General features: G+C 38.3%; 1 non-coding gene and 1 pseudogene across 1 annotated transcript; one reads left to right on the top strand and one right to left on the bottom strand.

Moving 5' to 3' along the window:
- Nucleotides 1-15,439: 15,439 nt before the first annotated feature.
- LOC102136618 (alpha-internexin-like) lies at nucleotides 15,440-69,914 on the top strand (annotated as a pseudogene).
- On the bottom strand, nucleotides 48,206-48,312 carry LOC123568098 (U6 spliceosomal RNA). Its single transcript, XR_006691327.1, has one exon. It is a non-coding gene; the product is annotated as a U6 spliceosomal RNA (small nuclear RNA).
- Nucleotides 69,915-72,089: the final 2,175 nt, after the last annotated feature.

The raw sequence follows: 72,089 nt of genomic DNA, 5'->3' as shown, positions 1-72,089 counted from the left end.
GGTGAGTCTGTGAAGCTGCAAAGCCACTTTTCCATTTTAGATGCCTCTTTGCTTTTAGCAAGCTTTTCCTCTGAACTTGTAGGTTTCCCTGGGGAGCCAAGATTTGATCTTGCCCTGGGCCTGCAACTTGGCACACTTAAACAATGATCTGTGATCAAGATCTTTCCTCTGGGTATTGCCTCACCAAAACTTGCCTTTTCTTGGCATTCAGGGCCCAAGGTCCACTCTCTCTTCCTTGTAAATGGCTGAAATGTGGCTACCTATTCAAAGGAGCTATGAGGGCTTATATTAGGTGGGCCAGCTAGCCTTGTGTAGAGCATCCTGACCTGTTTTTATAATCCAATAAACTTACATTATCATTTAGTTCTATTCCAAGCACTCTGCTGGGTGATGGAAATACATATATGATCAAGACATGGATTTTACTCCAAAGGTGCTCACATGGACATCAGTGGCCAGAATTCCCATAGTAACTACTGCTTTGAGTTAAACGTTAATAGCAGGTGGTTAAGTGGAAACCAGTGTGATCTTTAGGAACTAACATGCTAAGCTATTTTTAATTTGTTGACTCCTTGGTGTGAACCTATTTATTCTATAAACCAGTAAACATCAAGACCCTGAGGAAATGGAATGTCACATGTATAAGCTTTGACAGGAGAAAAGGGAGGTAAGAAAATGTCCTAACTTGGTGGAGGGAAAAATGAAATGAGCTGCTGGGAGAGCCACTGATACACTTTCTCTACCATTTAGCTTTTTGGTACAGATGAAAGACCGCAGACCTTAGTGATTCACTTCGTGGATTCTGGGGCCAGACTGCCTTGATTTGCATCTTTTCTCTGCTGCTTACTAATTATATAGTCTTTGGTAAGTTTCATATTTTTTTATATGCCTCATTTTCATCATTTGTAAAGTGGAGATAATAAGAGTAAGTATCTCATAGATTTTCTCTGAACATTAGTCAAATGAAATACTGGCCAAATGCTTAGCCCGGTGCCCAGCACACAGAAGACTGTCTTCTATGCTTGTTAAATAAGCAAGCGGATTACTTTGTCTTAAATATTTTGTATTCTGTTGTCAAAGTAACTAGAGAATTGATATATCCTTGGATTGGTGATGTCAGAAAGTGTGTGTTTGTTTTTTGTCTTGTTTCGTTTGTTTGTTTTTTGTAGAATCACTTCCCTTCTCTCATCTGTTTACTGTACATCTCAATATACATTTTTATCACCTTGTGGTCATACATTTGGGGAATCTGATTCTTTTGTTTCTAGATTTCTTCAATTTTCTTTAATATGATTGGGAAATAGTGAGGGGTGCAATAGGCTTTCTGTTCTGGGAACTCATCAATTTAATGTGATTCTATTTGACAATTTTATATTCTTCTATTCTTCTACTCTCTGCCAGTTAACCTATCTGCAAGGTGAAATTCTTGAACAAATTGTCTACCCAAAGCACTGCTCTGTAAAATAGATGATGTACCTGAAGTGGATGTGAGCTGTTGAGTCATATGAATGGTCAAGGTTGGAGAGGGCATTGAGTGTACCTATGTAATAGGATAAATAAAAGAAAACCGGACAAAACGTTTAGGTGATCTTCTTTGCAGTGATATCTCAGAATTGTTTAGAACTCTTGTGTTGTGCCTTCCCTTGGAAATGTCGATGATATTTTTGCCATGAGAACTTAACCCTGCCCCTGCCTGGAACCTTAGAAAGATGGGAAGTTCATTTGCTTCTTATATTGTAGAAGATCTAATTCCTTAAGGCCAGGGGAGACCTGTGATTCTTAGCCTGGAAAGGGCATCAGAATCACTAGTGGGGCTTTTAAATATTTCACAGTGCTCACTACTCCCTGAAATTCTGATGCATTAGGACTGAGGTGGGTCTAGGGCTTCTTATTTATGTATTTTTCTTCAAATACTTCTCTGGATGTTCAAAATCAGTGGAGTAGACACGTGAGGTAAAGAGCAATAATTAATCCGTATTATATCATATCAATACAAACACTGACATCTTGCACATATCTGATTACATGATTATCATGCTGCAGATTTTGTAAGCTTTTTGAAAACATGCCTTTAGATCTGCGGTTATTGCCATTTTCGGGCTGGAGTTTATGAGGCTGGAGACCTTGGAGATGACCAATGGAGAGTCATCTCTTCAGTAGCTAAGTCCTTATGACTTAGATTCAGAATGGTAGAAGTATTTTTTAGCATCATTACTGACTTTCAAGTGGACTGAAAGAATTAAAGATGCACAGAAAAACATCTTTACTCCTTAATTATAAAGAAGCCCTTTTGGATCCAAGGAAATAGGAAAATAAAACTAACATCCTGGAAAGTATAATGGGAGAATGTTAAATGATGCCTGCCAAAATCTCTCCTTGCATTACTCCAGTTGAGATGCCAAAGGCCAATTACAACTTGTTTTGTGGTAAGGTATGTGTCTGATTTAAACAATTGAAGATTATAGTAGAATGCCGAGAATTTTCACAATTAAAAAAAGCAATGTTTCCAGGTATTTGCAACACAACAGAATTCTTCTCTCCAAAGGTTTAAACTTGTGCACTTTATACAATGCTGTCTTTGTTTCTTTTCTTCTCCTTTTCTCTCTGTGTCTTTCTCCTTGCCTCTCTGTCTCTCTCTGTCTCTCTCTTTCTTTTTAGTTCCCTGATTGGTTGCTAAATGCCTTTAAAGTTCTAAGCTATATGTCATTAAGGACTGATAGGAAAAAAGAACATTGAAAATGGTTTTGACTCGGTTAGAAAAATACCCCTGGAGAAGATATTTTACCAAATAATATTGCTGTTTTGCAGAAGATTCAGTTTTGTCTTTTGTGTGCTCAAGTTCTTATGCACCTTTCCCAATGCAAAAGGAAATAAACACACTTCTCTTAAGTATCATTCCTTCAAGGAGAACATGCTGGTTTAAATGAAGGAGATAACTGTGGCTAAATTGTATTTCTTGGCATCGTTTGTGTGATATAAAGATGTTCCCTCCCATGTAGAGGATGTAAAGGAAGTGGCCGACTGTGTTTCCCTCTAGATCAGGACAGCCAGGCTCTTGCTGTATCCATGACAGTCTTCTTTCATGATTATACTGGGAACACCCCTTTCTTAGGATCCTACCCTAATCCCTGTGGCCTACTAAGTAAGAATATACTAAATTGTCAAATTTCTCCATTTCTCTGCTTACTTCTCCTATGTTCATTTCTGGGATTGAAGTTGGAAGAGGGCTAGGAGTTACGTTTCTAATCTGTATCTAAATGGCTCTTGAGTAGTGGCCTGATTTTTCTCCCTAAACCACAAAATGAAATTACTTTTTAGTTGCTTTCTTCTTGTCTGCTGAATATAGCTCTAATGAAGTTCTTCGATAAACAATCAACATAGATTATAGTAGAATATAGTGTATACAGTGACCTCCTTCAAATGAAATACCCTCATTCTTCTTGCTGTTTATATTTCTCCAATATTATCATCTCCTTGAGGACTGGGACTGTGTCTTGCTCATTTTTGTATAATATTCTATATAGTGTTCAATAATATTTAATGTAATGGAAGTTTCACAAGGTTCCACAAGATCAATTGCTTTTGGAATCCTCTTTCTTTCTTTCTTCCTTCCTTCCTTCCTTTGTTCCTTCCTTCCTTCCTTCCTTCCTTCCTTCCTTCCTTCCTTCCTTCCTTCCTTCCTTCCTTCCTTCCCTCCCTCCCTCTTTCTTTCCTTCCTTCCTTCCTTCCTTCCCTCCCTCCCTCTTTCTTTCCTTCCTTCCTTCCTTCCTTCCTTCCTTCCTTCCTTCCTTCCTTCCTTCCTTCCTTCTTTCCTTCCTTCCTTCCTCTAAAGGTATAACTGGCAGTTTACCTGGACCAATGTAGTTTAGATTCACCTTGAGAGCAGATCACCATCTGTGCCCTCTAAGCAAAAATTAGACCCAGATGAGGAAAGAGTTGATTAAAGTTGTTACTGGACAGGTAAAGCCTCAAATCATTTGCTAAGTCATTTCACAGCACATGAAAAATGTTTGCAGTTTTCTTTTCAACCTCCAGCCTGACACACGAGGCCACTTAAAGTCATTAGTGTATTACTGACACGCTCTTTTTCAAGCACTTTAAACTGTGATAATGTTCCAGTGGATGAAGTGGGAATTTGACTCATGGCTCATTAGTTGTCTTATTACAACATGCATGTTATCATAATCTGCTCTTGCCAAGTATGTTGTTTGACTTTTTGTCCCAGAATTCCTCTCTTGCCCCACCATGTCACCAGTGGGATATGACAACTCTGCTGAATTTTGCTAAGAGGGTAAACAAACTTGCTCTCCCTACAGATGGGTCTTGGGTCGGTACACAGGGTACACAAAGCAGCCTAAGGTAGCTGAAGGATTTAGAAGAAGACATAATTGAAAACAAAAACAACTGGCTTTTAGTATTGTCTCTGCTACTTTACTGATTACTTAACTGTTATAATTCCTCCATGACTTTTCTTCCACATCTTTACTTCTCACAGGAAAGACAACCAGAAAACTTTTTTTTTTTTTTTTTTTTTTTTTTTTTTTTTTTTAAGATGAACTGTGACATGTAGCACTGGAATTGTTGAGAGTAGCATTTCCACCTAGATTTCTTGAATGTAAACTTCTTTTTCCTCTGATTGTAGAATTGTTGATTTTTTCTGCTGTGGGATGTAAGCAAGGAGCATTTTTGCCCTGAAGGGAGACTTAGGTGATGAGCTAACTCATTTCCCAGAATTCCGTAGACAGCATCATCATATCCCACTCTAAAATCCTCTCATTGTCTTCTTCAGAGAGAGAGGCTGGGGAGAGATGACTCTAGCCTAGGATGTGAATTGAGTCCCTGAGATTTATAATAATCAAAATATTAATGAAGTAGTCGATACAAATGCTGTTTGTGTAGAATGCCTAAGTAACCGGTTGTGTAATATATCAGGAAGAGATCCAGAGATGAGCAGAGGCAGAGCATAATAAATCAGGTCATTTGTTTTGCAATAATGGAATGATAATTGTGATAATTTCAGAAGTCACTATCATCCTGCAGCGTGAAAGAATCTTTTTGCTGGCTTTCCATTGTTTAAATATTCATGTGATGTCTATGAGTGACTTCCTGCTGAGAAAAATCTTTGCATATCTCCGGCTGGCACAAGAACTAGAAATTGTGCTTTGCTTTACCCTGGGAAGGTTTTGCAGGAACCTGAGTGCTCTCATGGTTTAGGGGGAATATTCCTCAAAGAACAATTATTTCAGTGAAATAAAGGCCCGCATTACTGAATTATTTTCCAAATGCCTTCTCCTAGCCAGCAGCTGTGTGAATTTATAGGCACTCACCTCTGCCCTTTTGCACTGAGTGATGAGGCATAGGCAAAAATAACCATGCTAGCTTGTAACACAGTTATGCTATAGAAATATAAACATAGCTAATGACCCCAGAGAAGAAAATTCACAGTTGCTGTCACCTGCGCTTGTCTTCCCTCCTTCCCTCCGCCAGCTCTCTGCTTTCTGTTCTTGGTGTGGATGAATGGGACTCTTTTAATTGAGCTATCTAAATTTGGCAGGCCATACATCCCACTGTCTCATATCCCAGGACTTAGGTCCACCTGTTGCCATTATCCCCCCCAACTCACACAGTGGGAGGTAGACAACACATGCTTGCAAATTCCTTTTCAGTATAAAACCCCAAAAGAATGGCTGTGAAGCTTTTAGAATTACTTGAGTACTGCAATGAATATGGATGCGGGATTTTGCAATGGGGGTCATTTTAGAATGAATAATATTGTATAATTGCTTTGAGTAAATTGTATCATCAGTATATATATTAGATTGTATATAGAGAGTGTATATTAGAATGTACTAGGGTAGGTATTCTGAGGGTGTTTAGAGTTTTCGCATTAGGCAAAATTCTCAAGTGACTGACTGAGGGGAAAATAGGAACGATAAAGAGGCAACAGCCCTTTTCTAAGAACCCAAGTGCTATGTGTTCATTGTTTTGTTAATCTTCCTAATTCTTATCTAGCATTGGGAAAGAATCACAATTCTCTTTTAAGGAGAAAAAAACAAAAACAAAAACAAAAAACAGGGGCAGATGGAAGATAAGTGCAAGCCCAGGATTTTATAAGAATTAAAGGTAGAGCCAGCATCTCTTTATCTCTGATAGAATTCTGACTGCCAACTGAGTTTCCTTCCTTTAAGAGTTAATGGCCTCTAATGGCAGTTTGATTTGGAGGTGATTATGCATCTAAACTACCTGATTAAAAAATACGTTTCCAAATGTGGCTGATTACCTATTTACATATTGCTAGGGTTTAGGTGAAATTGTGAAGTTTAGTTGGGTGGTGATTTTCTGAGAAACTCTGCTATGTGCTGAAGTGAATTCTGTTTTTAGCTTCATGATTAGATTGGGCATCAGTTAATGCTTAAATTGATAGTCATTTTTCCACTAAGTTAAAGGAACCAGTCCTGCATATATTCTTTCAATGAAGATAAAAGCAATGACAGCATTTTCTGAGTTGGGTGGAGGCTGGTTGGTTGGGGCTGCGGAGGGGGAGGGCTCTGGTAAAATCATCAAGACCAAAGTGAAATCCACAGCATTTGTTTAGCACAGATCTATAGATTACAGAGAGCTGTACAGTGACATTTGGATCCACTTAATAGACTGCCCTCCGGTATTTTAGAGACTAATGCCAGCCAATCACACCAGGGTGGGATAGTTCTAGAGAGGATCAAGACACTTAAAATGGCAAATAAATTGAATAACAATGCAGGAATGAAGTAACCTTACATATACAAAGAAGGGTTGCTAGGTAACAAGTGAGGGGGTGTCATGGCTTCAGATCAGAGAGGGCTGGTTAGAAAATAAAATGACATCCTCTCTTCTAATTAGTCCTCCTTCCCAATCACATGCATCAAGATAATCTTGTGGTTTGGGGCCTTAGCCTAGTTTGCAAAGCCCAGTGCTTTATTCTCTTTGTTTCACAGAGCCGTTTTCCTTTCTGTGCTTTAGGCTTGGTTCATTGGCTGCTGTTTCATCCTGGCTGACTATAGCAAAGCCAGTTAACTACAAGGTACTGTGTTTGGTGGTGTCAACTCACCAGACCCAGTTCTCTAAGCAAATGTTTGCAATTTGATGAAAGACAAAGAAGGCATATTTGTCTGTGTAGATAGAGAAGCAGAGCTAGCCATGCAGTTAAGGCCTTACAAAGAACTCGAGGGATCAGTTCTCTAAATTAGAGCTTTTTTAGCTGCACATAATTTTTAGATGAAAAAAGAAGATAATTCAATATGCAAATGTTAGTAAAAACAAACACTTCTGTGTTACATTAAAAGAGTTCCTAAAGCAATGGACCTGGGAATCACCAGAGGAATTTTTCCAGACCATAAATATTCCAGAATCTTAAGTGGGGATGGACATTGTAGTTTGAAACAAACAACAACAACAACAACAAAACAAAACGAACAACTCTTCTGAGTGATTTTTATACATTTACCCCTAAACAGTTTGAGATCCACCACCCTAAATTTTTGCTATATCTCTATCACTTACATTATTATAGAACATTCTATCTTGAATCCCTGAAAGTCCTGGCATTTTAAAAGGAAGAACTAATTATGTAAATAACATGTATTGACTACAATAGAAAAAATATTTGCCTTACAAAATTTGTTATAAAAATAAAAAAATATGATTTTTTAATAAAATAATAATAATAAGCAATATTATTATTGCTTCATAATAAAGCATAAAATGAGATTTGATTCTATTTAAATTAACCAGAAAAAGTGAATTAACTAGCTTTAAATAAGAATACATTTTGGTCTTCTGATCAGTTGAGAATTAATTATTTAAGGTTGAAAAGAAGCAAACATATACTAATTTCCAATTATCTTATTAGTTTATAAGCTACATATTCCGTGCATTTGTTGTAGAATTTTGCAAACAGAAAGACTATGGTGAAGGCACTATTTTGTTTAGTGCACATTTTGATAACTTCAAAAAAACCTAATATATGTATAAAAAATGGGACTCAGAAACATTTAGAAAACCATTTCTCTATAGGAAAAAATTGAAAAATAGTAAACAATGTCTGATGTAGTTGAAGGCAGTACAATTTCTTTTCTCTGGTTTATGGGCCTATGCATTTTTTATTTTAAAATTAAATGAGATTATTATATATTGATTTTATGTTTGTTCGTCATAACTAACATTACTATATATGCCTGTTCACTACAGATATTTTGAGTCAAGTCATGATTATGATGGAGTAAAGAAGAATTTTATGGGGACAGCTGCTTTTCATGACAAATGATTTATAGACATAAAAACAAGAGTAGAAAAAGAGAAACTAAAAAAGACTCCCTTGACTATTACAAATAAAGGAAAAATGATGTGTTATGAAACAATGTACATACATTTTATTTTATACCAGAATTAACATGCCACTATTTTATACTGAAATTAATGTTTATTTTATACTGGAATTGATGTGTGACAAGAAGAAGTTGTCTTAACTTCTAAGCCTGTTCAAAGTGTGATGTTCATATATTCTCACATAACTTGACATGGAAAAATAGTGAAGACATTAACCCAGTGCTCCTTTCTCTGTTCAGATCTATCCTTATCAAGTTCCTCTGATTTTCACAGAAATGTTTTGGAAATGACCCAGCAGCCTCTTTCTAATTGACGCTCCCTGTTGTCCATTCATCTGGATTGAAGAAAGACAGCATTTCTGTTCTTGGGTTTTCTTCTATTGGCCAGAACTTCACATTTAGGAGAAGATTTTTGCCAGATTAAAGAATGACAATTGTTAAACTTCTGCCAGAATGATTTCAGAACGCAGAGATTGGGTGGAGGTTGAATTAGTGATTCTTATTGCATTAAAGATGCCAACAGCTAGATGAGACTTTGTTCAGGAAAAATTAAATAACTTGTATTTATATCTGCATTCTCCAATATGTAATTATTTTCTCCAACTAAAAATACTCATCTAAAATTACTTGCAGGTCAGTCTGTTATTTCTATAGATTCAACTTCACAGGATTATTACTTTATAAGCCTGCTTTGAACTGGCTGAATTTTATCTGGTGTTAGAAATCCTTGAGAGTTTAGCTGCAGGGCATTGGAGATGATAAAACAATCATGGCAACAATAATTTTAGTTTGTTAGTATCTATTTCTGGCAACTTTTCAGCTGTTCTATACTCATACAAATTATTCACTAATAGAAATCCCTGAAATATGTCTGTGATGAAGGCAAAAGTGTTTCTCAATTTTTTTCCAATCAACATTTTCTCTCAGAATCAGTATCCTAAAACTATACGGAAAATTCCGTTTAGATGAAACTGCCGCTGGTGAACTCCGTAACCAGCAGACAATCACAAAAACTCTTTGTGGACAGCACTTTTTGAAAAACCTATTTATTTAATTAAATGTTAGAAATTTTGTGTTTTAACAAATTACACTATATGCAGCAGTGTCTGACAGCCTTAAACTAATCGTAATTGATAATACTAATAACAACAATGTGACAGTCAGGATAGGATAGGTTATGCTGCAATAAGAAGAACCCTCCTCTTCCCCTCCCCCCCCCAAGTCTTAGTGGTTCACAACAACAAAGTTTTGTTTCTTGCTCACAATACATGTCCACTATCATTAGTTGGGGGCTCTGCTCCAGGTTTTCTTCATCTGGAGCCAAGCTGATGGAATCTCCCTTGTCTAAAGATTTGTTGATCATGGTGGTAGGGAGAAGAAAGCCTCCAAAGCAATACACATTAGTTTTGCTCACATTCCATTTAAGACAGGAGAATAGGGTGTGGAGGCAGAAAACCTAAGGCAGATTCATGCTGATTTCTTAGAACTAAATAGAAAGGAAAACCCCAACTTTCCACTCCGAGGTAACAAGAGGAACAGAGCCTGCTCTGTTTGCATATTGCCCCCCACCATACGTTTGCATAAAGTGTAACATTTGTAACTTCACTTCAGTCTCTGATTGGTTGCTTTCCACAACCAATCAGACTGATCGGGGGCCACTACTTCATTTGCATGGGGTGAAAACTAAGCGGCCAATGGGAGACCTGGGGTATTTGGACCCCAGTAGATTCTGTAACTGGGCTCTTGAGCCCCTGTGCTCCGCTGGCTCCCACCCTGACGAATGTACTTTCATTTTCAGTAAATTTGTGCTTTTGTTGCTTCATTCTTTCCTTGCTTTGTTTATACATTTTGTCCAATTCTTTGTTCAAAACACCAAGAACTTGGACACCCTCCACCGGTAACACAAAATCGCACGCCTCTGCCCAATTTCAAGGGGCAAGGAAATGCAATGTCACTCTGGGTCTAATAGAAAATCTTGACTCTTGGTGAACACAGTCAATATGAATATTCAGAAAACAAAAACGAAAAAGTCAAAACATCATTTACTATTCCCTCACTAGGGAAATGAGATAGGATATAGAGCAGAGGATATTAATGGAAAAATGAAAAAGTCTAAACGTAAAAAGAGAATGTAATGGATAGACATATAAGAAAGCGCTTCCTGGCTGGGTGCAGTGGCTTACGCCGGGAATCTCAGGACTTTGGGAGGCCGAGGCGGGCGGATTACCAACAGAAGTTCGTGACCAGCCTGGCCAACATGGTGAAACCTCGTCTCTACTAAAAATAAAAAATTAGGTGGGTGTGGTGGTGGGTGCCTGTAATCCCAGTTACTCAGGAGGCTGAGGTAGGAGAATCTCTTGAACCTAGGAAGCGGAGGTTGCCATGAGTCAAGATCGTGCCGTTGCACTCCAGCCTGAACTACAAGAGCTAAACTCCATCTCGGGGGCGGGGGCGGGGGGCGGGGAAGTAAGCACTTCCTTTATCTTTCCCCTTTAAACAGCTGCCTCAACCCAAGTACAGCTGCCTCACACCTCTGTCTCTCTCTTTCTCTCTCTGTTTCTCTTTTTCTTGTGAATCTTCATGATCCTCTGCCTTGGGAAGGGTTCAGTGCTAATGGTTTTCAGCTGAAGATGTTGCAGCTTCGGTCATTTAGTCTTGTCCAGGCGCTAGCAGTCTGCCCAGGTATTCTCAGATGCGAAGACAGCAGGAGAAAAACTATATCACAAATCCATCAGCACTTTGGGAAGAACATCCAAATGTGCATTTCAGAAGTATTTGTGAGTAATTCCATCTTTCCATAGAAAGGAGAGTGTAGGAGCAGATTGTTAGGAGAAAAGGCATACAAATTTATTTAATGTGTATACCCTGGAGCCTTTAGAATGAAGATCCAAAGATATAGGAGGAATCGTCCATTTTTAACGCTTAGGCTCAGCAAGCTATGGACAGGGTTGTGTAAAAATATGGACAAAAACGGTGCGATCCAATGCTAATAGACTGAGTAGAAAACCCAGCAAGGCTTGTCTGTCTAGATTCTGCTTGGCCTCTCTGAGCATGTGTTCCTTTCTTCTGGGCCCTGTCTGGAATGGAGGTCTTTTGGCCTACAATCAAACAAGATAGGTCAAATAATTTCTTTATGGCCAGTTTTTACACAGAAAGGCAGAGGGAAAATTAGAGTGATATATTTAGGTTTCATGTCTGGCTTAGGGGAAGCCAGATTGACCCACCTTGGGGAAGAGAGATTCTAGTTCCTGTGGCTAGCCTCGAGGAAGAATGGGACTGAGACAGGAGGGCAGGAGAAAATCAAAGAAAAACTTGCTTCTTTGGCTGCTTCTGAGTCCTTTATTTTGAGGTATTGTTTTCTGAGTCCTGATAAGAGCCAATTCTATTGATTGGGGATCTCTGGAAAACATAACTGGGCTCCTCAGTTCAAGTTACTAAGCTCCTACTATACAGTAGGAGTTTGGAATCCCATTTCCTTGGCAATCATTCTCCTCCCTTGGTACAAATTACACAAAAGATTAATGAAGAAAAGCATGACATCCTGGGAGTTTCTCAGTAACTATGGCACTGCATGGACTCTCACCTCCCTCTCTGTTTCCTCTTGTCTCCCTAGCTACACCATCTGTGCGTCCTTGGTAAAGAATCATAGAGGAAAACAGATGAAGGAGAGGGGCGATATTAGCTCTGATCCTTAGTTTAATGAGTGAGGACTCTGAATCTCAGGAAGATTACGTGTCTTGCCCACTTCGAATAGAGGCACCAGGCCTCAAACTCAGATCTTGCAGCAACAAGTTCAATGTCTTTTTCCACCACACTGATCTAACGGATGTCTAGGGACCTTGGTGTTCAGGTCATCCAAATAAATTTAAGCAAAAGGTGACTGTTGAGAAATCAAGGTGTAGATGATATTCCCAAAGCAAATTGACTTATTTTGTGATATTAGGTGGATGTGGGTGTTTCCAAGGAAGAACAGGCTACTTTGGGCCTCTTGATTTGGAAAAAAGATCACAAAGTTGAAGTTACCTCCGAATTACCAAGCAAAATGAACTCAGTGTTGGGGGAGCTCAATGCTAGAAGGTCCTAATAGGTACTTTAAGGGAGAAATGGTAGCACCCAGAATACTCATTTTCTCAAATTGGGAAAACTAATTTTACATGTTTATTCTGATTAAAAAACCCTGCACTTGTGACACTTGCTACTGAAACTAGATTATTTTCTGAAACTATTGATGAAAAGAAAGGAAGAAATGATTGAAAAGTGAATCTGAAACCCTAGCAATTCATTATTGGTCACTTTTTGAAAACAGTGTCCAAATAAATGGCACTTAGCTATAAACTTTCACTAACAATACATGTAAATGTTGATTTTTCTTTAATGATGAAAGCCAAACCCTTTAAGAACATCTTCTTTTTTTTCTCTTAATAATTTCTTTTTTGGCAGTTTTGTTATTCTTTGTGGGAAACAAAGAGCCTCAGTGACAGTATCTGCCTGTCTGTAAATGTGGGCGGGCCAAAGACCCTGGCAGCAAATGCCATTGCCATGAATACCCTACCCTCTTGTATCAAAATGTGAATATCAGAGTATTCAATAGGTGAGTTCCAGACCAACCAAGGAGTCAGTTAATCCACAAGTCTTTATTGAGTGCTTTTTGTAACTTGGTATTTCCTGAAATAAGTAAGCCATTGCCCAGAGGTGGGCACCTAGAGTTAATATTGTGTTGTCAATGTTGGCGTTAATGGTGTTGTCCTAACTGCTTTTGGCTTGTAAAATGTTTCCTCCAGTGTACATGTAGACTTGTTGATGATGGTACTTAAGTATCCTTGCCAAGGAGAGCAGAGGGCAGAACAAAGCCATTCCTCTTTGGTATGCCTGATGTTCCATCAGCCAGAGCCCCCCAGGAAAAATCCCGTGTACAATGGCAGGGCATCCTAGTTTCCTAGGAGGCAATAAATATGACAACTGTTGTTTTCCTGACAGGCACAGAAGCAATCCCTCTCTCAACACCAGTCAGTGATAGTGTTAAAATGGATACTCCACAGTGTTTTGAGCCTGGAAGCTGCATTAGGCAGCTGCTTGAGGTAATTAGGAACTGGAAGGCAACTTTCTAAAGGCATCCAACAAGAGAATGGAACATTCATAGGAGTGAATGGCTCTCAGGGATGACAGAAGAGTTGGCTGAAAGCAAGGCTAGGGTTCCCAAGGGAATTGCTGCCGGTGTGTAAAAATAGACACTTGTAGCTTATGTCTAACTGCCTATAGTTGGGTTACAAGTTATCGGATGATTTTAACATCCACACCAGACTCCAGTGCATTGACAAGAGTTAGAAACACTGTGGCTAATGTCTAGGTCGCATTCTGAGGAAGCATTTCCCCAACTTGTTCTTTCCCTCGGCCCCTGCTAATTTAGCACCTGAGCTCTCTAAGTTATGCATTTCTTCCGTATTTGGTTTTTAAATATGTGCCAACACTCTGGATTCTGAAAAGTGCCTGAAGGAACATTGAATATTCTTTTGACTACTGTATTATTCCTTCCTGACAATCCTGATAAGATTATCTTGAATGCAGGCAAAACAAAAGAAGTTATATTTTTCTTGTACAATCTGTAATTTAAAATGCTGGGGTGGTCTGTACATAGCTCAAGAATCATTTTTCACTGCCCTTCAATTGACACTTTGCAGTCATTAGGATGGCAAGATACGGAAAGGATTTTTGTGAGAGCCCCTTCCCTTGTGGTTAAAGGTGGGGGTCTTCTGCCACAGTGAAATGAAGCAGGAGCTGGGTTCAAGGCCTTTGCTGCTCAGACAGTAGACATGAGGCTTCTGTGGAAAGTCTGTTAATATGGCTCTCTCCTGACCTGGAACACCCTTGCTGTTCAAGTCTCAGGCTCCCCTTGTGTTGAGACTGTCAGTGGTAATAAATCCAGCTCTACTATATGACATGAATTAATTCCCAGCAGAGACTCTAATTTCCCCATGCCCCAAACCTGATGGGCACCATGTCTCTAGAGGGAAGGTGCTAGATGATTAATTCATCTGTAGATTAATTAATTGAGCTGCCTCAACCCAAGTACAGTTAAAGCTGATCCATCTCACACATGTGTTCAAACAAACCCACACTCCTAGAAAAAAATGACCAATTGTATATTACTGGGGAAAACAGTTTCCTGGAAGGATGCTCAGCCTCAAAAAATCAGGGATTTTCTGGGAAATGTGAGAAACATGTGCACCCTGAATTAACATTTATGTCAAGTGCTGGGCTATCAACCTCTGCAGGTGCTGTTCCATTTTGTTCTCACAATAGCCCCTGGGAGATAGGTGCTACTGACATTGTCCTTCAGAGCTGAGGACCCCCAGGCTCTGTTGAAGCTGCCAGTGGCTTGCCTCGGGTTATTCAAATTGGTGGCTGAACCAGGTTTTGAACCAAGTTTCATCCTGATTTTGGTGCAGTCTGTTTTGACACTGCTCTGCACCGCCTACCTTTATTTTTACTATAGAAACAAGACAGAAGTTGGAGTGCCTGGATTCCCTCCTGCCTGGATAAAACAATTAGCCCACAATCATTGGTCCATCTTCTCCCTCCCTTGCACCCAGATGGGAATCTCCTTGTGGAAGGGACTAATCTTATTTATCTTGTCTCTCTAACACCTAGCTCAGAGCCCGGTAGTTAAAACACACTCAGTAAATAAATATTTTAGGAAATGAATGGGAATTAAACATCTGAGCAGAATGCTTAGTAGGAGGAAAGAGGAAGAGGGAAGGGCTGAACATAATTCCCCACCCTCCTGTGTAAATGGGAATTGACCAGTTAAAACAGCCTGTGTGAGCTAACTCAGGCTGTGGAAAGATGACACGAGACTTGCTGTGAGGAACGGGCCACTCATGGTGGGAAAAGAATCACACTAATAGCAGCTCTGAGGCCTTGAGGGAAGGAGAGGCAAAGGGAGACATCCATAGGTATCAATAGGTGTGTGTTGTGGCTGCTGCTGTAAAAATTCTCTCTGTTAGGCTCCAGAGTAAGATTATAGAGGGCAGCCATCTTGTCATTATCAAAAGCAAGTGAAACTGGAGCTTAATGACATGAGTGTTCAAAGGGCAGTGGAAGAGGGAACAATGTCATTAGAACAGGTAAGAAGGGGGCCTGTGAAAGGGGTGCTTTTAAAAGCTGATAGTGTAGTGAGACTAATAGATTTAATGGGCATGGTAAATAGGGTGAGACAAGGCCTATTGTGGAGTGCTCAGCCAACAGTGTCTCACAAAGAATGACGGATTAAGAAGAGCGGGGGAAAGAATGAAATTGGAGACCCAGGGAAACAAAGAGGATATGAGAAGCAGTGGTAAGGAAGAGGTGCAGCTGAAATTGCAGGGTGAGTTCTTTAGTCAAGCCTACGAAGAAAGGGATTGACTAACCAGTGCAAGAATAATTCATGATGACAATAATCATTGATGAGTTGGGGGTGGAATGTGTCCTTAGGATATAGCATATCACAGACTAACAGGACTGGAGAGCAGTTTGTCTATCCCTGCTGCAGGGCTGTGTTTAAGTATTGCCTCTTCCATTTTATATGTATGCAGCATTATCTATCTATCTATCTATCTATCTATCTATCTATCTATCTATCATCTATCTATCGTCTATCTCTATCATCTTTTATTCCCACCTATCTCTATATATGTATACATATATATATATATATCTATGCATATAACATATACATAGATATATATATGTGTAGGGGTGTGTGTGTGTGTGTGTGTGTTTGTGTGTATCTCCATTTTATATTTATAGGTTCAATAAGAAAAAAAACCACAAGAAGTCTCTAGGGAAGATTTTTATAATGTCTTTCCATGGCATGTTTTTATTCTTTTATTCCCACGAACTGTACTGTAGGGAATTTTGTTCCCAGATATAATCCTGTAGCCTATCAGTAGTGGAAGAGAACAGCTGCTCATGACAATCATCCAGCCACCCTGATGAATGGAGGCTGTTACTGTCGGTCTCTCCTTTTCTCTGATTTTTATTGAGCAGCTCTATGAAGCTCCTGTTCTTCGCTCTCTACAGCTATATCCACTCAGGCAAGTTTCTCTTTCTGATGCTCAACACAATCAAAGAGACACACCTAGTGGCTCATGGCCAGCTCATCTATCTCTACTCCAATCTTTCCAAATGTGGCCAGTCCTGTGAAAGCTTGACAGAAGCCAGATGGGGATGACACTTCATGTTTTTGTATAGAGTGAGAGAAGGCGCATTTCAATGAAGACATTGCTTTTCAGAGGATGCATCAATTCCGGAGCAATTTTTCTAGGATAACAACAATGTTTGAGGTTCTACTGCACCATTTTGGGGACATCTCTAGGCAGATTTAGAAAGAGCAAATTGGTGGGGGCTACTTGCTAGACAAGGTCAGTGGAGTGAGTGTGGGAAGGAACAGCACATATCTGGAAGACAGGATCAGAGAATTTCTCCCAGTTCCTTCACTTTCACTATACTGCTTTGCTGTTTCTCCTCCTCCCTTCAGTCATATGCCTTTGGTAGGAATCATAGAATCAAGAATGTTGGACTATCTGTGTTGTCTTGGATTCCCTAGACTTAACCAAGACACAGATAATCAGCCTCAGATAACAGAAGACCCAACCCAAAATGGCTTAAGCAATGAGTAAATTAATTAGTTTACTACCAAGAAGTCTAGAGGGCTTCTTGTTAGGATACATTCAGAGTTATTATTACCTTCAGTGGCTCATGAAGAAGTTATGCTCTCACCATCTTTTTGCTCAGCATGTTGATTTATTCTTTTTCTTTATTCTTTCTTTCTTTTTTTTTTTTTTTTTTTTTTTGAGACCAGACTTTGCTGTTTCCCAGGCTGGAATATAATGGTCTGACCTGATCATGCAGCTTTGACCTTCTGGGTTCAGGTGATCCTCCCACCTCAGCCTCCAGGGTAGCTGGGACTACAGGCGCACACCACTACGCCTGATTAATTTTTTGTAGTTTCCATAGAGACAAGGTTTTGCCACATTGCCCAGGCTGGTCTTGAACTCCTGGACTCAAACCATTTACCTGCCTCAGCCTCTCAAAGTGTTGGGATTACAGGTGTGAGCCACTGCGCCCTGCTGATTTATCTTCTTACAGTGGTTATCTTTATGGTCTCAAGCTAGCCACTGGAGATAATTCCAAGTTCCACATTTCTCCTTGAACGTTTATTTTTGAGAGGGAAATATACTTTTCCAAAGTCCCCCATTGACTTCCTATCTAGCTTCTTTTCACAAGTCCATTGTTAAATCAGTCACTGACCAGGAGAAAGGAAATACCAGCATTAGCTTAGATCAATCATGATTTGCTACCTAGGGTTAGTGGGGGGTTCCTCATCTCTTTGGGACCTGTGGCTGTGGATACCTGGAATAAAATTTGGGATCTGTAAGTAAGGAAATATAAAAGGAGGAGGTGCAGAGTGTAGGGGTTTGGTAAATCCTGTTGAGTGGGCAACAATAATGTCTTTTGCAGAAAATTTGGTCCAATAACCAGCCAGTTCACGTGTGTGATTAGGCTTATGTTTTTGGTGAATGATATGATGTTTCAGAGTCAATGTAAGCCACTATTCTGGGTTATTTAGATTAGAAGGTTGAGACCAAGTTTCACTTAGCATTCATTTAATCTTTTATGCATTTGTGTGTGTGTGTGTGTGTGTTTGTAGTTGCTGACTAAAACAAGCCCTGATTAGTTATCTTTTAAGCACTTGATAGTCTCAAAATACATAGGTAAAAGAAGTTAAATGGTAATTGCAATTCTCCTAATTAATGAAAAGCTAGTACTAATATCTTTATTCTTAATGATGAAAATGTAGCTATATGACTTAAAAATTGTCACTTTATTAGTAAAATCTTAGAGATTATAAAAACAATAATCTATCAAATATAGTAATAGCTACTATTTAATGATTACCTTCTATGGGCCAGGAACTACATGAAACATTTTACATGTATTATCTCAGTTAGTTTTCTCCTGAATTTTGCAAGATAGATAGCATGTTTTTTATATTATTGATGAAGTAACTGAAGTCCAAAGAAGCTAAGTTGCCCAGAGCGTAAATCCAAGAAAGAAGAGTCTATTAATCCTTTTTCACATTGGTATACAGAACTACCAGAGACTAGGTAATTTATAAAGGGAAGAGGTTTAATTGACTTACAGTTCTGCATGGCTGAGGAGGCCTCAAGAAATGTACAATATGGTAGACAGCAAAGGGGAAGCAAGGCATGTCTTACATGGTGGCAGGAGAGAGAACACAAAGTGGGAGGTGTTACACCTATTTAAACAATCAGATATCATGAGAACTTACTCACTACCATGAGAACAGCAAGGGGAAAATCCACCTGCAAGATCCAATCACCTCTCACCAGACCCCTCCTCCAATCTCCATGAGATTTGGATGGGGACACAAATCCAAACCATATCAAAAAGGTAATATGGCATAAGGGTTAAGAGATATTACACAGATATAGAAGCAAATCCTGGCTCCCACTTACTGTGACCTTGGCCAAGTTACTAAACTCTCTGTCTCAGTTTTCTCCTCTATAAAATGACTTAACTCAATAATTATTAACTATTAATGATTACAACTAAGTGACAGAGCCAGGATTTGAATGCAGGGCTTGCCAGCTGCAGATCTTGCATCCTTTCCCTATGACATGCTAAATACAGGGCCTAGCAATGCAAACACTAAGCTAAATTGCTACATTAAGCTTTGTGTCATTGAATAACAGAAAGGCACACTTTTCCAAGAAACATTTTGGTTTAACAGTAAGAAGTAACATGGAAACATTCCACACCGAGAAATTCTTTCATTATTTTTGTTGCTTTTCATCCCTCCACTTATAATATTGTGAGAAATTACACAACCCAGAGACAATTAGTTATTATTAAATAAAAATGAATCACTCATATATGTTGAGGAAGGACTAATCTTTGAGCTTATTGAGACTCATGAGGACGGAGCTATCACAATTCCTAGGCATGGTATTTTAGCTCTACAATTCATTGCCCTGTTATTGCTAAATCTTTCTTCAAGATCTGACTATGAAAGTAGATATTTCCTTTTTTTGTCAATAAATACTATTTTAGTATAGGATTCAAGTTTTGCTCTTATTTCAGTTTGAGCATTTCTTCCTGAGAAGCAACCAGTGAAGATTATACACATGATTATCTGGTACTGTTTTCCTGAGAGCTGACGGTGTTATTGTGTCTAACTCCCAGGCCACCGAGGGGGATTCTGGGGGCACAGGCTGCTACGTGATTTATTCCCGAATCTCATTCCTAGCTTTGTGTCCAATTCCTGCACCCATTTTTCCCCTTGGAAAGTAGGAGATGTCTCTATCATATGGGGAACAAATTCAGATGAAAGGAAGCTTTTATAGAGCCCTTGTCTGACACTGTGTGCCTAGTCTGGGAAAGAGTATATCTCTTCATTCTCGGTGCCACACAATTTACATCTTTCTCACCCTCGTTTAATCTCTCTGAGTTCCTTAGATAACATCTATTAGATAACATCCCATTGCCACCTCCATGTATGCCCTTCCTTGTCTTCTTTTCTTAGTTGTCTATTTTGTCCACATTTCCAGCCCTCACATCTATGACATCTTATTACAAAGCCCTGTTCTACTTCTTCGGGGTAAGTAGCTATGCTCTTCCTCACTGTTCTGCTCGTAGGCCTCTATTTGATTCTACTCAAGTTTGCCTATGACATTCCTGGGATCCATCTAAGGGTCTCATGCATACTTACCTTTCAACTGGGCTGTAACTCTTAAGGTGAGGTTCAGTCACACCACTGGCATCATGTTCCAATTGTCTTTTTATTCCAGTGCCTACCGTGCAGTTGTAGTAGATGTTCGACTCATGTTTTATAATTCAGATTCTTCTGCTTTCTTCCTCCTTTCTTATTCAAATGAAGGTGGACCATAAACCTGCCCTAAATAATGAAATATAATCAAATGTGGAAAAGGATTCAGATTTCGTCAAAGGAAAAAAGGGGGTCGTAATTCATTGTAATTTACCGCAATACCCTTCTCTGAACTCCATAATTATTTATGGCTTCACTAGCTTCACTGGTGCTTTGGTTATGCTAGGGTTGTAATTATTTAGCCTTTTGTGTACGTGTCTTGGCTCTCTTATCAGATTGTCAACCCCTGGAGGGAAGTCTCCAACAGATCGTCCAACTCAGTTCCCAGCACATTCTGTGTGGTGAATGGTTGTGCTGATAATGAGGTGAGGGGATACCAGAGAAGGAAGGTGAGTTGAAGCTCGGTGGGAAATAGAACCCCTGTGTGAGGCCCATTGAACCCCTCTAGGCCACCCCTGTGTTCTCAATGGGCATCTACCTTCCTGTAGGAGCTCATTCCCTCATGGGTTGGGGGTGTGTATCATGGATTCCTTGAACTAAATTACCTGTTCACTAACTCATCCCATACCATGAGTAGTGGTAGGGGCTGCTTAAATCCCCAGGTCACTGTGGGACTGGCCCCAGTTCTCAGTTCCCACTGACTTCAAAGTGAATTCCCTCTAATCAGGTATGGAGAGAAACACCCACTGGTGCAATTTCAGCAGGGCCTCCAGGTGGTCGATTTGGCTTCTGATTACATTATTTAAACACTATTTCACAAAGGAGGTGATTTGGCATCACACTAATGCAAGCTTGAATTCACTGCCCATGATTTGAGTTTGCCAGTGTAAAGTAATTCTACAGTAACGGTCTTTACCACATCAGCCTTTTTATGTTTAAATTTGATGTTAAATTTTTAAAATCTCAGGAGAAGAAAAAAGAAGAGAGCCTAACACATTTTAAGAAACCACAAACACCTTGTGAAAAGTCAACTTGTAAAATCCCAGCTGTTAAAGTGGCAAATTTAGCTCTTTATACCTGCAGTAGGTATGAATGCATGGGCATGTGTGTGTACACACACATGTTTTGGACTTATTTCTGTAGGGACAAAATGTCCAGGGACAATAGATCAGGGTCTGTATATATCACTTTTTCTTTTTGTGACCATCCCATGGCAATTGGATATTCTGGGAAAGCTGTTTCACTTTTTTTTTCAAGTCTTAGTCTCTCATATCTAAAATATGAGGATGTGACTATGTGCTTCCTAAGGCTCTTTCTAGCTCTCTCTTTATAATTAATTATCAGTAATGTAGAAAAATTATGAAAAGCTTATTTTCAGAAGGTGTTGCCTGGACCAAAAATAAGGAATGATGACCAGTGGCTAAATTTTGACCTGATGGAGTAGCAGAGGAGTGGATGCCAACTTATTGTTATGGACTGAGTGTTTGTGTCCCCCAAATTCATGTGTTAATATCTAATTCTTAATGTGTTGTTATTAGAATGTAGTGCCCTTGAGTGAGATGACTGGGTCAGGAGGCCTCCACCCTCATGAATGGGATTAGTGCTCTTATAAATGAGACCCCAGAGAGCTCTCTCATCCCTTCCACAATATGAGGACACAACAAGAAATGGCTGTCTGCAAACCAGGAAGCACACCCTTACCAGACACCAATTCTGCCACTGCCTTGATCGTGGGCTGTGAGAAATAAATGTTGGTTATTTATAAGCCAACTGAGGCTGTGGCATTCTGTTACAGCAGCCTGAATGGACTAAGAAACTTAGTGACAGTGCTCTCTCATCTCTCATTCTGCCTCTGCAAATTGCTCCACAAATGCACTTATTGTCCTCCCTCTTCCATTCTGAATTTCTTTCTCTCCATTTCTTATTTATTCACTCATCCATTTGCAAATATTTTCAGCCATAACCTGCATAAGAGACTTCCCTCTGCCCACTCTCAGTTTCCTTGCGTGGAAAATGATGGATTTGGTCGAGGTGGAGTCTCAGGTTCCTGGCAGCACTAACATTCTTTAACTCCATGGAGATCTTCCCTCCATAAGCCTGTCAGGATGAAGAGCCGATCCAATCCTTCACCCTCTGTGCATTTGTTCTGCCTACAGGTGCACTGTTTTTCCTGGTATGCTTTCTCAGATGGCAGCAGAGCAAAGAATGAGGTAACTGCTGAGGATTGGCTGCCAAAACCTTCTGTGGGAAAACAGAGTTTTCTAGAATTGATATTTCTAGGAATGATTAAAGAAAAAAAAAATAGATGCAGCTCAACTTGGCAAGGTTAACGGAATAGGCAGCAGGCTCTTGGGCTCAGCTGCCAGTGTGACCTCAAATAAACCAGCTTTGCCTGACAGGACACCTGGCAGGAATGCAGGCTGCAGAGTGGCCTGCAGGCTGCAGGGATGACATGGAGGCAATGGAGAGCTGGAGAACTGTTGGTAGAAGATGTGAGGGATGTCTCTAGTGGACTCTAAGTCAGTACTAGCCAGAGATGACCACTAATGACATCAGAGATGAGGAAATGTGTCAGGACAACTTCTCTGAGCACTGGGGAAGTATGGTAAATTGTTGACTCTTAGCTCTGGCTTCTTTCAAATCTCATTTTAAGTGTCTTCAAGAAGAATTCCTCTTCCTTCTGGTTTCCCTGGAGATTGGTGTGCAATGGACTGAGCCACCTATCTGGGGAATTCTTCATCTTTTAGTATCTTGTTAGTATTTTCTCTGGTATCATGTACCTTCTGACTTTTAGCTGTGACGTCTTAGTTGTAGTTTATACAAGTGGATTAGGTGGAGAATAGGAATGCAAGGAACCTGGCCCTTTTTTAACTCTAGTTGACCTCTGTTTGCTAAGCAAATTCTCGTCTAATGAGAACTCATTCAAAGGCCTGAGAACTAGAGAGATATTATTAGAGCTGGAAAGAACTGTCAAGGATAACCTAACTTGGACCATCTCTTCATGGATGAGGGCAACACCGTGTGTCTGCTCGAGAGAGCCAGAAACAGAAGCCACAGCTTCCGAAATCCAGGTCACTTTTACCCCACCATCTTTATCCTTTCGATAAAAAAAAAAAGCAAACATGCTATTTGTGAGTGTGTAGAATAAGTAGATGGTCTTTTGGATATGTGAGGAAAGAGGTAGGCTGAGTGAAGGAGGATGTATGTTAGAGAAGAGTTCCCCAAAGTGAAGTTGGAGCTGGGTTTAGAAGAAGTTGAATTTTAAAAACTGCTTTGGGATACATATAATCGGCACTAAAAGAGGCCTTACCAACCTTCCTTTTACAGTTGGGGAAACTAAGGATCAAACAGGTGAGGTGATTTTTGTACTCCCTGGAGAGGTAGCTTCATATATACAATATTTTAAATTATTTCCCAATTGTTATGATTTGGCTTTTGAACCAGTTTCCTTTTCCCTATATTGACTGAGACTTGCCAATCCTTTCATTTATTTACTTATTTATTTATGTTGGAAGCAGACTCCTATCACCTTTGCTTATTTATCATTTACTGAATTTCTTCTACTTCTTTTCCTGTTTTTCTTGTCCCTTTTTAAAAGATGCAAACCCAGCTAATGTACCTTAATCCAGATCCCATGATCCTTCGTAGAGAAAGCAAATGAAGTCCTCGCCTGTCTGTTGGACCTGCATGGCTTGCAGCAAGAGCATTTTGGTGCTCTGCCATGCACACATTCCTGTCCCATTGGCCACCCTTTCCAGCCTTCCTAGCAAAAGTGTATTTTCAGACCTTCTATCACTTTGCAATTTTTATTCCCCTAGGTGTACTTGCCTGAACTATTTTTTCATGCCAAACTTCAGTGGATTTCCTCCCCTTGTTTTCAAGGCCCTTTGGCCTCCAGCTGTTGGAGACAAACACTATTGTGATCTCATAGCAGGACTGATTTAACTGATAATTCGCAAAACAATCTGGAGCAATCATCACCTTTCACTCATGACTTCTCTGTTCCACATTTTCTCCTCAGAGGTCATAGATTTGGCTAAAGTTTTCTTGTCCCAAAGTCTGTCAATATCTGGCTCCCAAGCCCGCACTGTGTGTATAATTATCTAAAGGCATTTCTGGGCCTTCACATTGTTTTCCACTCTTCTTCTTTCACTTAAATATTGCTTCTCTTCTTAGACATTCCCCTTGCCTCTCCTGCTGGGTTGATGATGTGTGCCCCAGTTCGCTAGTATTTAAGATGCAAAAAGCTAACCTGGTTTTAAGAGCAACAGAAAAGTGGTTCTACAGATCTACCTGATATTGTTTGGGTGGGGGAACCTAACTGATGCCAGGAGGAATTACTCTAAATGTCAATGGCTTTTGATGAGTATAGGTGGAGATTAAAATAACCCAGGCAGCTCCTTTCTCAGCACAGCTTCTTTGGGTTTAGGCATACGAGTCCTGTGAAATCCTCTGTACCTCTTCTACCCATCCACAGCCAAACCTGCAGAACTCTTTGCATTTCTCCCACCTGTGCCAGCTCTGTGGGATCCTCTGCCCCTTTCCCATCCCTGGCTCCACTCAGCTGCCTGGATATGTAGATGGCTTGAAGTGCCTATGTGGAGCAATGTGCATTTTTGTTTATTTTCATTTATGAATTGCTTTTAAGTATGAATTTCTCTCTCTCTCTCTCTCTGTTCCAAACTACAAAAGAACCTAGATCAGATAAAGTAGGTACAAGTCATCACCATTTTGCTCCATGTAGAGGTATTATGAAGTCTCTAAATCCTTCCACTTTTCTTTTTTTGAAGTTAGATGACAGAGGACAAAGCATATCAGTAACATCTCTGTTCCATGGAAATCACTCTTATCTATTTTGAGTTATCCTTGAAACACAAATTATATTCTCAGTAAGGTTCTCTGTTTACCAAAGGACTTATCTCAATGACTCTGCTTACAGGTCCTTCGTTTTTTTCCATAGTTAAGGATTTCATCTGGGGGCCGAGTAATCAGGGTATCTTATTGGAGAGGTTCTCCCTAGTTTGCCCAGGGCCATTGGTCCAATGAAAATGCTTTTCTAAAATTTATTGTCAAGGCAAGCTATGAAACACATGAGCTCTGTCTACAAATTAATACTTATATTAAACTCACAGATATTAATATCAACGTGCTATCACATTTGTCTTCCCAAGTATGCTACTCTTCCCATGAACAAAAAAATCACATTTCTTTTCATTTTTTTACTTATGACATGATTTTCAAGACCCATTGCTAACCTGGTTTCTCTTCACTATGACACAGTGTATGTTGTCTACATCCTCTCCAAGCATCCCCATAAGTCATATTTAGTTTTACTTTTCCTCAAAAAAGAAAGCCATCAAGTAACAATATTATTTTAACTTCAATAAGAAATCAAGTATTTCTCAACATTTACATTTATTGTTGCCTGGAGAGAACTCTTCTAAGATGCATTTTTAAAAATTTCTAGAAGATAAGTTGGGTCCAAATGTCCATCTGATCTGATCCTGATAGAACTTGAAATTCTTGCATAAGAAGAGAGGAAGCTAGAAGATAGAAGAGGATGAGAGAAATTTTGAGACCATTGACTTCCTGTCTGCCTGGCGCTAGTACATTAGCCCTTATCAAAGTTAGAAGAGCTGGTACAACACAGCCATTGTAGGTATTGGATCAATACCTGGCAAGCAGCCTGAAGGTCAGATAAAGTACTTAGGCCGGCAGTTTGCCAGGCTAAAGAGATGTCAAGAAAATCAATTAGACTCTAAAGAAAGAGTAGCAAGCTAACTAAAAAATCCCATCTTGAAAGGCTCGCTGTATTTCGAAGGTAGTTTATATGCATTCACAATATCTTTATCTTGTTTGTAAAAGTACATTTGCTAAGCAATTAAAACTATCCTTGGGTCACCTGAGGTCAACTCACAAAAGATTGTAAACACCTGCACAATCCTAGATTAGAAATTGCTACAAAGGATGGGGATTTAATCAAGTTCTTTTCAGAGTATAAGATTACATAACTTTCGATTAATTTGTTCTTTTTCTATATTGATTACTTTATGTGCATTTGGAATGCCAAAGATGCCCTTGCTTTTTGAGTGGTGAGAGACACCATGGACTTTGAGTACTACAGTGATGCCAGGTAGTTTACTTAGTAAGTTGCAGCCATCTCAAATCGAAAAATAGAAGGGGAAAAACAGGACTGATTGCTTTGGTAAACTTTTTCATCAGCAAGCAAAAGAAAGAAGCATAATGCTCACTGTGTGAAAGGCAGAAGTATTCTTGCTATTTGTTTACCAGCGAAATCTTTTTGTTATTTATATAGTCCCTTCTCTGTCCCAGGGACCTTGTGGGCATATTTTGGTATAAATAACGTGATGACACTCTATTTATCCCGGGTCTTATGATTTTCCTGGTATTGTTACATAAGACTGACAGATAATTTGTAGTACATATTTCTTGACTTCAGGGAAATTTTGTTGAGTCTGGTGGGAGAAATAATATTTAGACCATTTCAATGCTCTGCCAATATAAATTTATTCATAAAGGATAATTATCAAGGGCAAATGTATTGAGCCAGGTACTGTGCTAAATGCTGGGTGGAGGTACTGCAATGAACCAAGCAGATGGATCTCTGCTCTCAAGGAGCTTACAGTCTAGTGAGGGATACAGGCAAGAATCAAGCAATCTAAAACAAGCAAAGAAACAACTAAACATTGCGATGTGTACCCAAGGGAAAAAATAAATAAAATATGGAAGGTTTAAGCTTATCGTAAAGATTATAAAGATGGGGACAGCAGTGAGCATTTCAAGGAAAGGAGACAGCCAGCACAAAGGGTCTCAGGATGTGGGGAAGTCAAGGGGTGGATCACACAGGCTCTGGCAGGCCATACAACTCATCACCACACAAGACCACAAAGTTTCCTTTGTTTTTAAAAATCTTTATATTTCTTATCCATGGTTGATAAAGAACCACAGATGACTAATTACAAGAATAATAAACAGCAATATTTGTTATTTTAGGTTTTGGAGAACTTAAGATTTATGTATTTGAAGGGTCTTCTGGGTCCCTGTCTCTATAGGTCTTTAATTCCAATAGGTGAACCTAACTGACCTACACTTTTACCCCTGGGTGTGATGCAGACAGAAGGCAGAAGAGCTACCCTTACTCACCCTGCTCAGCACTGAGTTCGTCCTGCTGTTCACTCAGGGAAGACATGGGGGATCTCAAATTTCTAGAGCTTAGTCCCTCCACCAGACACCCTGATGTTTTAGCCACAGGTCCTAATACAAATTGCTTGCCCATTTGGTTGCCTACCAATTGTTCCCTGCCTGATTCTCCACCTGTTCACACCTTGAGTCCCTACTCACACCTTGGACTTCTTTGACCTTGATTAATTGGACGAAAATCTAGTCTATCCTTTTGCCTTGGAACAATTACCCTGCCTGGGTTTTGCATTGCATCCTGACAAACCTGTAGAATTGTGGCATTTTCTATAGTCTAGATGCTTTACTCCAAGTTGCTAAGTCTTTTTCTTGCAAGACTAATAAGATCAGTGAAAATAACTTAAAAGCCCCCCTTTTTTTTTTCTGCGGAGGGGGGTATAAGGGTATAAGTTTAATCTACTTGCATGCCCTGATCAGATAGTTTATGATTGACTGATAATATTAACGTGGTCATTAAAAGTATGAGCTTTGTAGCTAGATGGCCTGGGCTCCACTGCTTACTTGCTGTGTGTAAATCTGGGTGTTATGTAATCACTCTGGGCCTCAGTTTCCTTCTCTGTAGAAGGGGAGAAAAATAGGACCTACCTCATAGAGTCGTTGTGAGGATTAAATAAATGAATACATGTGAAACACCTGGAATGTTGCCTGGCACTTTGTAAACTCTTCTTAAATGCTCATGAGTAAGGGTTGGAATTAGGATTTAAACTCAGACTAATTCTAGAGCCTGTGTTTTATTACATATTTCTCCCCAGCCTCTTAAGACAGGGATCTTTAAATGGTCTACAAACTACCATCTTTGGGCCAAATCCAGTCAAGGAGTTAAGAACAGTTTTTACATTTCTAAAGGGTTGTAAAAACCAGCCTACAAACCACCAAAGAAATAAAGACAAATATGTGACAGAGAACTTGTGTGACTCACAAAGCCTAAACTATTTATTGAATCTTTACAGAAAATTTGCTGATACTTGGCTTACATGTGTGGTTTGGGGCAATATCTGTAAATTCCAAGGCTCTATTTTCTCATCTGCAAAAGAGAGATTATAATATCCATGCTATAAGGTTGTACAAGGCTTAAACAAGATCTCATACGGCAAAGTACTGAACATAATGTTCTGCCCATAGTAGGTGCTTGCTAAATGTCAGATTCCTTCTCTTCTTTCCCTTGTGATGTTATGTTGGCTTCTCTTAACATACATTTAAACTATTTTTAATATTGTAAAAGCGTCCACATATCACTCTAGATAAGCAGCCTGCTGAAGGGCTTCTGAATGATTTACCAAAGAGGACTGGAAATGTGGAAGGGGCTGGTGACATGAAGCAGCTGTAATTTGGCTACTTTTGAGGCCCAGGAAGGTCAGCTCTGTAAATGAGCTGTGAAGGGGAGGTGACCCTACTAGGAAATGGTGAAAACAAAAACAATGTGTTATCTGCCATATAAGTCAAGTGAGCATTTGGGTGAATTTAGTACAATATGTGAAACAGCTTAGCTTCCCTGTGGCACTCTTAATTGCCACAGTAAGATGTGAGTTTGGCAAACTAAAGACATTGAGAGAAAGGCCATTGTGGGGATGATTCCTCAGAATGCCCTGGAAAGAAAGGGTGATTGCATGACCAAGGCAAGACATTTAGAGCCAGAAGAATAATATTTGGGGACTGGTGCCTTGCTTTCTTGAGGTTTACAGGCCAGGAAATGTCCTTCAAGTGTGGGGTAGTCTCTGAGTAGAAGTGGAACATTACTTATGCTCAGAGAAAGTAAATAAGGAACTATAGCCAGAAAAAAAGACTAAGGGTAACATGTAGGGAGGCATGAAAATGTCTTGAGTTCTGAAATCCCTGTCAATCTTGAAATAGACATTTATGTTCATACTGTTTGGAATGTTGAGCCTTGCTTAAACTTTTTCTCTCCCACATGTGACATTTTATTCTCTCAAAATTAGCTAACATTTCAAGCCTTTAGGGGCTTTAAAAACTTTTATTGAAGAATAATACATGTATAGAAAAGTAAGTCAATTAATTTTCACAAAAATACATGCATTTGATTAACCAACATCCCAATTAATAATGCATCTTAGATTAGCATCTTAGAAGCTCTCTTTGTAACTCCTTCCTGTTTCTACTCCTCTTTAAGGGTAACAATTTTCCAGACTTCTGAAAGAAAAAAATAATTTTGCCTCTTTTTGTTCTTTACATAAATAGATTCACATGATATGTACTCTTTTGTATCTAGCTTCTTTCACTCATCAGTAGGTTTGTGAGCTCCATCCCTATTGTTACATATAGTTATTAATTGCTATTGCAGTAAAGTATTCCACTGTGTGATTACAGCACAATTTAGTCATTCTACTGTAGCTGGACATTTGGATAGTATCCACTTTTGGACATTACAAATGACACTACTATAAACATTCTGGTGCATCTCTTTGGGTGAACATATGTAGGCATTTCTGTTGCTGGGTTATAGGGCATGCATAAGTTAAGCTTTAGTAAATATTGTTTTTTCTAATGTGGTTACACCAATTTAAATTTCATATTGGTATATTTTGAGGAGGGTAAAGTGTGTTTTTAGAAGTCTATTAGAATAGAATATTATCTATCAAGGCAATTCTAGGGGCCACATACACTTATGCTACAAGTAATGGGATCAGCCTTGGAGCCAAGGGAAATCAGAGAAACAAGCAGATGGAGAACCAATGCCCTGTCAAGTATAGAATTGGGATAAGCTATTGCTGTTGGTGCACTTTCACTCTGAGTGAAAGTGACCTATTAGTATTGCAGGAGCTAGCTTAAACATTGTATTTGTTGGATGAATGACAGTAACAGGAATTGAACATAAAATTTCAGACATCATTTATTAATTATATGTACCACATTGATTTCCTGGATTGTTTCCTTTTCCTATTTAAATACATATTAAATATTAGCTACCTGCTTTTGACAGGAAACTATGATCACTGAACCATCTAAATAGATACTCAAGCTACTGCTGAAATTCTTGAGTGCTTTGCACTGTTATTAACTGTAGAATATTCTCTGCAAATGTAAAAAAAGTCCCTGAGATGAGAAAATATGATGCACTTAAAAAAACTGGAACAAATATTGGCCCTTAAAATTATGGATGGATTATTTTATTTTTGAAACCTGGAAGCATAACCAGCAAGTCATCAGATAGTTGGCTTCCTGAATTCAGAGTATCAGGAAGTTGCCAGAATAGTTTGGGATGAGCTTATATCAAGTCAGTTTGATGTCATAATTTGGCTGAAAGCCACATAAAGAGGAAGCAGTAGACACTATCTGGACTTCGGAAATGTTTAGATTTCTTTACATTTGTGTTAGTAAATCAGAAACATGGGGGAATGTTTGAAAGGCAGTGTGTTCTGATGCACGGACTTTGGAGTCATATAGACCTGCACTGGGAATCCAGTTCTGTTACTTACTAGCTGGGGGGATGTGACCTCAGATAAGTTGCCTGCCCTATTAAATTGCTGTTTCCTCATCTAGAAAGTTGGAATAATAACACTTGCCCTACAGGGTTGGCATGAGAATTAAAGGAGCTAATTTACATATTGGTACAATTTCTCAGCCTTTTAGCCTCTCCCTCTTATGTACCCTTCTCTTTGGAGGTCAGATGGTACTGCAACATGGAGCCACAGCTTCTAGCTCCATAAGTCTCTCTGTGTCCAGTCCCCCTTTGTCTGGTTGCTGTCTGCCACTCCTATCATAGAACTTCTCGTATAGGGTTCTAGTTTACTATTTATTGATATCAGTCTCTGAAAGACTGTAATCTATCAGGAAGCAGGAACTAGGTCTATTTTACCCTAAACCACTAGCAGAGAGCCTCCCAAATAATGGAAAAAAAAAAGTATCGAACTTTCCCCAACTCCCCTTAGGCTTGATTATTTGAAAGTCAGAAAAGAAAGTCCTCATTTTGGCAGTGTTATTGATACATGGAAGTCTGAAAAACAATTCAATGAACTCGAAAATTTAGAGTGGCCAAGCTAAACAGGTTGAGATTACGGATAAAAACAAACCAAGCTGACACAAGACAGGGAATAATTATGTACATACAAAGGAAGTAGACATGACTGAATGTGAGTCAGCACCCTAGTGCTGTTATTAAAAGTGCAAACATGATTCTAGGTTGTATTAATAGATGCAAGACATGCAGAAGCCATGGGGTAATCTGCCTATTTTGACTTGGCATTGCCTGAGATCTTGTTGAAGAGCTGTGTATTTTTTGGTGCTCCATATTTATTAGAAGTTACTAAGAAATTGAGGAGGGTCTGGCTGGTGGATACAAAAATGGTTAAAGACATCAAATATATCTGCTATAAGGAAAATTTAAACCTGTTGTTTTGCTCTGGAGAAGAAACTTGAGAGTATTAAATAAGCATCGAGTATATTGTGCTTTTCAGGACACTGTGTAAATATATGATGAATATAAGATAATGCCATTAACTCACAGAACTGAAGTATTCTTGAGAAAGTATATGATGCATGCGCCTTCCTGTAGGAAGCTGAGTGCTTAAGGCTTTCAAAATAGACAGTTTTCAATCCCTCTTGGAAGGTTGTATAACCTTGCTAAGTAGTCATTCAGAGTTTTAACACTCAAGAAGTCAAACAATTCTTTTTCCTAAACCCAAATCTCTTCCTCATTGATTTTGACAATATTCTCTGGTTTTGGTCCATCACTGATGGGGAGAACTTGAATATCCTTTATATTAACTTCTTAATATATCTCAAATCACTAGTCATCTCCTTGCTGTGATTTTGACATCTCTTTCCTAGCCTAAAATTCTCTAACTTCCCCTTTCCTTAAGCACTCTTTGTAATTCTTTTCTGAACTTTCTCCCTGATATCCATACTCTGTAAGTGAGCTTGATGACTTAAATGGGATATAATAATCTAAAGGTGTCTGACTTGTCAAAAAAGAAAAGATCCGGCCACTGCACTCCAGCCTGGGTAACAGAGCGAGACTCTGTCTCAAAAAAAAAAACAAAAACAAAAACAAAAACAAAACAAAAAAACCAAAAAAAACTCATATATAACTTTGGTTAACTATACTTCTCATTCTTTCCTTTAAAAATTCCTTTTCACCTTTTTTTTTTTTTTTAAGAAGTTGCCTATCATTTATACATTAACATTTAATTTCCGTTTTTGTAGGAATAGTTTTCATCTAGTAAAGAAAATTTTGAATCTGATTTCCCTGTCACAGTATTAGCATACATTTTGTGAACAGAGCATTGCTGCCTTTGTTCAGGTGTGGGTTAGACAACCTACTAGGAAGAGTACCAGGGCTGAGTCTTAGGGAGCTTACTAAAGGCAGCACTCCAGAATGGTACAGAGGCAGCAATAACTATTGTTCACTATAGTCTTCAAACCGGGCATCCCTTCACTCAACAGTGATAAGGTAAATTGCAAGATGAATGAGATAGAGTAAAAATTCTTTTCATCATCATGCTAAACCATCTTTTGTTTTTTTCTTGTCTATGTGGGCTACTAACTAACCTAGTTGCTAACCTAAAATTGAATACTTAGTAAAACTATCTTAAAACTGTTTCTCAACAATAAAGGGAAATAGAAACATTCTTGTATTTAAAAAGTAGCAGGGTTTCAGCAATGTAATTAAATGAGTGAGCCAATAAAAAGAAAGAACTTGTGGGCGGTAATGGGTAAACATGTACCAACAAAGTCTCATAAAATGATAGTAATAGTAACTGATTTGTAGAATGAAAGAAAAAAAATTTTACTTTTAAAATACTGGACAACAATAATATGTGGATCAGGAGTCTTTAAAATGGGTTTAAAGTCCTTGTATTGTTCAGGAAAAGGATTAAGATATTAATTTATATTAGAGTTTATTAAGTATATATAATAAAAGTTATATATACTTATAAATATATATATATTTTTCACCTTATATAGGTGAAAAATAAAATAATAAGAACAGAGTACATAATTCTTAAACTAGTAATGGGAGCCAGGCACGGTGGCTCATATTTGTGATCCCAGCACTTTGGGAGGCCGAGGCGGGCAGATCACCTGAGGTCAGGAGTTTGAGACCAGCCTGGCCAACACAGCAAAACCCTATCTCTAGTACAAATACAAAAATTAGCTGGGTGTGGTGACAGGCACCTGTAATCCCAGCTACTCCAGCGACTGAGGCAGGAGAATTGCTTGAACCCGGAGGGGCAGAGGTTGCAGTAAGCCAAGATCACACCACTGCATTCCAGCCTGTGAAAGAAGAGGGAGACTCCATCTCAATAAAAATAAAAATAAAATAAATAAATAAATAAATAAAAATAAACTAGGAAAGGGAAAAACATTAAATTATAAACAAAAAAGCCACAGATAATAGTAACAATAATAATACAGGCAAGAGTAACTCAGGCATACAAGGATGGGGCTAATTCTATGAGAATTGAGGAGCTTTCACAGAGGAGGTGGTGTTTAAGCTGAATTTTGAAACAAACGAAGATACGGCTGGGGAAAGTGCATTTTATGCAGAATGTACGAAAAAAGAGTGAAAGTATAGAGAGCAGTAAAACTTTATGGGATCTGGGGAGCTGCAAGAAGTTCAGTGTGGCTGGAATTAGGTTTCAGTAGCCTACTCCGGAAAACTAGGTAGAAACTAGACCATAAAGCAAGAGCCTTGCAGGCCATGGCTGGGACCTGGGACTTTATCCCTTGGGTTCCTGAGACAGCCTCTGAAAGAATCTAGACCCTTGTTACCTTTTCACTTGGACTGAAATAACAGCAATGGGGCTAGAGCAAAGGACAATTATGTGTGGCCTGTTATGGAGGTGAAATCAATGGGACTAAATGATGTGCAGATGAGAAGGAAAGGAAACTGACCAGGGAACAAGGTTTACAGCTTGTAAGATTGCATGCGGTTATGCCATTTGTTGAGAGAGATGTTAGAGTAGATCTTAGTTTGAGGAAAAAGATTGTGAGAATAGTTTTGTTTTATTTTTTTTGAGATGGAGTCTTGCTCATCGCCCAGGCTGGAGTGCAGTGGCACGATCTCGGCTCACTGCAAGCTCCGCCTCCCGGGTTCACGCCATTCTCCTGTCTCAGCCTCCCGAGTAGCTGGGACTACAGGCGCCCACCACCACGCCCGGCTAATTTTTTGTATTTTTAGCAGAGACGGGGTTTTACCGTGTTAGCCAGGATGGTCTCGATCTCCTGACCTCGTGATCCGCCCGCCTCGGTCTCCCAAAGTGCTGGGATTACGGGCGTGAGCCACCGCGCCCGGCCGAGAATAGTTTTAAAAGTTTGCGTTATAGATGCTTATAAGGACACCCAGATGGAAGTGTCTAGTTGAAAATATAGCTGTATTTAACATTAAAATTAAAATTAAAATAGGTGGTTGTCTGCCATGAAATGTTGCATCTACACAGATCTACACTCAAGGGCAATGACTCTTGGAAATTAAAATTCGAGAAATCAAGGTTTTAATACCTAAATATTCTAAAGAGGAGCATGGCCTTCAAAAACAGTTGTTTAATAAAAACGGGCCTAACATAGAGGGCTTTCTCCAAATTTGTTTTACACGTGCCTCTGGATGGATTCTACCAATATGTACTGCATGAATAATTTTCATGTCACACATTAGCTAAAAGTTGAGCACTATTATAAGATTTCACACCAGGCTGCATTCATGGTACCATGTTCTTTGCATGCCTATATTTTATTTTTGTTAATTAAAGGGAGAAGAAATAGATAACAGGTCTTTTGAAATCACAAAAAATTCAGACATTTTTTGAGTTTGTTTTGGAAGGCAAAAAGTTGGCAATCACACACATCACACAAACACATACAGATACACACACACATACACACACGCACACATCTTGTGCCTTCTGTTCTGACAATGTATCTTGCCCAGCTCCTTCCCACTGCCAGCAGCCTGGAACTTAGTGAGCTGGTGAGTGGAGTCAAGGACACTGTCTTTCAAGCAAGTCTACAACTTGGCTTCCTCAAATCTTTTATTTTTTTTAACTTTTACCTACCCGCCAGGTTGTTGTAAGGATCAAAGGATATAATGCTTGTGAAAGTTTAAAGAAAAAAAACTGTAAAGGACTATACAAATGTAAGAAGGTAAAGAAACATAGAGAACTATTCACTTCCATTTGCAATACAGAAATGTACCTGTTGGTACTTTTCTTTGTGCTGAAGATGTTTAGTCGTAAGTGGGGCTGTGGGAAGACTTTTGATCATGCATAATTTCTCAGGCACACACTGCTTAAAGATACATTTATCTTTCTCTGACCTAATCCCTCTGTGTATTTCAATTCAATTGAAGTTTCTTGCAGGCTTGTGCTGTTTTCACTCATTTTTACCATCATACACTTCATAGTCATTCCTACAGACTGTAATAATGTATCAGATAATTCTGGGACAAAAAAGCCCTGGGAATCTGCTTCAGAGAGAACCATTTTCCACAAATAGGTTCTAATGCCATTTCTCCAAGTATATTTATCTTATTGTTTACTTTCATAGTTTGTTTTGATCAGCTCTCTATCAAATTGCTTTGTAAAATCCCAGAACTCTAGGACTGTGACGGTACACACCGTGCAGTCTCCAGTTGATGTTTGTGGGGAAGCCGCCAAGTGGCCACGAGCATGTGTTCCCAGGCTCCCTTATGAGAGTGCCTGGCCAAACTGCGGTCAGAAAAGCTTACCCAGGAGCCACCAACTGCTGGGAATCTGGCTGCCTACCCAGAAGAGATGGTGGCATGCACTGGCTGGTTTTTAGCCCTGGTGACTTTGGGAGGGAAACTGAGTGAGATACACAGATCCTAATAAACAGGCATCAAAGTGGTTATACCTGTTGAGCCAACTTAACAGAGCAGGGCAGATTGTCAGTATTCTAAAATTAAATTCATAATGACAACTCTTCAACTTACAACTACTGTTAAGGTTGCTATACCTCACACTGTGTTTCTTCTCAATTAGAGAATGATATGGTTTGGCTGTGTCTGCACCCAAATCTCATCTTGAATTGTAGCACCCATAATTTCCACGTGTTGTGGGAGGGCCCTGGTGGGAGATAATTAAATCATGGCGGTGGTTTCCCCCATACTGTTCTCATAGTAGTGAATAAGTCTCACGAGATTTGATGGTTTTATAAGGGGAAATTCCTTTCACTTGATTCTCATTCTTTCTTGTCTGCAGCTATGTAAAATGTGCCTTTCATCTTCTGCCATGATTGTGAGACCTCTCCAGCCACGTGGATCTATGAGTCCATTAAACCTCTTTTTCTTTATTAGTTACCAAGTTAGGGGTATGTCTTTATTGGCAGTGTGAAGACTGACTAATACAGATAATGAATGTAGGTGCCATTGACTTTGAACCTGACTCCAATGGTCTAAGGAAATATCCATGCTGGTTTAGAGAAGAAGTCTTATTATGCCATCCCAACTAAAGCAATTATTGTAAGAAAGCAGAGAGATGCAATGGCTTTGAACTAGCATGAGAAAATGTGTATTTGTATAACAATATCATTGGGCTGTACTTAGCGTTTATAGAAAAGGAGAAAGATACAGAATGTTACATCAAACAATGATATATCCTTTTTTGTGTATTTGTAGTGTCCTGCGAATTGACACATAATGTGTTCATATATATGAGAATTATATTAACTCACTTTAATTTTTTTTAAAGTCAGCAGGTCAATTTTGTGACTCCATTTCAGTGAGTCAGAGAATAATTCTGATAGACTCATTGCAACAAACACAGAAATTTTAAAATTAATTTAGCTTATAAAATTACATCTTAACAAGCTAGAAATAGTTCATAGGGAAAAATCAGTGGTGGAAGCACCCTTCAGTATGTTTAGATTATCGAAATGTTCCTAAATGGCTCAAAATATGGTTCTTATATATGATAAATATTTTCCATACTGAAACTATATGTTGACAAATGAACAACATGTACTGTTGGTGAAGAGGCTGTAAGTGTCAAACACTAATTACCATGATTATGATTTGAACTTGTCAGAACTAACATCTTGAAATCTTGAGGAGGATTTGCAGAAGGATGGGAACAGAGCATATTGCAAGTTCTTTTTTTATTTGGTTATTATTAAACTATTGAGAATATACAAGTAATGCACACAAGTAATGTACATAAAAGATGGTGCTGTGATATAATTACATCCTTCTTAAAGACCATTCAACATAATACCATGTTGTATTTCATTACACATGAAATACTGGTCCACATTGTTTATCTTCTGCACTTGCCTTGATAATTTTTTTCACAGCTTTTTCTAGATTTCTTACATGTTTTAATTTAAAGATAAATGTAATATATCACCAAGTAGGAGGTTTTTAATCATCTTTCCTTCTACTCAAATGAGACTGGTTTATCTTTAGGAAATTTATGGGAAGGTAAGTACACACTAATACAAGGGATAGGATTAAGATATCTTTCCAGGTCTAAGGTAATTTGATTAGGCTTTTAGTACTTATCCAGAAGAAAGTTACCCCTTTTTTTCCCCAGACTTTCGCCCTTCTGATTAATTGCCTACCTTAATTTGTACAATCTTTCTAAAACTTAGAGCCCACTATTTTAATCTCCAGCTCAAAAGTCCTTGACTCCTGTCCTCCTCTGTAAGATCTTTCTGGAAGTTCCTCTCTACACTATAGGATTCTTACTCCATCTTGTTGCCCTCAGGTGGCTGCTATGACACTCACAACACATTATGGCACTCATTGGTATGCACATTTGCATATCCTGTGCTCTGCTGTATATTTCCTGAGCACAGGGACTGGGGATGTCATTTCTACCTTCCCAGTACTGAACACAGAGTTTGGCCGAAGGGAGTTCCTTAACGAGTATTTCATGGCTGCGTAAAACAGCATCATCTTTCATTGCATTCAAGACCCCTCAAAAATCTGGCTCACTCTTTTTTCCCAGCCTCTTCTCCTTTCCCTTGTTCTTAGCTTCCAAATGGCAGTCACTCAGGATCATTGAAATACTCAAGTTTTTGCCCTGTGCCCATGCTGGTCTCCATGTCTCTTCTTGTTAAGATCTTATTTATTCCTTTCAGCCTAATTTAAATACTCATGTGTATGTCTGAATGTGTGTGTATGTGAGAAAATTTTGACCCTTCTATAACCCCAGCTAGAATTCATTTTGTCTCCTGTGTGTGCCACTCTGTAATCTGTTTAATCCCAGTTGGCTTGCATTATAGCTAGCTGTGCATATCATGATTTCCCTTCCTTGCTGGTGAGTTCCCTGAAGACAGGAACTGTGTTGATACGTTAATTCATTCAAAATATGTATTGGACACTTTCTATGTTCCAGGTATTGTCGTATGTTCTGAGCACAATGTGGTAATGATAATAAACAAAATTATTGTACTCAAAAATCTCACATTCTATTCAGGAGAGAAAGATAATAAAAATAGAAACAATGCAAAATATATCTGATGGTAATAAGTACTCTAGTGAGGCATAAAGCCAGAAAAGAGGGATACATGCTGATCACCAAAAGCCTCTTTGAGGAGATGACTTCTGTGCAGAGATCTGAAGGAAGGAGCATCTTTGTAGAAGAGCATTTATGCAGAGGTACTAGCAAATCCAAGGACCCCAAAGCAGGAGTGAGCTTGCAGTGATTAAGGAAGAGCAAGGAGGCTGGGATGTGTGCAACAGAGTGAGTTGGTGGAAAGTAGAGTGAAAGGCAGAGCTCCAGGAGTCCAGATCAGTAAGGCTTGATATGCCCTGGCACACATTTGGGATTTTACTCCAAAGACATGGGAATCTTTGATGGGTTTTTGGTAGAGGAGTGACATTAGCAGACTTATGTCTTAGAGGCATCACCCTGGTTACTGTGTCTGTGGAACTGTCTGTAGTGGGGCAGGTATGGAATTAACGAGATCAGTTAGGATGCTGATGCAACTGTTTAAGCAAGAGATGGTGGTGCTTGGATGAAGTTTGTGGAAACATTGAGAAGTGGTTGGATTTTGTACATATGCAAAGCACTGACACATTTGCTGAAGGATTTGTTAAGGAAAGAGGGAAACCAAAGATGACTTTGAGGACATTGGGCTTAGTTAACAGCAGAATGGATGTGCCGATTACTAAAATAAGTTGGACTACAGAATTGATAGGCTGGGAAGGGGAAATAAGTTTGAGATATGATGAGTTTGAGATGCTTATTTGATAATTTCGTGGAGATGTTAAGTAGGTAAGTTTGTATTTAAATCAAGAGCGTAGGGCTAAAGAAAATTTGAAAAATTTTAATCCTATGAATAGACAATACTGAAAACTCTGGGACTGAATAAGTATCAAACCAAATTAATTATAGATTATAAAGAGATTTTTAAGAACTGAAACCTCCCCCATTTAGAGATCAAACAAATGAGGGGAACCAGCTAAAGAGACTAAGATGAAGCACCTTCGGAGGTACTTGGGAGGGGTAGTCACTCAGTAAGGATTCCCTGAGTGATTTGCTATTTCTAGTGTAGGGGCAATTCCTTTCATTTGCTTCTGATGGTTCTTCGGACTAGGGAGCACTAAAGGGGAAGGGAGTGCTTCTACCATTTGACTAAAGACAGAGTTTTACCTGCAGTTTTCAGCCTGGAAGTGTAGTTCTATCCTTGCCATCTGTGCTCTCCCTGGATTTCCACTTCATCCTCAAGGCAAGGGAGTAATCCTCTTCTCCTTTGTGTATACCTCTACTTAGAAGGTATAATTTTGTGGTTTATCATCTTCTCAAGATTGCTCTTGATATTTATTTTAATTGATTTCATCTCCACTGGGAACATGTCATGATTTGGCCAGGGGCAACTGTATGATGACATGGCTGGTTCAGGGGCTACCTCATGACATTGAGGTATTTTTAGTGCAGAAGCCCTACTTGATCACCTTCATCACTTCACCTAGGTCACAGCAACATCTTTAGTAAATCCTTCAGTCACTTAGTTTCTACACTCGGGGTGTGTTACTGTCAAATATTTTTGAGAATGTAAATGAAGCTTGACTCATTGTAAACCTGTGAACTCACCCTAGTCACTAGAGCAGATGGAATGTGAATAAAGGTCAAAATAAATTCATCTCAGTAGTATGTCTGCTGACACTGTAATAGGTACTTAACTTTCTCCATTCCTTACCTTACCCCATGACAAACTATGAAAACAACAATGTGGTTGTGAGCATGTTTAAAGCAACATCTCACTCTATGCCCAGTGGCGTTTCTTAGCTTTAAAAAGTGGGGGCTGCCATCTTGCTAAAATAGTGATCAATTAAGACTGGCAACATGAAAGCCTGATAAAGAAAAGTCGAATTTTATTTCCCATAAACTATCAACTTACTGCTTTAATGGAGATTGAGAAAAATTGAGACAGAGAAAAAATATACATAAAAAGGATAAAATCCATGTAAATTTTGGTGCCTTTGGAGCATATTTTATGATTTTCTATAATATAGTTTTCTCTTGGGTATGTATTACCTCTTATAATAACAAACTTTGTTTACCTATTTTTAGCACCTAGCTAAAGTTAGGTGGGGGGTGAAAATAGGTTATGTTAAGAAATTTGTTATCAATAATTTATAAAGTACTCAACACATGAGTGTTTATAATTGTGCAGAATATACTTTTAGTAGTTAATAATAAAAAGGCAGAAGCCCCTATGATGCTTAATCTATCTACCGATCCATGCATATATACATATATGCATGTATATATGTATATATATACATATATATCCACATATATATATCTGTGATATATATATGTGGATAGATTAAGCATAATAGATACATATATATGCCATATATATGTATATCCAGCCTACAGTAGGTATTTTCAGCTAATTCCTATTATGGAATTCCTTAGAAATAGGTTAAAAAAATTTATTGGAGGAATCCAGGTAGCCCAGATGAGTGGGCTTTCCCCTAGTGAAGCACACCCTCTCCACCAAGGGACAGTCAAAGTGCTTCATTGAATGGGTCCTGCTCCCTGTGCCACCCAACTGGGTGAGACCCTCCAACAGGGGTTGTCAGACACCCTATACAGAAGCATTCCTACTGGCAATCAGGTCAGTGATCCTCGAGGTAAGAGAGCCCAGAGGAAAGGGCAGGCACCCATCTTTGCTGTTCTCCAAGCTCCTCAAGTGCCATCTTCAGGCACAGGAGCAAACCAGTTGAATAGGGCCTGAAGTGAATCCCCAGCAAACCACAGCAGCCCTACAAAAGAGGAATCTGACCATTGAAAGAAAAACAAACAAACAAACAGAAAGCACAATAACAGCATCAACAAAAAGAGTTCCCACAAAAAACTCCATCCAATGGTCACCAGCCTCAAAGATCAAAACTAGACAAACTCATGGAGATGAGAAAGAATCAGTGAAAAAACTCTGAAAGCCCAAAAGACCAGAATGCCTCTTCTCCTCTGAATGATCACAACACCTCTCCAGCAAGGGCACAGAACTAGACGGAGGATTAGATGGACGAATTGACAGAAGTAGGCTTCAGGAAGTGAGTAATAACAAACTGTGCTGAGCTAAAGGAGCATATTCTAACCCAATGCATAGAAGCTAAGAACCTAGATGAAAGATTACAGGAGCTGCTAACTAGAATAACCGGTTTAGAGAGGAACATAAATGACCTGATGGAGCTGAAAAACACAGCATGAGAACATCATGAAGCATACACAAGTATCAATAGCCGTATTGACCAAATGGAAGAAAGAATAGCAGAGTTTGAAGATCATCTTGCTGAAATAAGGCATGCAGACAAGATTGGAGAAAAAAAAAATAAAAAGGAATGAACAAAAGTTCTGAGCAATATGAGACTATGTAAAAAGATCAAACCTACAATTGATTGGAGTACCTGAAAAAGATGGGAAGAATGCAACCAAGTTGGAAAACATGCTTCAGGATATTATCCAGGAGAATTTCCCTGACCTAGTAAGTACATTTTTAATATGTTCACATATTTACATAAAGGGAAGCTCATCATACTCAAAGTGGACACCTCAGCAGAAACTCTATAAGCCAGAAGAGAGTGGGGGCTAATATTCAACATTTTTAAAGAAAAGAATTTTCAACCTAGAATTTCATATCCAAACAAACTAAGCTTTATAAGCAAAAGAGAAATAAAATCCTTTCCAGACAAGCAAATGCTGAGGGATTTTGTCACCACCAGGCCTGCCTTGCAAGAGCTCCTGAAAGAAGCACTAAATATGGAAAGGAAAAATCAGTACCAGCCACTGCAAAATATACCAAAATATAAAGGCCAATGACACTATGAAGAAACTGCATCAACTAGTGTGCAAAAATAACCAGCTAGCATCATTATGACAGGATCAAATTCACACATAACAATATTAACCTTAAATGTAAATGGGCTAAATGCCCCAATGAAAAGACATGTACTGGCAAATTGAATAAAGAGTCAAGACCCATCTGTGTACTGTATTCAGGAGACTCATCTCAGGTGCAAAGACACACATAGCCTCAAAATAAAGGGATGGAGGAAAATTTAGCAAGCAAAAAAAAAAAAAAAAAAAAAAAAAAAGCAAGAGATGCAATCTTAGTATCTGGCAGAACAGACTTTAAACCAACAAAGATTAAAAACAAAGATGGGCTTTACATAATGGTAAAGGAATCAATTCAACAAGAAGAGCTAACTATCCTAAATATATATGCACCAAATACAGAAGCACCAAAATTCATAAAACAAGTTCTTAAAGACATACAAAGAGAGTTAGACTACCACACAATAATAGTGGGAGACTTTAACACCCCACTGTCAATATTAGACAGATCAACGAGACAGAAAAGTAACAAGGATATTCAGGACTTGAACTCAGCTCTGAATCAAGTGGACCAAATAGACATCTACAGAACTCTCCATACCAAATCAACAGAATATACATTCTTCTCAGTGCCACATGGCACTTATTCTAAAATTGACATATAATTGGAAGTAAAGCACTCCTCCTCAAATGCAAAAGAACTGAAATAATAACCAGCAAGTTCTCAGACCACAGTGCAATTAAATTAGAACCTAGGATTAAAAAACTCACACAAAACCACACAACTATATGGAAATTGAACAACCTGCTCCTGAGTGACTCATGGATAAATAATGAAATTAATGCATAAATCAAGAAGTTCTTTGAAACCAATAAGAACAAAGAGACAACATAATAGAATCTCTGGGACACAGCTAAAGCAGTGCTAAGAGGGAAATTTATAGCAGTAAATGCCCACATCAGAAAGGTAGAAAGATCTCAAATTGACACCCTAACATCACAATTAAAAGAGCTGGAGAAGCAAGAGCAAACAAATCCAAAAGCTAGCAGAAGACAAGAAATAACTAAGATCAGAGCAGAAATGAAGGAGATAGAGATGTGAAAACCCTTCAAAAAAATCTATGAATCTAGCAGCTGGTTTTTTGAAAAAAATAACAACATAGATAGACTGCTAGCTAGACAAATAAAGAAGAAAAGAGAGAAGAATCAAATAGACACAATAAAAAATGATAAAAGGATGCCACAACCAACCTCACAGAAATACGGACTACCATCAGAGAATACTATAAACACCTCTATGCAAATAAACTAGAAAATTTAGAAGAAATGGACAAACGTCTGGACACATACACCCTCTCATGATTAAACCAGAAGAATTTATATCTCTGAATAGACCAATAACAAGTTCTAAAATTTAGGTAGTAATAACCTACCAACCAAAGCAAGCCCAGGACCAGATGGACTCACAGCCAAATTCTATTAGAGGTACAAAGAGGAGCAGGTACTATTCTGAAACTATTCAAACAGTTGAAAAGAAGGGGCTCCTCCCTAACTTATTTTATGAGGCCAGCACCATCCTGATACCAAAACCTGGCAGAGACACAACAACAAAAAAAGAAAACTTTAGGCCAATATCCCTGATGAACATCAATGCAAAAATCTTCAATTAAATACCGGCAAACTGAATCTAGCGGCACATCAAAAAGCTTATCCACCATGATCAAGTCAGCTTCATCCCTGGGATGCAAGGCTGGTTCAACATATGCAAATCAATAAATGTAATCCATCACATAAACAGAACCAGTGACAAAAACACATGATTATCTCAATAGATGGAGAAAAGAACTTTGATAAAAACTCAACATCCCTTCATGTTAAAAACTCTCAATAAACTAGGTATTGATGGAACATATCTCAAAATAATAAGAGCTGTTTATGACAAACCCACAGCCAATATCATACTGAATGGGCAAAGGCTAGAAGCATTCCCTTGAAAACTGGCACAAGACAAGAATGCCCTCTTTTATTACTCCTATTCAACATAGTATTGGAAGTTCTGGCCAAGGCAATCAGGCAAGAGAAAGAAATAAACGATATTCAAATAGGAAGAGAGGAAGTCAAACTGTCTCTGTTTGCAGACAACATGATTCTATACCTAGAAAACCCCATCATCTCAGCCCCCAAAACTCCTTAAGCTGATAAGCAACTTCAGCAAAGTCTCACGATACAAAATCAATGTGCAAAAATCACAGGCATTACTATACACCGACAATAGACAAGCAGAGAGCCAAATCATGAATGAACTGCCATTCAAAATTGCTACAAAGAGAATAGCAATAGCAACAGATAACAAAAGAAGTGAAGAACCTCTTCAAGGAAAACTACAAATCACTGCTCAAGGAAATAAGAGAGGAAACAAACAAATGGAAAAACATTCCATCCTCATGGATAGAAAGAATCAATATTGCGAAAATGGCCATACTGACTAAAGTAATTTATAGTTTTAATGCTATTCTCATCGAACTACCATTGACATTTTTCACAGAATTAGAAAAAATTACTTTAAATTTCACATGAAATGAAAAAGAGCCTGTATAGCCAAGACAATCCTAGGCAAAAAGAACAAAGCTGGAAGCATTAGGCTACCTGACTTCAAACTATATTACAAGGCTACAGTAACCAAAGCAGCATGGTACTGGTACCAAAACAGACATATAGACCAATGAAACAGAACAGAAATAACACCATGCATCTACTGCCATCTAGTCTTAGACAAACCTCACAAAAATAATGAAGAAAGGATTTCCTATTTAATAAATGGTGCTGAGAAAACTGGCTAGACATATGCAGAAAACTGAAACTGGACCTCTTCCTTACACCTTATACAAAAATTAACTCAAGATGGATTAAAGACTTAAATGTAAAACCAAAAAGCATAAAAACCCTAGAAGAAAACCAAGGCAATACCATTCAGGACATAGGCATGGGCAAAGACTTCATGACAAAAATGCCAAAAGCAATGGCCAAAATTGACAAATAGGATTTAATTAAACTAAAGAACTTTTACACAGCAAAATAAGGTATCATCAGAGTGAACAGGGATCCTATAGAATGGGAGAAAATTTTTGCAATCTACTCGTCTGACAAAGATCTAATATTTAGAATCCACAAGAAACTTAAACACATTTATAAGAAAGCAACAAACAACCCCATCAAAAAGTAGGCAAAGGATATGAACAGACACTTCTCAAAAGAAGACATTTATGCAGTCAACAAACATATGAAGAAAAGTTCAACATCACTGATAATTAGAGAAATGCAAATCAAAACCACATTGAGATACCATCTCACACCAGTCAGAATGGCGATTATAAAAGGTGAGGAAACAACAGATGCTGGCAAGGCTGTACAGAAATAGGAATGTTTTTATACTGTTGGTGGGAATGTAAGTTAGTTCAAACATTATGGAAGACAGTGTGGTAATTGCTCAAGGATCTAAAACCAGAAATACCATTTGACCCAGCAATCCCTTTGCTGGGTATATACCCAAAGGAATACAAATCATTCAACTGTAAAGACACATGCACAAGTATATTTACTGCAGCACTACTTACAATATCAAAGACGTGGAACGAACCCAAATTCCCATCAATGGTAGACTGGATAAAGAAAATGTGGTAGAAGTACATCATGGAATACTATGCAGCCATAAAAAGGAATGAGATCATGTCTTTGCAGGGACATAAATGAAGCTGGAAGCCATCATTCTCGGCAAACTAACACAGGAACAGAAAACTAAACACTGCATGTTCTCACTTATAAGTGCAACTTGAATGATGAGAATACATAGACACAGGGAGGGAAACAACACACGCTGGGGCCAGTCGGGGGTTGGGGGAAGAAGCAAGTGAGAGTATTAGGACAAATAGCTAATGCATGCAGGGCTTAAAACCTAGATGATGGGTTGATAGGTGCAGCACACCACCATGGCACATGTATACCTATGTAATAAACATACGCATTCTGTACTTGTATCTCGAAACTTACAGTTAAAAAAAAATGCTTTATCAACCACATACTGGCAATGTCATAAGTGACCTTTAAAAAATGGAAATGGTCGCCTCCAGTCTAGGATTTAGAAAGGTCAATGGGCAATTTAAAATTAAAAAAACTAGTATATTTTTACAACTTGTCTATAGAGACAATCTATTTTTTACTCTACTATGTAAACTTCCATAGACTCAACAGAATAGTGTTTTTTTTAGTGATAATAGATCACACAGAATCAAAATAGTTGAGAAAACTTTAACAATGACGAACAATTATATAGCACATTTAATTAATGTCATTTATTCATCATTGTAGCCCATGAGGCAACCACTTTTATACAATGAAGATGATAAAATAGTCAGTGAGTTAACTCCTAGTGATTCTACCACTGGCCATAAATTTGTCTTGGAAATGATGCAGTAAAAGCTCTCTCAGATATTTATTTTAACAGAGGAATTTTAGATAGAGAAAATCCTGGAAGGAGGAAATGGGCAGCTGCAAAATTTAAGGAAGGCACAGAACAAAAAAAGAAAAGGGCCTTTTAAGAAACTTGCATTGTGAAGTGTGAAGGTGTGTGTGCATGTGTCCGTGTGCGTGTTATCGATGGTGGTGGTGTTGGTGGGACGCTATTGGACCACATTGCCACCTGCCTTTAGACCACACTCTAGGGATGAACTCACTGGAGCTTCAGGCCACTCTTCTGGCGGCCAGCCCCCAGACTCTCTTTTCCTCTCCAAATCTTATCAGTGATTGTAACATGTTGTTGTATAGTACAGTTTTTACGAAGTCAAGTTCTCCTTTACATACTCACATCAAGTATTTGATAAAAACTGTTCAACTTGAGCACATTTTTCTTATTAAAAATAGTAAGTATTAAGATTATTTTTGCATGAATATGAGATGTTTCATGCTGAAAGAGATTATTACTCCTCAATAAGCATTTTAATTATAAGGTGCTAGCTGAAAGACAAAGCAGACGTTTTGTAAGAAGCTGTTCTTTCTCTATATTTCTTTTAAAAATAATGTTTAATATTTCTGATTAAAATATTAAAAAGTATGAAGAATAAAATGAAATATTACCTCTGATTCCAGCCTCCAGAGATAACTACTATTAATATTTTGGTGTATTTCTTTGTCCGGGTGTGAGTATATGTGTATATTGACCTGCTCTATACTATACGTATAATTTTATATCCCACTTTCTTACTCCACCAATATATGAATTTTTCAGGAATTCAATGCTATTTTAAAACACTATTAATTCATTTTATATTTATTGCTTAAATATATCTCTACCTAGAGATATGCATTTATCTATTGTTTGTTTTATACTATAAATAAAGCTATGATAAAAGTCTTTGAACATAAACTTTAGTCAGCAAAAACTGTGGCTATTTTGGTCTGTTTTTTGAATCTCATAAAAATGCTTCCAGTGCTGTATTTTCTCTTTTTTAAAAAATACTTTTCCTTTTTTTTCTTATTTAAAAAGTATGGAATGCTTCACAAATTTGTATATCAACCTTGCACAGGGGACATGTGAATCTTCTCTGTGTCATTCCAATTTTAGTATATATGCTGTCAAAATGAGCACAAGTGCCTTATTTTCTTCAATTTGCTCTATAGAATACAAATTCACTGGTCAATAGATGTTTCACTATTTAAAAGATTAAATTGTGAAATAAGTTTGTGAAATGTTGAATTCAACAAAGATACAAATTTTTTTCTACAGGACTCCTCAGAGCCTTTAGTACGCAAATATGTGCTGAAAATTATTAAAAGAGAGCTCAGGTATGCAAGGCACCACTTTTCCAAAGATCACAGAGTGATTGTTCAATGGAATTTTGGTTTGGAAAATATTAAATGTGATTCTGTCTTTTGATTCAGAAGAGTTGTATCAGTTATTTTAGTTGGGGGTAACACAAGGCTATGCTGCAATAGCAAAAGCACTGAAATCTCTATAGTTTAATACAACAAAAGTTTATCCCTTGCTCATGTCATAGTATATAATAGAAACTCTTAAGTGTTTCTATTCCCAAATAGTGTCCCAGGGGCCCAGCCTGCTTCCAAATTCTAACTCCACCAGCTCTTTTTTTTTTTCAACCATCTGCATGAGATTGCATGTGGAGGAGCACACCTGTTCTTCTTTCTCCAATGTTTAATTGGTAAGAATTAGTCATATGCCTAGACCACTTAGATTCAAGGGACTGAAAGATTATGGAGCACATAAACGTTTGATGAACAGTAACAGTCTTTGCTCCTACCTTTAAAAAAAAAAAGTAATAGACATTGGATTTTGTTGAATGCCTATTTGGAAACTGCTGGGATAATAATATTTTAAAGCTTATTAATATTATGATCCTGCTTACTAAATATCCTAATATCAAACTCTTCATAGTCATAAAATAAATCCTTTGCTAAGATGAGAAAGCATTACCTTAGTGTTCTTTTGAATTAGATTTGATGGTATTTAAACCTAGGATTTTGTATCTATATTCATGAACAAGATGGGTTTACAATTTTCTTATCCATTGCTTTTTGTTAGAGATTGTTATCAGGGTTTATTATGGAAAGTTTTACATATATGTATTTTTAAGTAAACTTTTTATTTTGAAATACTTGTACGTTTACATGCAATGAATCCATGCACTCATTTTTTGGTTTCTCTAATGTTAACGTTTTGCAAAACTATACTGCAATATAAAAACCAGTATATTGGCATTGTTACAGCCAAGATAAAGAACATCTCCGGTACCACAAAGATTCCTTGTGTTGCACTTTTATGGCTGTACCCACTTCCCACTTGTCCCCACTTCCCTCTTGCCCCCACTCCCTTCTTAATCCCTCATAACAACTAATCTGTTCTCCATTTCTATAACTTTGTCATTTTAAGAATATTTTATAACTGGTATCATAGAGTATATAAACTTTGGATATTGACTTTTTCTTTTTAAAATTATTTTAAAATACCCATTTTATTTCTGTTTTTTTGTGTTGTTACATGGGTGTATCAGTTTGTTTGCACACTGCTATAAAGAACTGCCCAAGACTGGGTAATTTATAAAGGAAAGAGGTTTAATTGACTCACATTTCCACATGGCTGGGGAGGCCTCAGGAAACTTACGATCATGGTAGAAGGCGAAAGGAGAGTAAGGACCTTCTTCACATGGCTGCAGGAGAGAGAAGAGTAAGGAGTGAAGGGGGAAGAGCCCCCACCAGATGTCATAAGAACTCACTATCACAAGAACAGCATAGTGGAAAACCACCCTCATGATCCAATCACCTCCCACCAGGTCTCACCTTAGGCAGGTGGGGATTATCGGGATTACAATTGAAGATGAGATTTGGTGGGGACACAGCCAAATCCTATCAATGGGTGTATTGCATACTGGTGGAGACTGGGCTTCTAGTATACCCATCACCCCAATACTGAACATTGTACCCAATAGATAATTTTTCAACTTTTATCCCCTTTCCACCATCTCCCATTTTGGAGGCCCCAGTGTCTATTATTTTTATCTTTATGTTCATGCATACCCATTGTTTAGCTCCCACTTATAAGTAAGAACATGTGATATTTGATTTTATGTTTCGGAATTAGTTCACTTATGATTATGGCCTCCAGCTCCATCTGTGTTGCAGCAAGGGACACGGTTTCATTCTTTTTAATGTCTGCATATGTCTGTGGCGTAAATGTACCACATTTTCTATGTCCAGGATTGGCTTTTTTACTCAGGATAATTCTCTGGAGATTCCTACAGGTTGTTGTGTTTATCAATAATTTGTTCCTTTTTATTGCTTAATAGCAGTCTATGATAGGTGTGCATCAGTTCGTTTAATTATTATGCACCCAGTGAAAGGACATCTGAGTTGTTTTCAAGTTTTGGCTATTACAAACAAGCTACTATGAACACTTGTATAAAGGTTTTGGATGAACATAAGTTTTTATTTCTCTGTTATAAATGCATGTGGCTGAAATTGCTGGGTTGTATAACAGTTGCATGTTTAGTTTTTTGAAGAAACTGCCAAATTGTTTTGTAGAGTGACTACACTGTTTCATAACTCCACCAGCAGCATATGAGTGATCGAGTATCTCATTATCCTTGACAGTATTTACTGCTATCACTTTCTGTTTCCATGTCAGCCACTCGTATAGGCATGTAATAATGTCTTATTGTTGTTTTAATTTGGATGTCCCCATGGCTAATTATATTGGACCTAATTTCCTATACTTATTTGCTATCTATTTACTTTCTTTGATGAACTATTTGTTCACTCATTTTTGCCTATTTTCTAGTTGTATTGTTTGATTTAGCTTTTTTTACTATTGAGCTTTGATAGTTCTTTATATATTATAGATACTAGTTCTTTGTCAGATATGTGGTTTACAAATACCTTCTTCCAGTATGTAACTTGTCTTTTCACTCTCTTAATATAATTTTTTCTCAGAGCAAAAGTTTTTAACTTTGATGGTCTAATTTATTAATATTTCCCTTTATAAATATGCTTCATTGTCAAGTCTAAAAACACTTTGCCAAGACCTGGAACCCAAACATTTTCTCATGTAATTTTTTTCCCCAAAATTTTATAGTTGTACAATTTACCTTTAAGTCTATGATGCATTTTGAGTTAATCTGTGTAAGGTGTCAGGTTACACAAATTTGTGTAAGTGTAAAGTGTAAAGTTTGTGACAAGATTACTATTATTTTTGCCTATGAATGTCCAATTGTTCTGGCACTTTTTGTTGAAAAGACTCCATTGGTTTTTGCTTCTTTGTCAAAATTCAGTTGGACATATTTGTGTTGATCTCTTTATGGTTTCTCTCTTCTGTTCTTTTGATCTGTGTGTGGATTGCTCCATTAGTATCACACAGTCTTGACTACTGCAGCCAGACAAAAAGTCTTAAAATCAGGTAGACTCATTACTCTTATATTATTTTTCTTTTGCATTTTGTTTTTAACTATTCCACTTCTTTTGCCTTTTCATATTATTTTTTGAATAATCTTGTCTATATCTATGTCTATGAAAAATGAGTAGCGAGGCTTTTAATAGGAATTGCATTACACTTGCATATAAATTTGTGGAAAACTAATATTTTTACTATGTAAAGTCTTTTGATCCTTAAACTATATATCTCCAGTTCTTTAGATCATTGATTTCTTCCATCAGCATTGTTTTAAATATTTCATTGACATACATTTAGAAACATATCAGACAGTGTTATAATTTTGCTTCGATTGTCAAACATGATTTGGGAAAATTTAGAAAAGGAAACTACTGCATTTATCCATATTTTTATTTACAAAGTTCTTCCTTCTTGTTGCTTCAAGGATCCTACTTTTATCATTTATTTTCTGTTAAGAGAATTTTTTTTTAGCCATTCTTTTAGGGTAGGTCTGCTGAAGACAATTCTCTTAGTTTTGCTTCATCTGAGAATGTCTTGAGTTCCCCTTTATTGCTGAAGCATATTTTCTCCGTGTATATTATTCTCGGTAGATAGTTGTTTTCTTTCAGTATTCGAAAAACTGTGCCACTTCCTTCTGGCCTTCATAGTTTTTGATAAGAAACCCACCATCTCTGATTTACTATTTTTTAGTATAGGTAAGCTTTTGTCTCTATCTCATTACTTTTAGGGTTTCTTTGTTTATAGAATTTTGACTATGATGTTTTGTAGTATGATTTCATAGTATTTCTCCTGTTTAGGGTTTGCTTAGCTTCTTAATATTTAGGCTATCTCTCTTGAAAAATTTGGAAAAATTTCAACTATTATTTCTTTGAGGTTGTCAGTTTCTTAGGAAACTAGAATATAGAGGCATAAAGAAAACCCAGGGAACTTATTACCATGTTGTTTCTTGAGTCCTGAAGGTCCTATTCAGTGTGCCTTCTTTTTTCCATTTTTGAGTTTACTAATGTTTGTCTTACATATAATGTCCAGAACTTTTAATTGTACTTAGTGAGAGGAATAAAAAAATGTATTTTTATTCCATATTCTCAGAATCTATATATGTTTTCTAGTTGTATCTCTTGAATATTTGTTGCACATAGGCTTACCTGTTCCCTAATACTTTGCAAGAGTTTTCTAATGAAATTAGTTGGCTGATTAACAAAAAATAAATCCAAAAGAATTTACTTCTCAAAATGTTAAAGATAATTTATAGTGAAGATTGTATCTGAATTGGGCTTGAAAAACTAAAACTCACAGGATAAAAACAGGTTAAATCCTTTCAGGTGTAAAGAACAGTAGGAGTCATCATACTAAAGAGCATCTTCTAAAAGTTAAGGCAAGACAAGAGTAGATTGAAAATAAGATTTTAAATTCCCAAATCTTAAATGCTTATACACCGTTGGTGGGAATAGAAATTAGTTTAGCCAATGTGGAAAGCAAGTTGGAGATTTCTCAAATAACTTAAAACAGAACTACCATTCAATCTAGCAACCTCATTACTTAGTAAATTACCCAAAGGAAAAAAATTGTTCTACCAAAAAGACACATAAAGTTGTATGTTCATCACAGCACTATTCACAATAGCAAATATATGGAATCAATCTAGATGCCCATAAGTGAAGGATTGGATAAAGCAAATATTGTGTGTGTGTGTGTGTGTGTGTGTGTGTGTGTGTGTGTTTATATATATATATATATGTATGTGTGTATGTCATGGAATACTATGCCACCACAAAACATGAAATTATGTCCTTTGCAGTAATGTGGATGCACCTGGAGGTCATTATACTAAGCAAATTAACACAGAAATAGAAACCCGAATACTGCCTATTCTCACTTATAAGCAGGAGCCAAACATTGGGTACACATTGATATAAAGATAAGAACAATAAATACTGGGGACTACCAGAATGGAGAGGGAGGGAGAGGAACAAGGGCTGAAAAACTACCTAGTGAGTACTATGCTTACTACCTGGTGACAGGACCAGTCGAATCCAAGCCTCAGTGTTATAGAATATACCCATGTAACAAATCTGCAATCTAAAACAAAAACCTAAATCATCTTTAAAAAAGCCAAATAATGTTATAAAAATAAACAAATTAAACAAATCTTTATAATGAGAGAGAATAGAAGGTTTTTGGTTTTTTTGTTTGTTTTGTTTGTTTGTTTTCTGGCAGTATAGTAGATGAGCAATCTTCAGATGTTTTGTAGTGGAATAATTTTCTAACATAGCCATATCTAAAATTGAAAAAGAAAGAAGCAAAAATAATTTTTTCCCATTTCCCCCCCATTTTCATCAGGAAGGAAAATATTTTCCAGAAATGCTCCCTCTCAGCAGATTTTTATTTGTATTCTATTGGTCAAAATAGGGTCAAAGGGCCATGTCCTTAAACCTATCCCTGATAAAGACAATGCAGTGAACATTTTATTTACGGTCTTCCCTTCCCTACAGTTTTCTTTTTTTCTGATTTCTTTTTATTTAAAAAATTTATTTTAAATTGCATAGAGAAAGGGTTTCACTATGTTGATCAGGCTGGTCCGTAACTCCTGGGCTCAAGCAATCCTCCAATCTCTGCCTCCCAAAGTGCTGGGATTACAGGTATGAGTAACTGTGCTTAGTCCCTAATTTTCACTGTATGTTCTTCTATAGAAAAATATGTAATTCTTTAATTATAAAAATATTATATTTTTATAGACTAGTTGGTAAATATAAAAGAACATGTGAAAAAATAAAAATCAGCTATAATGCCATAACTAACAGATATTACAGATAATTTTTAGCTAACTTCAAATTGGATTTTATTTATTTGCCTTTAATGTGATATGTTTTCAATACTTTTGTAGGCAAATGCATATTTCACTGATCTCAGTCCTCACCACTGGTCATTTTACAGTACATTGTTTTCATTTTTGAGCTCTTAATTTGATTAATATTTTGAGTGGCTGAAATACACACCCATATACACACATACTCTTAAAGAATGGCATATAGGTAATATATTTTCCAAGCTCTTGAACGTTTAAGAATATTTGTGTTTCATTCATTAATATGTTCATTCCTATAACAATTATTTATTGAACATCCTCTATGTACCTGGCACAATGTTAAATATTAGACTTATAAGGGTTAATAGGACAGATATGGCCCATGCCCTCTTGGAGCTTTTAATTTACTAGGTAGCAGATATTTAAAACATAAAGGATATGAAGACAAAAAGGAGAGATAAGGGTGATTATATGGGTATGTAATTCAGAAGGAACAACATAATAACCTAGTTTGAGGATCAGAGAACGTTTTCACTTTAAAAAATTGCATTAGACTGAGACCTGAAATTTTAGCAGAAATGCAGAGTAGGAGGAAGAATATTCTGAGTAACAGAAACTCCATGAATGACGCATTGAGGTAGGAGCAGATGGCAAATTTGAGAGGCTGAAAGAGGACCAGTATACTTAAAACACTGAAAGTGAAGAGGAGTGGGACATATAAATCCTATAAAGAGTGGGTAAAAACTCAATTGTGGATGGTGGATGGCCATGTGAATCACTGTTGGGATTTGGTACATTGTTATAAGGGCAATGAAAATCCTTGAGAAGTTTTAATATGGAGATATGATTAATTATGCATTTCAAATAGATTACTCTAGATATTAAATTTACTTTCAAAATTCTGTATACATCTTCCTTATCTTCTGCAATTTAATGTACAAAGTAGAAGTCTGAGGCTAACTTTAATTTTGTTCCTTTAAGTGTAGAATACATTTTTTCTAAATGTTTATAAGAAATTTATTTATTCTTGAAAAACACTGTCCAAGGATTCTTCTAGATATAGATTTTTTTTACTTATTTTTTTCTGGAACATATTGAATTATTTATATGCATGTATTTAGGACATTTTTAAAAGCTTGGAATGTTTTCTTTAGTTATATCTTTACTTATTGCTCCAATTCTTTTTTTTCTGTTTTTTCCCCTTGGGATCCTCTGTAAATTTTGAGACTAAATTTCTACTTTTTTCCCTATGCCTACCTTCATTTTCATTTGACACATACAAAATCTCTGACAAACACACAGATACTCATGGACATGCACATACATTTATTTACATATTGATATAGAAACACACATGTAGACACTTGGCAATTTTCATGAAAATTTAGGAGAGGTTCTGTCACGTGTGTTAGCCATTTTAGACTGAAATTGCCATTCTCATTTTGGAAACTTACACCTGAAATCTACAGTGAAGATATAATCCATGCAGGAAAGGGGAAGATGGTACATAGAGAGGTTTGGAACTTTTTTAGTGGCATTGGGAATATTCCAAAAACTATCCTAAGTGAGTAAAGAAACAGAGTGTGACTTTGTTATCTGCTGAATTAAGGTCTTATTCAAAAGACAGAATTGCCTTCATGAAATGATAGAGACCATTAATTAGTTTCTCTTTAGGAATTCACCAACCATTCTAGTTCTGTAGCATTCTACTGTATTAAAAACCAACATCAGACGAAACAAAATACAAACATAACTTCTAGAAGAACAATTTTTATAACTCTTTTTGGGAACTCATTTTGGCAGACAGAAAGCTCTTCTAAAGTCTCACCCAACCTGAACAGACTTTTTCAGAAACCTATTTCCCTTTCTTCTCTCCAGGAAACAGAGAGAATAGTCTTTTCGAAAAATGTCCAAATTTCTTGATATATTGAGGACATGAGCTTCCTTAATTGATTTTCAGTCTCGTGCACCAGGTGTATATCCGCATTAAAAATTTTCTGCCTTAGCAGGACTTCTAAGTCTAGTCTCCTTCCATAGGCTCCTTTTTTTGGTGAAATATCATATAAATGACCTTTAATATGAAGGAATTATTAATATCTATAAAATTTTGCTTTTAAGTCATGTATGATTTTTTTCTTGCATGTTATACTTAGTTTGAAAGAAGTGGCCGGGCGCGGTGGCTCAAGCCTGTAATCCCAGCACTTTGGGAGGCCGAGACGGGTGGATCACGAGGTCAGGAGATCGAGACCATCCTGGCTAACACGGTGAAACCCCGTCTCTACCTAAAAATACAAAAAAAAAAAAAAAAAAAAAAAAAATTAGCCAGGTGTGGTGGCGGGCGCCTGTAGTCCCAGCTACTCGGGAGGCTGAGGCAAGAGAATGGCGTGAACCCGGGAGGCGGAGCTTGCAGTGAGCTGAGATCCGGCCACTGCACTCCAGCCTGGGCGACAGAGCGAGGCTCCGTTTCAAAAAAAAAAGAAAGAAGTATAGTGTCCATGTGGAGAACATGAACTGTAGAATTAGAAGCGTGGGCTGGGATCATTGCTTACTAGCTGGGTGAGCTTGGACAAGTGACAGGGTTTCTGTGCTTCAGGTTTTCCATCTGAAAAAAAAGAATCTCTTCATTTAAAGAGCTAATGTATCCAAGAACATGAAAGAGTACCTGAAACATACTGCTTTATATATGTACTTGTTATTGTTATTTTTAAGGTAATTGGCGATACAAATCTGTCCTTTTAAGTTGACTTGACAATGCCTCCTGAAGAAAAGAATTAAGTTCTTGATAAACATCAAGACTCAATAATAAAATTTAAAAATTCCTAAGTTATAAAGATTATTATTAAAAGAGACCAACTACTTTATTACTTTAAAATATTGATTAGCTTTTTTGAACTTATTTTATGTCTAAATACTCTTTATAAATCTTATATTCAGTAGAAATATGTCTTGAGTGGTCATCATCAAGAAAGATGACAACTTCTTGTAGAAATTTAACCCTTGGTACCCTTGGAAATTAAGCTTTAATTAGTTACATTTCCAGGGATATTTGGGTCTCATTTCTTTGTTTGTATTGTTTTGTTTTTCCAGTAAATGGCTTCTTAAGCTGTATTATCCCCTCCAGTGTCCATTGATTCAGAGAAATACCAACAATTAGAATTTATTGCTCTGATTTTGAACTGAATCTTGTGGCTGTTTTTATTGTAATTCAAGGCACTGTTTAATCCCTTTGCTTAGAAGCCATTGAAGTGAAAATGTTCATATTGCCGATTTACTTTGTGACAATGATGTATGGGAAGATTATTCTGCAAGAACCAGAAAATATGATACTTGTTGGAAGAAATTCAATGTCGCAACCAGTTGAAATAAAGAACACCCAATCCCACGTGCTAACAAAGTGGGGATTCCTTTCCAAATCTTTGTACTATGCAAAGGATACTTTTCTGGTGTGCCGAGAAGTTATCTCTGGGACTGTCACACTTGGATTCCAGCAGATTACCCTATCATCAAGTCATCAGTATGCTGCTATTTGAATAAACACAGCTGTTGTTTTCCAAGAAATATGGCTAGGAGCAGCAAGGAAAAAAAGGGCAATTAGTGTTATTGAAATGAAGGGGTACTCAGGATGGCATATATATATTTATGAGCATTTTCGTTTCCGAATAGCCTATTTACCATGCTGTGACTTAACAGTGGGGGAGTAATGATCCCCTCTCCAAATCCTTGGTACTTTACTGCATTTTGCTATTTGCCTAATATTAATTACAAATAATTTTCATAATTAAAATAAATATATATATTTTAATTTCACATGACCTTGTGCTATCTTCTATCCACAAATCCTTGAAGTTTTGATGGCAGCATGTTCCAAAGACCTATATATAAGGATATATGAATAGGATAACCTATTTTAAAATTTATACTAATGATTTCAATATGTGGAGCAAAGATGTTATTGTCCTGGATCTGGGAATAAGGCTTGTTTTTAGAGGGTCAAGGGGAACCTTCAGCATGGTGTAATGCAGAGTGGTGGACCAGAAAGATGAGACTATTAACCAACAGTGTGGGCCCAGGCAAGGGATTCTGTCCCCTGGATCTCAGCTTCTTTATCTGTAAACTGTTGAGATTGGATGATATGACCTTTAAGGTCTCTTCAAATTCCATGATGCTTTGAACTTAGGTCTTTATTACTCTGGTCTGACACTCAATGCTGAACAACACATTTGTTACAGAGACCCATTGGAACTGGTGGTTGTCATCTTTATAAATAAACAAACATTCTGACTGTTTTTGTGCTTTCAGTATAAATGAAGACAAATAATGGGATGAGTTGTTAAGATCTTAGTCTTTATTCACCTAAAGTAGTTTGTTTTGAATTTGTATATATATATATATATATATATGTCTGTTTGTTTGTATTTTTTTTTTTTTTTTTTTGAGATGGAGTCTCACTCTGTCGCCCAGGCTGGAGTGCAGTGGCGCGATCTCAGCTCACTGCAAGCTCCTCCTCCCGGGTTCATACCATTCCCCTGCCTCAGCCTCCCTAGTAGCTGGGAGTACAGGCGCCCGCCACCACGCCCGGCTAATTTTTTGCATTTTTAGTAGAGACGGGGTTTCACCGTGTTAGGCAGGATGGTCTCGATCTCCTGACCTCATGATCCACCCGCTTCAGCCTCCCTTGAATTTGTATATTCTTAAATCTTTAGTCTATGGTTAAGAACTCTGGTTCAGGGATATTGGTTTGGCAAGTGTAAGGGGGATTGGGGAGAAGATTGGAGAAGTATATTAAGGTTCTGTTATTTCTGGGGTAAAAAATAAGAAGATGCCAGGAAAAAGAAACTGAAGTTAGAGGCAATGACTTTTGTTTAGAAGGTCAATGCTGTGGTGCATTTTAAAACCATCTCATTTAAAAAGTACAGAGAGTATACCAGCACCCACTAGCTTGGTGGCTGTGGTTGCATTAGCATCTTGTCCAACAGCCACGATAACCAAGCTATGTATCTTCCTTTTATTTTCTCTCAAGAGGGAGTTGATCTCCAATTTGCAAGTAAGTCTTCGAAATTTAGTTCAGTTAAGCCCAAGGATTTTAAAGACATCTCATACACAAAATGACACACATCAAGGGTGTGGGTATGTTGTTTTCCAGTGTTTCTAAGTAGGTGTGAAGGAAAACCTCATTTAAACTCTATTGAGAAATCAACAAAAGCCTTAAAACAAGAATAATGAAGCAGCATGAGTAATGTTCAGGGTCTATACTGAGACAAGGATGACGAGGGCATTGGTTCTTCAGTCAGAACAGCAACTGTCTATGCAATGTCTGAGGTCTGACTGTGCGACCTTGGGCCCAGCCACGAAATACCGTCACCCAAACCCAACTTCCCCCTCATTAACAGTAACAACACACAGCAGTTTAGTGCTTTATGGTTTCAGAGCTCTTTTGCATGTATTATCTCATCTCTGGTCCATTTTTAGGATGGTGTTAGCCTTACCTTATGCCCCAGCATTTCATCATGTCTTTGGAGACATTGCAGCTTAGCTGATAGGTCTGATTTTTCTCCTTATGCTTTGGGTAACCTCTGGAAGGGGTAAAGGTTATGTTTTGGCTAGTAGTTTAAACAAATAACAAAGTTGGACTGAAATGGAAAGTTTCTAGTGAGATCAAAGAATACGACATAAGGGATAAAATTAAGCACGGTTTATGCAGTGGTGACTTCTTTCATTAGGGCTGTCAGACAAACTGTTCCCACTCATTTTCTCACTTGGCCCTCATGGGAACCCCCTGGAGGTAGGAGCATTTATTATTATTCCTAGTGTACAGATGAGGAAACAAACACTTGGCCATTTACATAGTTTATAGAAGTCACAGGGCCAATGACAGAGCCTAGTTCTTTTGCCTCTTAGGCCAATGCTCTTTCTTCCATACCCCAGTGCCTCTCTAGGTATAAGATCACTTCTCAAGTTTGGACATTTTCTTGTATACATCACTTTCCTCCCCCGAATTAACAGAGAGGTAATAAATTTCAGAGGAGAGCTGGGACTAAAGATGCAGTCTTCACTCTGTCGCTGGGTTCTCTTTTTTTCCCTTAAAGTGAAGAGAATTCCTGTTTCTTTTGTACATTGAGGTCCATGCTACTTTTTGAGTCCTATAGACAGAGGAGTATTAGACACTCATAGAACTCTTTTTGCTATTGCTTCTCATTATGTTGTTGTGGTTAATGTCTTGATGTTCAGTATTATGAAACACATTGTCTTGAAACTTGTCCACTCAAAAGCCATCACCTACTGCTTCTTTGGTTGTGGGCTCCATGGACTTTAAAAGATCATTGAATGATGAAAGCAAGAAAGTTGGAGAATGAAGAGGTCTGTTAGGCAGTTTTCTACCTTCAACGTGCCTGTGGAGATGCTGGGTGAGTAATGTAAGAGAACAGGTGAATGGCACATGCGGCGGGGGGGGGGGGGGGGGGCTCCTCTCAGGGTGTCATTGTTACTTTCGTCTGTTTTCATTTTTGTTTTTTCTTTCATTCTTAGAAAGGTAGGTCCTGTGTGCCAGGTAGGGCATGGCAACAGGAGTCTAGAATTTAGGAGAATGGAGAGGCTACAGTTGGACCTAGTTAGTGTTTTCAAGATCTTGTCTTGACCACTGTCTGAAGTTAGTGGAATTGGATCTGGACAGAATATCAAAATCCCAGCCAAGAGGGTCAGGTATTACTCAAAAAATCTGTGCATTTGCCTAGGACTAGAAAACTTTTTCCATTCCTCACTGGCAGGTCAACTGATCTTCTTGATATACTTTAATCCAGTCTTAGGAACAAGCATCAGTGACTCTGGCTAAAAGCTCTAGGTAAGCAATAGATAAACTTTTGGCAGTAATGTCATTATTGGTATTTGAGTCAGTTGTTAGTGGCATTTATTATCCCCAGCCCCAAATCCTTCATTTAGCTTTTATGTGTTTTTTTTTAGTTTTACTTTCCTGGATTCTTTTCTTCTCTTCAATTGTCGTAAATCAGTAACAGTTGAACTACACTGTCAAAATACAGTATTTTTTTTTAAATGAATGAAGCTCTTTGTTAAGGAATGGTTCTTTCTCTAATGCAAATAATTACTTTCTAATTGTTCTGTAAGATTATACTTTACTGCATATATTTTTAAAGCAGGTAGCGCCTGCAAAGTAATCATCTTATTTACCATTTTTAAAATTAAGTAGCAAGTCTATGGGACAATTCCAACTAAATAAAAAAAATTCAATAATGGAAATAGAGTAAGGACAAGGGGGAACATATATTACACAAAGCAAAACTATTTTGAAACACAGCATCTTATGTGGCCTTCCTTAGATTTTAGTGGCTTTTTGAAAAGATGGCTCCACACCTTGATTTACTACTCATCCCAAAGTCTAAATCCAAGGTTGTTCTTGGAACATTGCCTCTTCAAAGCATTCTTATTAGGAGCTGAGAGCACCCAAAGAGAGTGGTGAACATTTAAAGCATAGAGCATATAATGTAGCTGCACTAATATGAAACAATTGTTCTGTATTAGACTCCAGAGATTGAATTATACAATTCATATCTAAGTGAAAGATGAGCGCCATATTAAGCATATTTCCCCATCTCTGAAAGCAGGCAGAAAACTTACAAATGCATCTCAACAATCTTCTCCAAAGAGCATTCTTACTGGTCTGAAGCTATGGAGCACTCTGTTCTCTCTTGAATGTACTTTATTATCAATTCTTAAGCAGTTGAAAGGAGGCCTTGAATCTGAACCTATCCCACAATGCCCTTTATGTAGTGTGACTCTCAGAGGCCCCTGCTGCCCACACTTTGGCAAAGACTCATTTAACTTGATAGGCTTATGTATTCTACTCTTCCTTTCAACAGGAGTGGCTGGAGCAGGGTAGAGGTAGAAGATGATTCCATGTAATGGATCCAATTACAAAGACTTTTGGAGGAGTGCTGAGAAGAGGTTATATTTGGTGGGAGGAATAATCCTTTAGAATATGGTATGGCCCAATATCGGTCCTGGAAATAATCCTATCTATAGGAGACAGTTCTACTTCATTTAGAATTTAAAGGATGGAACATTCATAAAAAATTTTACATTGAAAATTTAATCCCAGCCTGGGGCTTGAGGAGCTAATTTCATCCCAGGTCTCTCTGCTCTACCATTACTGCTTTCTCCCACTTTATCAGGAAAATTTTGTAATACCTTTGTGCAATTAAGAGATACTGAGCTTTGTGCAATTAAGAGATACTGACTGGCAATTATTGGCCCATTCTACATACCAACTTAATGGCCAGAGATTCTTTGGTTTTAATATCTAGCGAGTTTTACATGAGGCCACAGAATCAACTCTTAATTCATTCAGTAGTAATAGTTCAGTACTATCTTGGTGGTGTATATTATTTGTAGAGATCACAATTTTATGACTTGGGACTTGATCAGGGCTTAGAAAAGTTGGTGGGGTTTCTGAGTGAGTAGTCAATAGTCCCAAGAATTGACAGACACATGGGGAAAGGAACAGAAGTTGTGGCAGACGATCATAGAAATGAAGAAAAGACAGAAAGAACAGGGAACAAGAAAGAAGTGAATGGTGGGAGTGGTGGATGTCCCTAAATCATCTCATACTGCTGTGCTGGAGCCAGTTTTGAAAGGCTCACCGAAGCTGATTATAGTTTTCTTTTGAACTCTGTTCTGTGATTTTGTTTTGGTAACTTCAAATTGGCACAGTGGAAGCATTTACACCATAGATATTGGTGAATACTACAAATCAGGGCTTTTTTTTTTTTTTTTTTTTTTCCTCCAGGGAGCTAGTTGTTCAATATTTACCAGCATACTACGACCTTAGATATTTCTTTGTGATACAAGAAGCCTAAATTATCAAATGTGTCATAGCAGGAGAGAGTTTGGGAGACACTGGATTAGTTGGGCAGGGGCCAGTTCCACGAATAGAAATGACAAACTGGAGTTTCTATTCCCATAGTTGACTGAAATGAGAAGCAGGTCAAGGTATGGACAGAAGAGGTCAAACTAGTTGAGAAAGATGTATTGTAGGCATTTTGCAGAAAGCAGGAGCAGTCCTATTTAGCACTCATAACAGATGAATAAATGGTGGTTGGGAGAGGTTAAATCTGTATATCACACAAGTTAGAACCAATTATAATTTATTTTACCCAAAGTCCTAATTTCTAACCCCCACACTATAGGGTTCCTCTGTAGACCTCTGCATTCAATGAGGCTGGTGGTGCTCCCCACAACTTTTGGGCTTAGCATCGAAATTGTAATCTAGATTGAGCTTTCTAGTGATACCCTATACACAGCTCTGCGTGGCAGCCCTGCCTGCGGGTCACCTCTCTCTGACTCTATACATATGAAGAACATCCTCAGCCAAAACATCCCTGCTCCACTCCAGAGCAAACATCAGTTTCCCCTCCTCTTCTAAGTTTATAACTTTTTCTTTATTTCTACTGCCTTCTCATTCATTCATTTATTCATTCAATAAACATTTGTTAAAAGCCTGTGTGCATTGTGAAAGAAAGAGGGAATTCAACCTAGGAAGGCCTACTGGAGGGAACACATGTGTGTGTCTAATTTGGAAGCTGCAGAAGAAGAAGGAGTAAAGATGTGGGTTTGAGGACCACAGATGGGGGGCTAGACTTTCTAGGTCATCATGGAGACTCCATCTGTTTTGACTATTTCTCTTCAATATGAGCAAAAGCCTTAGCCTGGCAACTTACTCTTTTCTTCTAATTTTCTTTCATCTTTTGTCTCTGGCCGTTATCCAGGACCAGGTGGATCTCACTGACTTAGATATTCTCCCTTCGGAGATCCTGGTGCCTTCTGTGCCCCTACCCCCAAAGTGAAATCACTTTAGATACAATAATTCTATATGATATTTTTGCTTATCTGAAAAGCATAATTTAATTCTATTTATTGAAGTGGACTGATTCGTATAAAGTGTACATAGTAAATCATTTTGAGTTATTGATTTGGTAAAAAGGCCTGTGGTTTGAAACAATTTTACATTTTGATCATGCGACATTATCCACTGAATCTCTTCTGATTTACATTTATTTATTTTTAGTTGTACATTTATTAATGATAAACGGAGTTCAACTATAAATGACTATAGAATTTCATGAGATATTTTAAGGAGGTGTTAGAGTTAGGAACGTGTGGGTGGGGAGCCATATATGAATAAAGATAGTTTCAGTCAGATGTGAGAATCACACTTTGAGAAAGTGTGGTCTCTGGACCAGAAACATCAGTATTACCCAGGAATTTATTTCAAATGCACATTTTTGAGCCCCACCCCAGGCCTGAATCAGAAATTCTGCAAGTGGGGCCCAGTAATTTGCATTTTGACAAGCTCTGCATGCAATTCTGATGTTAGCTAAATATGAGAATCACTGATTAAAGTAATACTAACAAAGTTAGCAACAATCAAAGAAAATTTTAAATGAAGTAGTACAGTTATGTCATTAACTCACTTTGGTTGGACCAATACTTGTTGGGATCCTTAGGCAGATTTTCTGCTTACTGTATTCTTAAAAACCAAAAGTGTTTCAGCATTTTCACTTCTTTTGCAAATAACCATTAGACAGACTTGTAAAAAGATTGATTGTACACTTTCATTTCCTCAAGCGGTCATTTATTCTTTCAGATAATACTCATTCTTCAGGCAGCAGACAAAAGACTTGAAGACATACACAGCTGAAGGAAATGAAAAGGCGACAAGGCTAAGAGAACAAAGATGAGCATTGTCACGGTCTGGAGGGTGGTGGTGGAGGAAGCCTTCTCTACGCTGGTGCCGCTATTGGAACTTTCAGGAAATGAACATGTGTGTTTTGTGTTTTTCCCTTTACACCTCAAGAAACTTGGAACAATGATTTTCTTTTATGGAGAAGCTTACATTTAAGCAGATAAAAATTAGCCCCGAGAATAGAAATACAGAATCAAAGTCCACAAATTTAATTATTGCGTCCCCTGGTTAGCTGATCTTCAATTCTGATATCTTCCTCTCTGGTGTAGGGGAGTAAGGGTTATACCCATTTTTAAATTCTTTGTTGTATTATGACTACTAATACACAGGGAAAGTTTCTATGCATTCATTTATTCAATAGATATTTATTAGGACTCACTGTTTATGGAACTGCCCAAGATATTGTGGGAGATACAAGGGAGAGGACAACATCAACCCTGTTCGCAGAGTGTTTGAAGTCTACCAGGACTTCAAATGTGTCCATTGTACACGTAAGCATAATAAAAGCTAAAAGTAGGTGTGCCATACAATGGATCAAAATCAAAGGCTGTAACAAGAAGAAAGGCATTCTTTCTAGCTTTGGTCAGATTTGGTCCACAATCAAATCAAATTCTTACTAAGTTCATATTCTCTTACTGACAAACTGAACTGCTGCAAAAAATAATCCTCCCCCATGGAAGATCTTACAGTCAGACCCTAATTGCCCTAGCTCAGTTTAGAATGTAGCTTTGAAAAGAATGACAAAAGACCTTGAAGAGGCGAGCAACAGATTTTGAAATATCTGGTCTATAAGGGTAAGAGACTGTATGATGTCAAAGCCTGGGGGTACTCAGCTGGGGTCAATCGATATTAATTGCTAACACCTAGAGGTAATTAGCAGTAATTACCCAAAGGAGTGATGGGATGGCCAGACTGACTTAAAGGCAGCAATTCCAGGAGCTCCTAGCATGTTGGGAACCTAACAGTTTCTAGGTAACCATAAATAAATTAGGTTTCCCCAGCAATTTATGTAGAGAGTTTTAAAATTGCATTACAAAGGACCCCTGGGGCAAGCTTTTATAAATATATTATTAAAACTTGTAACCCTTCCTACCCAGAGGTGAAGTTTATTTTCTCACACTTTGAGTCTGAGAACTTGCTTTAACCAATAGAATATCGGGAAAGAGAAATTGTGCAACTTCTTTTGCTAGTAAGTCTTACAAGACCTTCAGCTTCCACCTTCACCTTCTAGAAACATTGCCCTGAGATCTTGTGAGGCAGCTGGTCTAGCCTCCTGGAGGGGCAGTTTTGTGGAGAAGATTCAGGCATCCCTGCCAACAGCACCAACTCCAGATATATGAGTGAGTGCATCTTAGAGTCTCTGGCTAATAGTGTACTAAAGTGTTAGACACTCAGAGTAGATCATTTTACCACCACCTTTTTCCCTATGGCAAAATTATATTCAACTATAATAAAAATTATAATTTTATTTCTTAGTTTTAAAGCAAACAATTGGCAAGATAACGAATGTCAATTTCAAAGATATTCATATTGAGCAAAATATTTCATAGATGAAATAAAAACAAAAAAAATACTTGTTTTCACCTTGCCTCAGTTTAAATTTTTCTTTGCACAGAAATTCCCAAGAGTAAGAATGATTGTAAAGACAAAGAAACACAACTTGAGTTCCTTCTATTCTGTGATTTTATCATTGCTAATTTCAAATCTACTGATTAAACACAAGAATATGTAGTACCATGGAAATAGGGATGTAAACTGCACACAACGAAAGCTTGAACAAGTCCTAGTCGCTATGAAACTATTCTTAAATATATGTAACAGACACTGGGGGGGGCTGGGGGTTGGGGGGCGACTGTGTAACTGAGTTCTCCAAATTAACTTCTATGTAGAACACAATGTTTATTAAAAGATAAGGAATAAAACGGGCTAATTTGAAGCTTCTGTAAATGTTATTAAAACTGAAGAGCTCCAGTATTTGTTCAGAAATTAGGCCAACACCCTTCCTCGGCCGCCTGCTCCTCGGCCTCATCGCTCGGCCTCTGCCTGGCCTATCGCCTGCCGCTGGCTTCCGACGGGCTGGACCTGAGCCAGGCGGCGGCGTGCACCAATGACTACAAGATCATCCGCACCAACGAGAAGGAGCAGCTGCAGGGCCTCAACGACCGCTTCGCCGTGTTCATCAAGAAGGTGCATCACCTGGAGACGCAAAACCGCGCGCTGGAGGGCGAGGTGGCGGCGCTGCGACAGCGCCACGCCCAGCCGTCGTGCGTCGGCGAGCTCTTCCAGCGCGAGCTGCGCGACCTGCGCGCGCAGCTGGAGGAGGGCAGCTCGGCGCGTGCGCAGGCCGTGCTGGAGCGCGACTGGCTGGCCGAAGAGGTGCAGCTGCTGCGGACGCTAAGGCGCCGAGGGTGCCCTGAAGGCGCAGTAGCGCGACATGGACGGCGCCACGCTGGCCCGCCTGGACCTGGAAAAGAAGCTGGAGTCGCTGCTGGACGAGCTGGCCTTCGTGCGCCAGGTGCACGACGAGGAGGTAGCTGAGCTGCTGGCCACGCTTCAGGCGTCGTCGCAGGCCGCGGCCGAGGTGGATGGGGCTGTGGCTAAACCAGATCTGACCTCGGCGCTGAGGGAGATCCGCGCCCAGTATGAGTCCCTGGCCGCTAAGAACCTGCAGTCCGCGGAAGAATGGTACAAGTCCAAGTTCGCCAACCTGAACGCGCAGGCGGCGCGCAGCATAGAGGCCATCCGGACCAGCGGCGAGGAGATCCATGAATACCGGCGCCAGCTGCAGGCGCGCACCAGCGAGATCGAGGGCCTGCGCGGGGCCAACGAGTCCTTGGAGAGGCAGATCCTGGAGCTGGAGGAGCGGCACGGTGCCGAGGTGGCTGGCTACCAGGGTAGCATTGGGCAGCTGGAGAATGATCTGAGGAACACCAAGAGTGAGATGGCACTCCACATTCGGGAATACCAGGACTTGCTCAATGTCAAAATGGCTCTTGACATTGAGATAGCAGCTTACAGGAAACTGCTGGAAGGTGAGGAGACACGTTTTAGCACCAGTGGGTTAGGCATTTCGAGGCTGAATCCACTTTCCAATCCAAGTTATCCGCTCCCACCTAGAATCCTCAGTTCTACAACCTCCAAGTCTCATCCACTGGGCTATCACTTAAGAAAGAGGAGGAGGAGGCATCTGAGGTAGCTTCTAAGACAACTTCCCAGATAGAGGAAAGTTTTGAAGAAATATTAGAGGAGACAGTGATATCTACTAAGAAAACCGAGAAATCAAATATAGAAGAAACCACCCTTTCAAGCCAAAAAATATAGTTCCATTGCTTTGAAAAAGTTAATGCTTAAGAGGGAATGATATGCATTTGACTTGTTGAACAGCCTATTCCTGAACCATAACACTTGCCACCACTATAAAGTATCTTCAAGGCTTCAGTCTCCTATTTAGTATTGAATACTTACCTTCTGTAATAAGAAAACCACCCCTTAGATTGAAGTAAACTGCAGTCCTGGAGCAATCACAGATGAATTATCTAAGAATACAGCTTTTTGACCTTCAGCTCACGCTTCACAGTGATCGATGATTCAGGTGCAGAGGAAGTGCAAACTACGGTGCTAAATCTGTGATCATCGTAATTTGCTGTGAACTGAAATTAAAACTATTCACGCTACCCAGCCATTACCCAGCTAAATAATCTTACTCTAGATACCTAAAACGTAAGATCACTGCCAAAGATAAACTAATGGTCCACACCCAATTCCACTCTGATAGAACTTTCACAAATAATAGGTGTTTGTTTAATGGACACCTTCCACCTCCCTCAATTCCACATATACTTTTCTTCTATGTAGGAAAAAAATAGTCTAGTGTAGTGTTCTTCCCATGTAAACACATTTTGGTTTTTCTCAAAAGAACTTACCCCCATTTGCTCTCTTTGCTCAGTGGGTAAAATTAGATGCATGTTGACCATGTCTATGATTCGTGTAATTGCTTATCCCTGCCCATTTTATATTCTTTCAATTCTGTAGGTTAAAAAAAAAATGGCAGTGATGAATTTTAAGGGTTTCTCCCAACATATAAAATAATGAAAAGAATCCCTTGACTTTAGGCTTTCAGCTTACACAAATCCATTTAATTAGGATAAAAAAAAAAAAACCTTAAGGATGTAGCTTTTCACCTTTACTTTAGAAGCACAGTAAATAGTTATTCCAAACTGTGATGAAGCTGACCTTAGATTTAGTAGTATAAGCTAGAGGAAGTGAGTGTTTCTATGAGTGGAAGAAGCCAAGGTGTCATTTACGTGTCAGTTCATTTGTGGTGATACAGAATTAGCTTTTTCATCCCCTTACCCTTAGAATCCATGTATTCCCCTTCCCACTAGTCTAGGTCCTAAAAATGCCTCACTTTCACTCTCCTATGCCTTTTACGAGTGCTCAGTGTAGGATATTTTGTCACTAGAACACAATGCTGCTGCCCCAAAGTAAAAAAAAAAAACAAAAAAAACACAACCACTTCTGGTCAATCAACACCACCAGCAAATATAAGAAAGAAATCTTTCTCTTTTCTAAAAGACTTCCCCAACACTTACCCCATGGTTGCACAGATGGTGGGGTCCTGCCGGAGAGGAAGAGACACCCAGACCAGAGAAGGGGTGTGCATGCGCCTACTCGCTTGCTAGAAGTAGATTCTGGACAGTCAGCTCTTCATCTGCCCAACTGTGTAGCATCTGCATTGCCCAGTCTTTCATGTGTGCCAAGGCTGATGCAGGATTTGTTCTCTGTCCAGCAGTCACTTCTGCCAGAGCTAAAGAGTTGCCCCATCTCTGTTCCATGTCTCCTTTAAGAGCTCTGGTGATAAGGACATGATGCTTTTACTGAACTTTCTTATCCTAGCACGTGGTTCAATAGTTCAAGGAACTTGAAAGACACTTTTCTCTTCTTCCTTACTTTTACCCAATCCCTGTCTTTACTCCTCACACTTATCGTAAGACATTAGTAAAATAAAAAATTAAAAGTCACACGAATCCCACAAAAAAAAAAAAAAAAAATGAGGCCAACACTTTTTTTTTTTTTCCCCCCCCCAGGGAGGAGTAGTTTACCACTGACGCTGTTTGGAATTGCTGGCACATGGTGATAATCAAAGGTAGGCTGATTTCTTGTCATTTAAATTGTTGCTTCAAAATTTACAGATGATGTACCCTATTTTTGCCTGTGCCTTATGTGGACTGCTCCTGCTGACCCATGCTGGATATGCCTCTGCTTGTGTTACCAGAGGAAGGTATCTGCATGGGTCTGCAGCAACTTCAATTCTTGCCTCCTCAGAAAAAAGAATTTGACTAGGGGCATGAGGCAGAAGGAGAGACCGGGGCAAGTTTTGGAGCAGGAGTGAAAGTTTATTAAAAAGCTTTAGAGCAGTAATGAAAGGAAGAAAAGTACACTTGGAAGAGGGCCGAGTGGATGACGTGAGAGGCCAAGTTCATGGCTTGGCCTCTTGACTTGGGGTTTTATATGTTGGCATGCTTCCGGAGTCTTTTGTTACTTCTCCCCACTCCTGAGATCTTACTGGGAAGCAGCTGATCACCAGTTTCAGGTGTTTTCTATTAGAGACTGCCTTTCCCTGGCACCAGCTGTGACAAATTGTTACTTTAGAGAGACAGTTAACAACTCCCTGACCATCACCTGTTGGTCGCCCAGTGCTCCTGGTGTGTGTGTTGGGGAGCCCTCTCTTGCCCTGCTCATATCTAATTAGCTACTTACTGTACCACTTTTAGCATTTCACGTCCCATCTGACTGTGACTAGGTGAGACCAGCAGGAACTGCTCAGTTGACCCAAAGAATCACCAGAAATAATAAATGGTTATTTCATGCCACCAAGTTTCAGGATAATTATGTAGCCATAGATAAGTGGTGCAGGAAATGATCACTTAGAGTAATTGAGCTAGATTTTTCTTCCTGAAGCTGTGACAATTATAAGAGCTCTAAATATGTACTGGGTAGAAGGTAAAGATTTGGGGACTATTGTTGATGGTATGGCTTATTGACGGAGGTGAAGTCATTTTAAATAAGATGAGAGAGGTGATGCAAGAAGGAAATGGGGAGAGAAAAATGTTTCTGTGAAGATTGGAGATTTAAATTATCACGAATAGATTGGTGAGGGGGAGTGATTCAAAGAAAACAGTGTTTTAATTCCTGAAGCTAAATCATTTTTTTGTATCTTGAGTATGAAACCAGACCTTTGGGAATGGGATCTGAATGTCCCTGAAACAATGAGGTATGCTTCTACGTTCCAGCAAAGGCATCAAACTCTGTCCCAAAAGCCAGAATGAAGGACACATTGTGGAGATTATGTTTTCATGGTACAGAGCTTTAACATACTTATTTGGTAGGTAATTTCTGAAGCAGTAGCAAGGATACAATGGTAAAAAATTGGCAAAAATCCATCCCACTCATTACTAATAACTTTAAATTTATAATGTGGTAAATTACATAACCATAGATAAATGCCATTTCCATATCCGGTTTCTGAAATGTCTACAAATATGAAACTGAGTCACAGAAAACTGGAGTGTTGTTTTAAACATTTCAGTCCGTTCAGCTTTTGCTTTTTATGACTTTGATTGATTTCCATGCTATCTCAAACATTTCTTTCTTGAAGAACGGATTTTTTTGGACCATGATTTGGCAAAGATGATGTGTGTACTATGAAAATTGGAGACTGTGGTTGTCAGGAGAGGTGATGTTCTGTTCAGTAAAATTATACTGAAACTTATCAGGAGGAGAAATAAATTCCTGGAATAATGAAGAGTTGTATATTTGAACATATATGTACGTATATGATGGAAATTAGCTAATGCGATTATGGAGACTGAGAAATCTGAAGACCTGCCCTCTGCAAGTTGGAGA

Source organism: Macaca fascicularis, chromosome 12, assembly GCF_037993035.2.
Source record: "Macaca fascicularis isolate 582-1 chromosome 12, T2T-MFA8v1.1".
NCBI lineage: Eukaryota > Metazoa > Chordata > Mammalia > Primates > Cercopithecidae > Macaca > Macaca fascicularis.
Note: the sequence above shows the minus strand (reverse complement) of the source record. Positions and strands in the feature narration are given on the sequence as shown.